Source organism: Mauremys reevesii, linkage group 2 (genome assembly GCF_016161935.1).
Source record: "Mauremys reevesii isolate NIE-2019 linkage group 2, ASM1616193v1, whole genome shotgun sequence".
In the NCBI taxonomy this organism is placed as follows: Eukaryota; Metazoa; Chordata; order Testudines; family Geoemydidae; genus Mauremys; species Mauremys reevesii.
This window is the reverse complement of record NC_052624.1, coordinates 265,966,462-266,038,550: the sequence shown is the minus strand read 5'-3', so window position 1 is coordinate 266,038,550 and position 72,089 is coordinate 265,966,462. Positions and strand designations below refer to the sequence as shown.

Genomic DNA, 72,089 nt, shown 5'->3' with positions numbered 1-72,089 from the left:
CTCAGGCGCCTGCGCTAGCCTCGTCCCCGCGGCTCTCTGAGCGTTTGCCTCTGGCTGCGGCCTGGTGCCTGGGCGCCGCCTCCTGGCCGCGCAGGGCCGGTGCAGAGCGCCGCCGAGGCACGGAGCCACTGGCGCGGTGATTAGGACCGAGCCCAGACTCCGCTCCACCAGCCTCCGGCCCCACCTCACAGCTCCGACCCCTTCCTGCCCAGCCCCCGCGCGGCTGCGCTCCCTGGTCCCCTGCCCCAAACAGCGTCAGCCTGAGCCTGTCCTCAGTCTCCGTCGTGCCTCCCTGAGCCTGACCCTCCAGCCACCCCTCCCCCAAAATGCTCGTGGGCTCCAGCCTACACCCCTGCTGCCCCCCCTCCCCAGTAGTGCTGCAGAACTGAGTCCCGAGCCCCGCCCTCCAATGCCTCAGGTTAAGTCTCAGCTCCCTCTCTGTGCAGGTGCCTCCTGTCGCTGCCCCCAGCTGATCACTTCCACAGGACTCTGGAGGGGACTCCATTATTTGAATTGAGTTGTAGTTGTGAAGAGTGTACAGGTCCTCCAGTAAAAAGAACAGGAGTACTTGTGGCACCTTAGAGACTAACACATTTATTAGCGCATAAGCTTACATTTGGTATAAATTAGGGGTGTCAACCATATGTCCTGTGTGATGTATTCAGATTCTCCATAACTTAAGCTATCTTTAAAAAAAAAAAAAAAAGTTTGGCAGCCTCATGACTGCCAAAATAAAGCTATGTCTGCACTGTGCACCTTTTAACGACACAGCTGTGCTGCTAAAAAGTGTGCAGTGTAGTTGCTCTATATCAGCAGGAGAGAGTTCTCTCACCGACCAAAAAATTCCACCCCCAATGAGAGGCGGTAGCTTTGTCGGGAGAGCTCTCGTGCTGACAAAGCGCTGTTCACACCAGCATTTGCATCAACTTTAGTTGTTCAGGGGGGTGTTTTTTCACACCTTTGAACAACAAAAGTTTTACTGATGAAAGTGCGGTGTAGACAAAGCCTAATTTTCCAAACGTGAAAGATTTGTAATCAAAATGTCCGCCTGAGTCTGCAGATAGCTTAAAACAATGACTCGTCAAGGGGAAATTTCCAGTATGCTATTAATCTGATTGGAGTGCCAACTTTAAAATCAACTGATGGTATCTCATTGGTATCTCTGATTGGAGTGTCAGCATTAACTATTTAATCACGGACCATTGGAATGGATGGAATGGCTGGGGAGGGTGGAAGTGAAGTCCCAATGGGCTGATAATTGCAGAGGGGGGAAAACAAGACTGAAATGGGAGAGAAAGGAAGAAGGGCAGAAATAATCATGGCCTAAAGGCCATTCATCTGTCTGTCTGACAATAGGGCACTGAACAAATAATGACTGATAACTAACCCCGTAGTTAATCCATAAAACCAGAATATTCTCCTGTTCATCTCTATACAAACCCACTGATGTCGGTGAGCATTCCATTGTGCATTGTCACACAGAGTGAGCCACTGGATCAGTGAAAATATGGAAGTCAATTGAAATAAAACTCTTAACTGCTGCATTACATCTGGTTTAGATGTAAGGTTTTGTCAGTCCTTTAGAATTTTATAGATACTGATATTGAGACTGACACCAACTTTCTATTCAGTAGTATTTTTCTCAAGCGGGTTGCACATTGTTTAAATAGCCCTTTACTCTTATTTTGAACTTCTTGAAAATAAAAGTATAGGGTTATTTAATTTTTGCTTTAGCTGCACTATATTACTACTAAAATATATTTAAGAGATTGCTGTTTGAAATGTCACGAGCAATCAGAACATGAAAGTAATACCTGCTGAAAGAAAGTGAACGCCTGATTACTTGTTCAATTTAATGTGTCTATTGTCTCACATGAATAATAATATTCGGTCAATGATAATATTGGCAAGAAAATGAAAGCCATAACAGTAGAAAGAAACTCAACACCTTATTGGCTTGCTTTCTTGCCTTGTCCCTACAATAAATTCATTTATACATACTCATCCTTCCAAAGCAATTCTTCAAAGCTTGTAATCAAGGCTATCATTTTTCAATGTGTCATATCCTATCACACCCTTATATAGTATATAAGTAAACTATGAAAAGTAATTCGTCTGAAACCCTTTATATCTTGCCTGCTATATAAATCATCACCTGGTACAAGTCTTAAGCTGGTACTGTCTGTTTGCTATTGATAACAGCAATAGGCCACACCTATTGATAGGGCATGGCAATTTTAAGCTTTTGATTTGGGGCCAAATTCTCATGTTAGCGAACCAACATCAGTGAGTTATTCCTTTGAAAATAACTAGTAAGACACAGACTGCAAAATCAGCAAGCTAGAAGCTCAAGCACTCAGAAATCACAACAGTGGGCACAGTACAAAAACCTCTTAGGGCTTGTCTACACTGGCACTTCACAGCACTGCAGCTTTCTCACTCGGGTGTTAAACACCCTCCTGAGCACAGCAAGTTTCCAGAGTAGACAGTGCACCAGTGCCATGGTGGTGGCTTTAGCGTTGCCAGTGTAGACTGGCCCTTAGATTGCTTAGAAGCCTTGTGTTCCATTGATTGGGACTAATTTTCAAGCTTTACTCTGAAAAGTGTTTTGGGGCTATCAAAGCCATGATTAGAATCCAAAAATGGATTTACTTGAACATAAATGAGATTTTAACCTGTTGCAAGAATAAAGCATTATATAAAGAAATTGCATCATTTAGCTCTTTAATATTTTTGGTCAAGGTTTTCAAACAGTTGTTGGTATCCTTTCATCTACGAGAGACGGTGGGAACTGCAGCCTATGATGTAGATGGTTTGCAATGTGTCATGTGACTGAATAGTCCAATCCGAGATTTGCATGATCTTTGGCAGTTATTGCAAAAATATGTATCTTGCTTGGGAGCTGCTTGCTTCCTACAGGATCTTTTCAAGCTGTAGGAACCAGCTTCTATCATGGACTTTGATACCTTGATGGAGATGGGAGCCTAAAATTAGGTTCCTAAATAAAAGTTGTCTGGTTTTCAAACATGCTGAGTTCCTTCAGCTCAGATTGAAGTCAGTCAGCCCTGATTCTAATTGTGATGGGTTGGATCACAGAAACCCTCTGGGGAACTGCCACCTGATATACCAAGACTATTTCCACCCCTGCCTACCCTGCCAGCTCAGGGCCCCAGCACCCAGTCTTGCTGAGCCAGACACTCCCATCTGCTCCAACACAGACCCAGGGTCTGAATTACTTGCCCCAAAGCTGCAGGTTTACCTGAAAGCGGTTAACCAAAGTGTGCTTGTCTATAACACTCAGATGCCCAACTCCCAATGGGGTCTAAACCCAGATAAATCCGTTTTACCCTGTATAAAGCTTATGCACGGTAAACTCATAAATTGTTCTCCCTCTATAACACTGATAGAGAGATATGCACAGTTGTTTGCTCCCCCAGGTATTAATACATACTCTGAGTTAATAAGTAAAAAGTGATTTTATTAAATACAGAAAGTAGGATTTAAGTGGTTCCAAGTAGTAACTGACAGAACAAAGTAAGTCACCAAGCAAAATAAAATGCGCAAATCTATGTCTAATCAAACTGAATACAGATAATCTCACCCTCAGAGATGCTTCAGTAAGTTTTTTCCTCAGACTGGACACCTTCCAGGCCTGGGAACAATTATTTCCCCTGGTACAGCTCTTGTTTTAGCTAAGGTGGTAGCTAGGGGATTCTTCATGATGGCTCCTCTCCTTTATTCTGTTCCACCCCTTTATATATCTTTTGCATAAAGTGGGAATCCTCTGTCTCTCTCTGGGTTCCCACCCCCTCCTTCTCAATGGAAAGACACCAGATTAAAGATGGATTCCAGTTCAGGTGACATGATCACATGTCACTGCAAGACTCCATTGCCCACTTGCCAACACACAGGTATACAGGAAGACTTACAGGTAAACACAGCCATCTGCAGAGAATTGTCCTGGTTAATGGGAGTCATCAAGATTCCAAACCACCATTAATGGCCCACACTTTGCATAATTACAATAGGGCCTCAGAGTTATATTTCATGTTTCTAGTTTCAGATACAAGAGTGACACATTTATACAAATAGGGTGATCACACTCAGTAGATTATAAGCTTTGTAATGATACCTTACAAGAGACCTTTTGCACTAAGTATATTCTAGTTATATTATATTCACACATTAGCATATGTTTATACAATTATATAAACTGCAACGTCACACTAATCTTAGTTACACAGATGTAAATCAGATGTGTAAAAACAATATGAGTTTAGAAGCAGACATGTTGGGAGTTCCAGATGCTCAGCACTTCCAAGGATCAGGCCTACAGGGTATATGCCTACACAGGGGCGGCTCTAGACACCAGCGCGCCAAGCAGGCGCCTGGGGCGGCCGTTTCCCGGGGGGGCGGCATTTGGCTCCGGTGGAGCTCCCGCCGGCATGCCTGCGGCAGGTCCACCGGAGCCCGGGACGAGCGGACCTGCCGCAGGCATGACTGCGGCAGGTCCGCTCGTCCCGGGCTCCGGTGGACCTGCCGCCGGCATGACGGCGGGAGCTCAACCGGAGCCGCGGGAAGAGGGGACCCGCCGCGGGACCGGGAAAGGGCGGCGCAGCGCTCCGCGCTGCTTGGGGCAGCCTACTTTCTAGAGCCGCCCCTGTGCCTACATGTTTCCAATCTTCTACCTCAGCTTTGGCAGCACAGCCTGCTATGTTGCTGAACGACTGTTGGCTTGCTCCTCCCTGGGTGTGCATGCATAACCACTCTGAGGGAGTGTCAAAGGTAAATTGATGTTTCTTTGGACAACACTAACTTTTACAACTATTTTCCTTGTGAATTACACAAGCTTGCCATAACAGCATACCTTACAGAACAGTCCCCTCTCTACTTGTGCTTCGCTGAGCTCTTTTTTGTAATTCTATTGGCTAGGTTGAGGGGCAAATTTGATGCTTATAGCTATTTATACTTTCTAAAATGCAAATTATATCATTGTATCCCTTTCTCCAGACCTGTGAATGTCACTTGTCTTCTTAGACTGTAAGCCCCTCTAGTCAGGGCCTCTGTATTTGTATGTGTTTTTGCATAGCACCTAGCACAGCTGGATATTTTGTAGGCTCTCAATCCAACCTTGTAGCTGCTCCTGCAATATACATATGAATAAATAATGGTTTGGCCAGTCCAATTTTAAATGACTCAAGCATGGGTTCTATCACTTTTCTTCTCTTGCCTATTCCATAGCCTGATCAATCTCATTGTCTGGAACATATTACTCATATTCAACCTAAGTTTTCTCCCATTAAAATAACTTCTCCTAATGATACTGCACTTTGTGTTTGATTTGTTAGATATATATTTTAAATGTGGAGTAGCTGAGATGTTTTATCACATGTAAAAATATTACCTTCTGCCAGGGCCATCCCTAGCAATTTTGGTGCCCTACACAGCCCCCACCCCCTCACGGGGGGTGCTTTGTGGGGCCCAGGCCTCCGCGGAGGAGGGGAAACCGCCTCCCAGCACGAGCCAGTGAAGCGGGTTGGGCCAGGTCACTCCACTTTCTGCCGCCCAGTGAGTGCAGGGTAGGCCTGACCCCCAGGGGCGGTGTGACATTATTGATATAAATGGGGACCATATAGAACATGGGTTGCAACCAAGGTCCTGTAGTGGCACCAAACCTTGGGTAAAGGGGGTCATCTAAGGTGTCTAAGACCAGGTTCTGGGTTGCTGGTTATGATTATGCTGTCTGTATGTCTGTGTATCATTTTGTAGTTGAAGTTATAAGTATTGGCTCTGTAATGTCTGTATTCTGTATTATGCTCTGCCTCTGGGAAGTGTCCCAGACAAAGCTGATGTTAGCCCGGCATAGCTGGCTTGATGGCCCATTAAAGGGCCATCGGCTACACAATTGACCCATGGAGAGAAGGCAGACACGCCTTGTGACTCAGCAAAGTATGCAGGGACTGGCCCATGTGACTCCAGGCTCCATTTTGCTGTAAATTTCCACAGTGAAGACAAAGGGATTCTTACACCTGGAAAAGTCTATATAAGGCTAATGCCTCATCTCCATCTTGTCTTCAATCCTGCTTCTGACCTCTGGAAGGACTTTGCTACAAACTAAAGCTCTGCACGAAGGACTGTTGACCCATCCCAGCGGGGGATGTATTCCAGAGACTTAAATTGAACCTGCAGTTTACTCCAGCACTGCTGCAAGCCTGAACTAAGAACTTTGCCATTACTGTATGTAATTGATTCCATTTAACCAATTCTACCTCTCATCTCTACCTTTTTCCCTTTGTAAATAAACCTTTAGATTTTAGATTCTAAAGGATTGGCAACAGCGTGATTTGTGGGTAAGATCTGATGTGTATATTGACCTGGGTCTGGGGCTTGGTCCTTTGGGATTGAGGGAACCTTTTTCTTTTATTGGGGTGTTGGTTTTCATAACCATTCATCCCCAGGACGAGTGCACTGGTGGTGATACTGGGAGACTGGAGTGTCTAAGGAAATTGCTTGTGTGACTTGTGGTTAGCCAGTGGGGTGAGACCAAAGTCCCTTTTGTCTGGCTGGTTTGGTTTGCCTTAGAGGTGGAAAAACCCCAGCCTGGGGCTGTAACTGCCCTGTTTGAGCAATTGGTCCTGATTTGGCACTGTCAGTTGGGTCCCGCCAGAATCGCTCCGTCACAGGCGGCTCTAGCCATTTTGCCGCCCCAAGCACGACGGCATGTCACAGGGGGTCCACCGGAGCCACGGGACCAGCGGACCCTCCTCAGGCACACCTGCGGGAGGTCCACCGGAGCCGCCTGCCGCTCTCCCGGCGACCGGCAGAGCGCTCCCCGCGGCATGCCGCCCCAAGCACGCGCTTGGCGTGCTGGGGCCTGGAGAGGCCCCTGCTGACCCCGCACGCACGTGGCGGCGGGAAGTGGAGTGACTTGGCCCCAGCCCGCTCCACTCTGCGCCCCTGGCTCCCAGCCTTGGGACTGAAGGGCAGGGGGGAACCACCCCCCAGCACTCACCAGTGGCACAGAGCAGGCTGGGGCTGGGTCGGTCCACTTACCGCTGCCCCGTGAGTGCAGGCCCGCCCCCTGCTGCAGTCCTCAGGGGAGTGGGGGCGGGGATGGGGTGGAGCAGGGACGGGAAGAGGCGGAGCAGGGGCAGGGGCCATGGGGAAGAGGCAGAGCAGGGGCTGGAGCAGCACGCAGTTGCATAGGGCACCGGGAAATTTGGTGCCCCAAATTTCCTGGTGCCCTACGCAGCTGATTACTTTGCGTATGGGTAGGGACGGCCCTGCCCTCTGCTTGGGCCCAATGCAGAAACTGTGAGATTCACTCCCCCCCACACCTCAGACACACACACTTTTGGGGTAGCAGGCCTCAGGTGGTCCCATCCCTTTCCCAGCTATGTGTGCTTGAGGGAGGTAGTGGAAACTCATAGTGGAGCCAAAGACTCAAGACAGCAGGAGCAGCTACAGCTTAGAGACCCTCAGAAGAAGAATAAATAATTTGACAGTGTTGTAAAACTCTTGTAATTTTATCAGGAGTCACACAATATTTGGAGTTTTTGAAGAGAGTTTTCAGTTCTCTTGACTTTCTGATTTCTGCCTTATAGCTTATAAGGTTTTATCCTAAATGGCCGCCATCTCCCATGACTGTGAAGGAGACTGCAGCCACAGGCTCAGCAAAATGGCTACCATGTCACTTTAACCTTTATACATGAAAGTGAAGCTTCCCTCAGCAAAGACGAACATCACCTCTCATTGCAGAACGGTTTACGCTTCCAGCGGGGCTGAAGCCAATCTGGCCTTAGGGAAGGCGGTGCCGCCATAGTCCCCATGTGAAGGCCAGGCTGGAGACATATTAGAGCTGGTCGGAAAATTCCGATGAAACATTTTTTGTTAACATTTACCAATTTGTTGAAATCAAATCGTCTCTGCGAGAGGTTTAGATTTTGATGAAGTTCCATCAGAACCCGGCTCTTTGGCTGCCCATCTGCCAGCCTGCCTCTGACTTGGGGCTTCCAGGGTCCACAGCTCCAGGGCAGCCCTGTCAGGTGCCGTGGAGCCAGGGTTGCATTGTCTTTCACAGAGAATTTCAAAATTTTGGAGACCCTCTTCAAAACAGAATTACCTTTCTCTGCCCAGCTGTGCTCCTCATTTCTCTGTTTTACTATCTACAGATGTGATGTTGTGCCTTGTGACCTTGTTATTCAGCTTGTTGCAAGTAGGTAATTTAAGCCATCCAGTAATCATCTGTTTGCTCTTCTTGAGACCAAGAATTCAGCATTCTTGTAGCATATTATTTCTGTTTTGTCTTCACACTTTTTGGATTGTATCATATGAAAGATGTCTTAGCATTCATTAGATTCTTTGAACAAGTAGCAGTGATAGATGACAAAGCATGGCAGCTCCCGAGAGCATGGCAGCGCCCTCATTTTGCCCTTAACATGGACTTGTTATATCACATAGACCAGGACAAGCAGACACAGGACACATGGACATAACTACTAGTATTCTGGCTATATCATTGCAAGCTCCTGCATCTAGCACATGCAGCTCCACATGCCGGACATGTTGGGAAGGACAAAACACAGTCTAAGATCCTGGCCTGATACTTTTGGCCGGGGTCCTTTAAAAAAGCTGAGAATTTCTGTGCATCATGACCTGCATGCCAATTAGTGGCCCCTATGGGGGTTTTGTGGGGCCCACTAGTACCCCTTCCCTTGGCAGAGATCCCCTTTGAATGAATAGAAATCGACCTTATAAGCCCCCTAAGAGAAGAGCGCATCTGGACATGAGCATATACTTGTTATCGTGTACTGTGCCACCTGATACCTGGAAGCCATGGCACTCCAGTCAGCAAATGCCAGGACTATTGCTAATGAGCTGCTGAAAGTCTTCATATGGGTCGGAATTCCCAAAAATCCTGACAGACTAGGAGACAAATTTCACATCCTGGCTGATGAGAGAAGTCTGAGCTATTGAAAGTCAAAGTATTACTTACATATGTGTACTGTCTGGATGGCCTAATGGAAAGATTCAATCAGACACTCAAGAGAATGATCAAGAAATTCACTACCCAGGACCCTCAATATTAAGACCAACTACTCCCAACCCTTCTCTTCGCATCAGGGAAGTACCACAAGCATCAATGGGGTTTTCATCATTCAAAATGCTATGCGAGCGAGAGACAGCCAAGAGACATACCAGAGCTGGTATGGGAAACATGGGAAAGCTAGGAGCCAAAAGCTGAAAACAGTACAATATGTTTTAAAGTTACATGGGAGACTAGAGACTGTGAAGGGGTACATGGGAGGAAAATCTCAAAGAAGCACTGGAACAACAACAACGACATTATAATAAAGGGGCATGAATGTGCATCTTTCAGCCAGGTGACAGGGTTCTCCTACTTCTTCCATACTCTGAATCAAAGCTAATGGCCAAGTGGCAAGGACCTTATGAAGTGGTTAAGAAAGTAGGTACCATGGACTACTTAATCAGACAACTGCCAGGGGGAAAGGAACAACAAATTTACCACATACATTTGCTGGAGCTCTAAAAACAAGGGAAAACTTTGTCATGCCGTATCCTGAGGAACTAGAATTGGGGCCTCAAATTAACAACTGCCTGAAAGAAAGCTTAGTGCCCCTCAGAGAGAACCTAAACCAGAAACAAAAGGAACAGGAATTCCAACTGGGTATTTTCCAAAGGTATTCTCAGCTCTCCCTGGGAAGATGTCCCTGGCCCACCATCAAATTGATATGGAACCTGGTAAAGTAACACAGGAAGGGCTGTGACCAATCCCCAACTAATTGAGGGGGACGGTTGAAAAAGGACCATGTTAGAACTCAGGGTAATGGAGGAATCCCAAGGTGACTGGAGGAGTCCTATTGTGCTCATGGGCAGTGGGTATAATAGACCAGGGGAGGCTCCAGCCAGAGCAGCTGCAGCCGCACCAGCCCACCAACCCCAGCCCTGGGCCACCTGCCAACTCCAGCCATGCCAGCCAGCCAAAGCAGCCTCAGCCACAGCAGCCACAGCCCTCTTTAATTGGTTAACTGATTAAATGACATAATTTTAATCATTTAAACTGTAACGATGCTGGTTCTGGCGGGACACAACTGAGAGAGTCAATGCAGGACAAATTGCTTAGAGCAGGGCAGTTACAGCCCAAGGCTGGGGGGTTTCCACCTCTAAGGCAAACCAAACCAGCCAGAGAGGGAGGACTTTGGTTTTACCCCACTGGCTAACCACAAGTCACACAAGCAATTCCCTTATACACTCCTGTTTCCCAGTATCACCACCAGTGCCACTAGTTATGTGGACAAATGGTTATGAAAACCAATACCCCAGTAAAAGAAAAAAGGTTCTCTCAATCCCAAAGGGCCAAGCCCCAGCCCCAGGTCAATATACAAATCAGATCTTACCCACAAATCACGCTGTTGCCAATCCTTTAGAATCTAAAATCTAAAGGTTTATTCATAAAAGGAAAATATATAGATGAGAGCCAGAATTGGATAAATGGAATCAATTACATACAGTAATGGCAAAGTCTTGGTTCAGGCTTGTAGCAGTGATAGAATAAACTGCAGGTTCAAATCAAGTCTCTGGAGTACATCCACAGCTGGGATGGGTCATTCAATCCTTTGTGTAGAGCTTCCATTTGTAGCAAAGTCCCTCCAGAGGTAAGAAGCAGGATTGAAGACAAGATGAAGATGAAGCATCAGCCTTTTATAGTCTTTTCCAGGTGTAAGAACACCTCTTTGTTCTTACTGTGGAAAATTACAGCAAAATGGAGTCTGGAGTCGCATGGGCAAGTTTCTGCATACTTTGCTGAGTTACAAGGCGTATCTGCCTTCCTTCAATGGGTCAGTTGTATAGCTGTTGGTCCTTAATGGGCCATCAAGCAGGCTAGGCAGAGCTAACACCAACTTGTCTGGGGTGTCACCCAGAAATACAGCACAATTTTGAAATACAGACAGTATAGAGCCAATACTTATAACTTTAAATACAAAAATTATATACGCATACAGATAGCATAATCATAACCAGCAACCCATAACCTTGCCTTAGACACCCTATTTGACCCCCTTTATACAAGATTTGGTGCCACTATAGGACTTTGGTTGCAACCATGTTCTATATTGTCCCAGTTCAAATCAATAACATGACATAAACGTTTAATTTTTTTAATGGATATTTACATCCCTACACTCGGCCTATTTCATTTTAAGACAATGCCCTTTGAGTTACATGGGGCCGTGGCTACTTTTCAACATTTGATAGACTGATTACTCCAACAGCATAATCAATACACGGTGGCATACTTGGACAATGTCATTATCTATAGCAAGGATAAAGTCACTGCCGTTCTCTGATCACTGAGGGAAGCTGGGTTAAAGACAAACCCCACTAAATGTGTGATAGGAAAAGAAGGAGCTCATTAAAAGAGGGAGAACAGAGAGGGAAAGGGAAGCAGAAAGGCCTGGGATAGCAGAGCTCAACAGCCCTACTCCAGGTTGCCTCTGAGAAACCAGTAAGGAAACAAAAGAAGATGGTAAGCCCTGGAGTTTAAGGGCTGATAACTTAAATTGAGTCTAAGAGTTTATGAACTAGCCTAACTGCAGATGAATTGAAGGGGATCATTAGGAAAAAGCTGGAATCCCTAGATAGACTGCATCAGGAACAAGTGACAATTCTGCTGGCTTTGTGCCTCTAAAACACACACACACACACACACACACACACACACACACACACACACACACACACACACACACACACACACACACACACACACACACACACACACACACACACACACACACACACACACACCCCTCTGCCATCAGTATCCTAGCCCTTCTGTTTCCAACCACACAGTTCACCTCTCCTCACGCCTGAACATGCAGCATATTGTCTGGAGTGTAGAGGTGAAAGTAAAATTGAAAATTTACCAGTACAGGGGCTGGCTCTGGCCCCTCCGGAAGGGGTGGGGCCTTGGGCGGAAGGGGCGGGGCATCAGCATCCCCAGCCAGCCCTTCCAGGCTGCCTGGCCTACCCTGCCTGTGGCTCCAGCGGCAATTTAAAGGGCCTGGGGCTCCAGCCGCTGCTGCCGCTATCACAGCAGCAGCCAGAGCCCTAGACCCTTTTAAATCACCGGCCCCAGGGCATCTGCTCGTTTTGCCCCCCCATTGGCAGCCTGTGGGGGCAAAAGGGGCAGCAACGATAAAGCGCTGCTACTGCAGCACTTTAAGCAGGGCAGCGCTTAAGGACCCTGCTTAAAGTGCTGCCCTGGCAGCGCTTTAACGTCACTAACCCCTTTTGCACTCCCCTGTCTGTGGCCCTGCCGCTAGGGACTCAGCAGGGCCGCCGTTGGGGGGCGGGGCACAAAAGCGGCAGCGCTTTAAAGTAAGGTGGTAGGGACTGGTACTGGCGGCCACTTTTTACCGGTACGCCATAGCGGCCCATACCTCCTTACTTTCACCCCTGCAGGAGTGGGACCCTCTATTGTTTCTACAAGGAAGGGCTTAACTGCTCTTTCAATTTATTCAGAAAGAAGAGTATTTAGTACACCCACCAGCTTTAATCAGGTCCGTGCTTGTCTTTGCATCAAAGATACATGGTGGGAGGTAATATCTTATATTGGACTAACTTCTGTTGTTGAGAGACAAGCTCTTGAGCTACATGGAGCTCTTCTTCATCTCTGGGAAAGATACTAAGAGTGTCACAGCTAAATACTAGAACAAACAGATATTTTTGCATAAGTAGTTAGTGCATATTCCTAGGGATCAATCAAGGCAGAGTGGCCCGTTAACACCCCTGTAGTCATAGGACAAAATGTGGGGTTAGTGGGTTACAGGTTGTTATAATGAGCCATACACCCAGGGTCTTTATTAAAACCATGATTTTTAGTGTCTAGCAAAGTTATGAATTTAATATCCCAAACTCGTCTTTTGAAAGTGTTGTGCAAGTTTCCTTTGAATCAAAGACTCACTTCATGGCAGCCATTAACAACTTCCAGCATAAAACCCTGCATCTCAGCCCTGCCCCATCATCCTAATGGAGTTTAAAATGTTGATACCCTGAGTAATATCCCAGACAGAAAGAAAAGAAGTAATTTAAAATTTTAATAATTATGCACACTTAACTATTTACATAATGATTTTCTGTCAGGACACTTTCATATCGCCAAACCAAATCAATTTTACTCTCATCCAAATCTTGGAGCTTTCTATTCCCTGTCCAATTTCCTTTCCAACTGGGAGTGGCTGCTTTCAGTGAGCTCCTGAAGAGAGTGCATTGATTCTGTGGAGTCTGCTAGATGGGAGAGTCCTCATCCATTCTACTCTGTTGAGTTCATTACTGTCACAATTCTTTCAGCCTGAGCTTCTACAGCTACATTCTCAGGTTCTGGGGTCAGCCAAGCTGAGATTCTGTCCCTCTGGTACCTTCTCAGGCAGTCCTGATGTTCCTATGTTAATACTGCCCCCAGTCTGTAAGCACTAGCATCTATATCTAATATGACTGGGGGGAGTGAAAGGGGGTTGAAACATGTAAGCTAAGACAGGAGCTGTCACTAGGGACCTTTTCAATTCTGAAAATGCTAAATAATTTTCTGTCAATCACTGAAATTGTTTCCTTTTCTTGTCCAACTTGTCCAATGAATTCACAATTTTGACAAACACACAAGTAAACTTTCTATAGCAGGACCTGAGCTCTACAAAACTCTGTACATCTGTGAGTGTCTGAGGAGTTGGCCAGTGCTAGACAGCCTCAATTTTCTTTTTCTCGGTGGAAACTTCCTCCTCACTGATTGCGTGCCCAATGTGTATTATCAATTTTTTTGGAACTGCTCCAACAGAAATGCTGGGATCTCACCATCACCTCTTTCTCCCCTGTAGTTTCCTTTTATATTGACACTTATTAGATCCGCTTGTTCACATTTGCAACTGTGGTTCCCTTTTTTACTATTAGCTGTTTGCTAAAATATTGAGAAAATAAACAGGAATCTGCTCCTGTTTCAGCTCTGCAAGAACTTTAACAGATAAAATTTCCCCAAGACCTTCGGTCTCAAAATCGCTATCATCCACTCCCCAGTTTTCCCTTGCTGGAAAGCTAGCATAGCATATAGCTATTATTATGGATTCTGCTCTAGGAGATACAACAGCCTGCTCACTTGCAAATCAATTGTGTATAACCATTTGTTTCACCTGGGCCACACCTTTTGAAGGAATTTCTACAGACTAAATTTGTAAGACACCTTTCCTGGTATTTATTATACAGTTATTAGCCAAAATGAAAGCCAACCCATCATCCGCTATTTAAACTACCCAGAGTTTTTCTCAAATTCCAGAGGTCTAATTTTCAAACCCACTTTTCACATTTTTGGATGGGTATGTGGTCCCCAGTCACTGTCTCTATTTGAGACCATCTAGCCAGTTCAGTTTTGGATCCCCTATTCCCTAGCACCATTAGTAGGGCTGTCAATTAATCACAGTTAACCCAAGCAATTAATGCCATTTTGTTAATCTCACAATTAATAGTGATGAGTTTTTTTAAATCGTTTGACAGCCCTAATTATTAGCACGTCTGGTCTACCAACTGATATGTCTGAGCCAGTATTCCTGTGAATTTCACAGCTCTGATTACACATTTAATAGCCAAACTACCATAATTGTTGTATATCTGGATCTATTTAGCCAGATCTAAACAAAAACAGTGGAGCTGATTCTTGTACCTCCAAGCTCTGAGCCTTACGCTCGGGATCCCCCCCCCCCATTTCCCAAACTGCCTGTCTTCACTAGGCACTTGTGATGGTCTATCTACTTTAAATGTATAACAATCCTTGTTCTAGCCATTTTCCCCACAGTATCAGCATTTAACTTAACGGCTTCCCCTAATTTTTGTATGATTGCCAATCTCTCTTGTTTTACAAACCAAATTTAACAATTTCTCCAATCATTCAAAAATGCCATGAACCACACTGAATCCTCTTTTCCATCATGCATACAAGACACAAAAGTGTACTAACAGGGCTCCCGGTGATCAGCTTCATGTTTTTCACTAGCGGCTGTTTCTTTCTCTGCTATGTAACTGCAAGAAAGGATTCAAGTTCTGTGGCAAATTTCACAGCTTCTTGAATGTCATTGGCACAGGGATATGCTGCTGATCTTGACCAGCAAGTCCAAGTCCAGCTGAGTATCTATAAACTGGTCCACTGCTAATTTTTACTGGAAGTGCTCATTGGTATAGGGATATGCCAGGAACACAAGTCTCCATGGGTCCTCTGCCAATTCAGGTGGTGTCTCTTTTTTCCCTCTCCTTTTAGTCCTTAGCTATTTGCTGGCCTGCTCAGATTGATGGCTGTCTCCAAACCATATATCAAGACCTAGTCCCATGTGGGGATAACTCAGTCTCTTTTCTGGGGGTAAGCTATACAGCACCACCAGAGCTGGGCCACTCAAGATGACTGCTAGAAACTCACGTCTCTGTTCATCTCTCCAACCATAGTTCATTAGGACTATGATGTTATATTAAGCCAAATAAGCCTCCCATGGAGTTTTTCCCTCAAAGATAGTGGCTTTTTGTATTACCTGAGCTGGGACAATCCAACCTCTTCCCTCTGGGCCTCTGTGGGTTACAAACAGGGTAGAAAAGTGTTGTGCAAATGTCCTAATTTACCCAAGAAGCAGCAAAGAATCCTGTGGCACCTTATAGACTAACAGATGTTTTGCAGCATGAGCTTTCATGGGTGAATACCCACTTCTTCGGATGCAAGCAGTGGGAAGCCCACTGCTTGCATCCGAAGAAGTGGGTATTCACCCACGAAAGCTCATGCTGCAAAACATCTGTTAGTCTATAAGGTGCCACAGGATTCTTTGCTGCTTCTACAGAACCAGACTAACACGGCTACCCCTCTGATACTAATTTACCCAAGTTCTCTAGCTGGCCTAATTCCCCATGGAGACAGCTGACTTCCACTGTGATCTGAAATCCTCTGAATTCCTTCTCAAGCAGAATTTTTAGCTCCATAAGCCCTTGCTGCAGCTCATTTCTACTAGCAAGTTCCAAGTGGGCCAAAGTTTTCTTGTCTCCTCTATTTCCTCCTCTATTTCCTGAAAAATCTTTTAATGCATGACATCAGGTTGTTGGTCACCTCATTGATCCATCTTGCCAACCCAGACTGGGAATTCCCAATCCACCAGGAGAATTTGTAGCTGCTTCCCAACAAAGATTTTCTCTCCCACCATAGAACATCTCCCAGTCCCTTCCGGGGAGTTTCCAGATTTTGTTTTCATTCCTCTTGCAAAGTCTCCATCTCTTGTTTTAAATCATTTTGGCCATCTTTGATTTCTGCAAGCACCTCCATTATTTTTTCCCCCGGGGTTGAACAGGAATACCAGCTCACAATTTCTGTCCTTGGAAACTCTATGCCATGGTCATGCTAATGTTGACCATTTTGCCTGTGCAGTTAGCCAATATTCAGGGCCTTGCAAGGTTGTTTCCATTAGGAGGAGAAATTGATTACACATGTCAAATATATTCTTTGGTACAATCCTGTTAATTAACAAAAAATCATACACAGTCATGTTCCTCTAAATACAGTAGAAACAAACAACAGCAGGCATTTTCCTTGCTCAGAAATCCCCAAGCCTGTCTCTTTAGTGAGTTCTGTGCCCAAGAAACTGTGTATCTCTGTTCTTGGAGTCATGCTCACAACTGCTTCTTCTTTCTTTCTGCTAGCTCTCTGCTTCTAACACACAGACACACACAGCTTCAATTCAGACTACAAAGCTCAGCTTTGCTCAGGCCTCACCATGCTGCTCAGTGACTTGGGCAGTACCCTGTATTGTTTTCAGCTATCTCAGTACATGAAAGAGCTTAATTGTTCCTTCAATTTACCCTGAATGAATGGTGATTAGCACATCCACTGGCTTTGGCCAGGTCCATGATTTTCTTTGGACCGAAGACTCCATGGAAGCCATTAACAACATCTGGTATAACAGTACTGCTATTCATTTACAGCACTATTGCTGCAGATGGCACTTATTACCTGGAATAACAGTCTGCCTCCTGAGTTTATATGCTTCCTACTAACCTCACTTACCCACCTTCTGCCTTGCAGAGAGTCCTATTTTACTGTTGGGGGCATTCTGTGCCCAAAAATTAAAAATTCTGCACCAAAAAAATTAAAATGTCTGCAAAATTCTGCACATTTTGTCAAAATAACACTACATAATCATGCCAGTTTCAATTATTTTGGTAATTGATTTCAAAATACCTGTCAGACACCCGCTCTCCCCACCCCAAGCCCAGGGATTCAGAAGGAGAAACAGCCTGATGCTCGGTCCCAGGCTTGCACAGAGTTTCCTGCACACCACCTTCGCCTTCCCTCAGGGCATGCTGGGAACTGCAGCTGACAAGAACCCTCTAGCTCCCTCTCCCTCCCCCCAGCAGTGTCTTCTATGTACAAGTGGCCCCTAGTGGTGGCTAGCAGCACTGCAACCCATTTCTGGGGCGGGGAAGGAAATTCTGCGTGCACGTTAATTTCTGCAAAATTCTGCATTGCACAGTGGCGCAGAATTCCCCCAGGAGTACTATTTATAGGGCTCCATACTATCAACCCTTAGCTCCATGTTGCCCTCAGCCTCATTAAATCAGTCCCACTTGTCCACTGCTTGAACTTGGCAGGTAGAGGTGGTTATATGAATTATATCAGCCCTTCACATTCCACTGCTACTGGATAAAAATAGGAAATTAGTTGGTGCATGCCATCATAGAGGATGGGAGTAGAGAGACCAACAATACCCCCATCCCAACAGTTTGAGCACTACATCTGTGTGGATATGGCTTCAGAGCCTTGAGCATGGAGTCAGTCCTCTTGTCTGCTGGATCCCAGGTAGAATTTCATAATCCTTTATCTGTTGTTAATCATATGGCAAAATTTTCAAGCATCGCCATGTAAACTAAATCCACAAAATTACTTCAGGTATAGTGCACAGCCTGGTAATTTTGCATGCTAATACCGTGTGTACACATTCAAAATGGGTATTTGCATGCACAACACAGCCTTATATGATTCGATCCACTGGTTATTTTAATCCACTTGTGACTGGTCCTCCATTTTACTCGCTGTGCTGCTGCATTCTGCTGATACCAATGAAATCAATGGCCTTATAGGCTGTACTTAATCTGGAGTAATTAGCAGTGCAGTGAGTACGTTCAAACCTGGAACATTCACATATAGTTCAGTAATTAAGTTCAGTGCTTTTCTTCCCCATTCTGCTCCCCCACTTAATGGGTGCCGGATCACTTTGAGAGGAGCTCTGAAAAATATTGAGGCAGAAGTGGGGATCTGCTAAATCACTCATGCAATGCCAGGTGTTAAAGGTGTTCTTTGAAATGAGCAAAGAGGAAAATATATTACAATCTGTTGTATATCTTCAAAGATAGATTACCATAGATTATTAAATTCTGGACACAAATGTTCATTGTCACAATTCACTCAACTTTTTGAGTTCATTCAAACATCATTAAAGTCTTTATAGAATATGCCACAGTGCACTGATAGCTGACTAAATCTTTAAAACGTGCCCTGGCATTTTAAGAATGAGCACACTGAACAATAAATAAACTACTGAGGTTCCCAATCATACTGCTAGAGTCAGTAATGCATTCTGTTACATGCAGTGAATTTGGTTTTGGTTACTATTTTAGGATCTCCTATAAACTTAAATCAATCTAAGATCATTGATCATAAATTCAATTGGGGCTGAGGGTGCTCTGCATTTCACTGGGTCAAGCCCACTATGAACTCAGAGCAGGAATCATCCCTTTTTAAATGTTTAGAAATCACATATTGACACTTGCCATAATCATATATTTTAAATAATAATTTTTTTAAATGGTGTGACTAATGCCCCCATCCCAGAAGGTGCTGATTGCCTCCTGAAAGGCACATCCAAACTCTAGCACCTTGCAGGATTAACTGCTAAACTTTTAAGAAAATAAAGTCCATTTACATTGATGTACACACGCCCATCTATAAATGACTCAAATTACAATAATGTCAAAAGTTATTTATTAATCCAGGAACTCTCAGGGCAGGGATCATCCTTGGAAGCTATAATAAGACTCAGCTATTGAAAATACTTAGCTTATTGAACAACAAAGCAGTTTTATCCTCCACACATTCAAGCTAAGCGAAAATGGGCAACTTTCATGTGAGTAATTACTTCACTTGGATTGCATTGCGCACTATCTGTTTATATGCAATAATATATATTTCAATTAGGATTTCAGATAGGAAGTATGTTTTTAAATGTATTGTGACTCTGTTGTGTGTACCTGGTAATATTTACATCAATGCAAATCTGTATAAAACTACAATTGTAATATAGATTCTGAGTGTTTTAATAGTGACTATAGCACAGTTAAATAGGGATGGTATTGTAGGATTTAAAAAAACGCAATAAACAGTGTGTTAAGGAACCTGTGACCTTGTGTACGTACTTGCTAAAATAACTCCATATGGATCTAGGACATCTCCAATGACAGAAGCCAACATTTTCAAATTTTGGCTAAGTTTGTCATTGGGTGACTAAGTAGTCATCTACAAGTGCTCTGAGAACTGCGCTGTTCACGGCGGGACCTGACCTTAGGATTGCTGTAGGGTTTTGACTGAGAGAATTTCTGTCAAAATATCCATGTTTAGATTCCTAATATTAGACATCTAAATGCACATTTAGGTACTGTCCACTGTAGGTAGGACAAGAAGTAATTGGCTTAATCTGCAACATAGGAGATTTAAGTTGGATAGTAGGAAGAACTTTCTAACTATAGAGATAATTAAGTACTGGAATAGGTTACCAAGGGAGGTTGTGGAATCCCCATGACTGGAGGTTTTTAAGAACAGAGGAGACAAACACCTGCCAGGGATGAACCTACGGGTGTTCCTGCCTTAATAAGGGAAAGGAATGAACTAGATGACTTCTTGAGGTCCCTTCCAGCCCTACCTTTCTATGATTATATAATGTTCAAATAACTTCAATGGGAGCTGCAAATGCTCAGTACATCTGTCATTTAAGCAATTTGTATTGTAATAAAAAGGTAATATGGTGTGTATTTATATTTTTGAAACTCACAAATTAGCACATTTATTTCTGCTGCTGTGTATTCTGATAGAGTTAAGTTAAACACTGATAAAAGAGCCATATTCCAGGAAGCACTGAGCACCTGCCACTGCCAGAGAGCCATATCTTGAGGTCTTTACTCATTATTTTCTCAGTCAAACATCCGTTCCCTAGACTGTGCACTGCACGAAGAGAGATTGTGAATCAGGGCCATTAGGAAGTGCAGATTGCTGCTCTGGTGTGTCGGTCCCACTCTGAAGGCTTGTGTAAGAATCTTGGGAAAAGGTAAATGCCCCCTCCACCTCCTCCCCATTCCTTTCTGGGCCATTTGTTCCCCAAGCGGAACAAGAAGCAAGCAGCCCTTGCTCATAGGGCCTGCTATTTGGATCAGTTTTTGCATGGGCAGCACAAGGCTAGGGCAGGGAGGCTTCTTGTACACACCCTGTCTCCTCCCCGCACACAGACCCCTGCGCACCCATGTAAGGGCAGATCACGTCAATTTCTCCTGAGTGAGGTGAGCCTCAAAGGGCTGATCCTGCTCCATTTGAAGTCATTGGAAAAACTCTCATTGACATCAGTAGGAACAGTAGAATACCCACATTGTTTAAGGACCTCAAGACTTGGCACATTTACACCAGTGAGAAATGCAGGGGCTCAGCTTCCCTTGGGATTTGGCCTCAGGAGATTAGAACTAATCTTGGAAATATGCTCAACTCCTGGTTCTGAGAACCACTTCTGATACACCCTCATAATCTGTAGCCCTAAATAAAAGGTTTTAAGCAAGAAGTTTGTTCTTCTCCTATTTCTACATTTCACCACAATATTTTTCATTCATGCTTTGTGTGTTGTGTGTTTTAAATCCCCAGAGCAAGTCGTACAACTTTACAGGAAAAGTGCGGGATCCAACAGTAGGGGGCCCCAGTTTTTCAGCAAATGAGCCAGTAAGCAATTTTCTTATGAGGGGTGCAGCACATGTACTTGCCTAAGACTGGCTGTTTTGGACTCTGCATTATGCATTATTCTCTCTCTTTAGTTACGGTTCAGACTAATAAAGCTGAGCAGGAACCTGATTTTCCATCTTGCAGGAAATTCCATGATTTCCAATAGTTTTTCCATTGTGAAACAGAACAAAGCCAAAAAAAAGCTGAAATTTCCCACAAAATGAAATTCTAAAAAAAATTAGTTTGGGGTCAATCAAAACATTTTGTTTCCATAAAATCAAAACATTAGTTCTGATTTCAACCTTTAACTTCTTAAACCTCTTTTAAATATAAAAAACAATGAATTTCATTTTGAAAATAAAAGCTGAAACATTCAATTCCAAAAACATTGAAACAGGATGTTATCAAAATACTTAATTTCAGATGGGGGGGTCCAAAATATTTTTTTTCAAAACGCCATTTTTTACAAAAAGGGCATTTTTCATCAAAAAAAAAAAAGTTTCAGTGAAAAATTTCGAACCAGCTCTAGAGACTAGCTTTCTTTCATAAATCTAATTTGGGCTATAAATGGGCCTGAATCACAATTCCAGATCTCAAATCTTTAGACTTCAGTCGGGTTTCACTCTCTGAACAGGATCTGGTTCCTGCTTCTGCAATTGACCGAAACCCTGGATCAGAACACTCCCATTCTTTGGAAGGTTCAAAGTCTATAACTGTTTCATCCCTTTGCAATCTTGTATCCTCAATCCTATCTGTAATTTTGATTTCCCTCTTAATTGCCCCAAATGGAATCAGATGGACTAGGTGGGTGAGATATCTTTGATTGGTCAAACAAAACATATTACTTCACCCACCTAGTCTCTCTAATATCCTGGGATGGCTAAAACAACACTGAATACACCAAATGGAATCAATCAGTCTAAAATTTTGCATGCATGGTCTGCTGCCAGGAGAGGTGCTTTGGGGAAGGTTTCAGGATAATCTGAAAAGGCTTTCATATAAAATGACAGTTTGCAAAGCTGAGGCATTTTCACTTTTGTAAAATTGGGTTAACTTTATCATCAAATGTCATCTCTCAAAAATGCCTTAGCCGAGAAACTCCAGATCTTATATATTTTATTTTTCCTAATGAATATTGGTGCCTTTGGATAATTTGGGGAAGGAGAGTGATTCATTTTTAATTTGATTTGTTTTTTGAGAATCTCATAAGGTCTCAGATTCCGACTAATTGCCTTCCTCAGTCAGGGAGGGCTCTAAGCAACACAAAAGAGAGGGTGAGTCTGGCACAGGACAGGTGGTTTGAAAACATCCAAGTACCAAGCAGGGATTGCCTCCGGACTCTGGCAGATAAGTCTGGAGGTTCTCCTCAGAGACTAATGCAGAATTTTATAAACATCACATGGACTTTTGCATTGCCTATGAGTGCTTTATGTACTCCTCCTGAATTATAACCCTGTAGGGACCACTGCTGAATGTAAATATTATTTATTGCAGTGAGAGGCTTGTTGCTGTGTTTTGTTTTCTCACAGAGCCCAACAGTAGCTTCTTGTTGCCTCCTTTCCTAGGAACAGGTGATATTCAGTGGCAGTTGCTGGCCAGATACCCAATCTCAGCAGGAGGTGCAATAGATTCGTGTTCAGCCATGGGAGGTTGGGAGAGAACTAATGACATATTTTGGTTCCTTCCATGGGGCCCACTTGTCTAGTATATACACTGCTCCTTTTCCTACTTAGGTAGAGTGGTGAGTGATGCTGAGATGGGTTACTAATGCTTCTCACACAATGTTTGGGTGGAACACCCTGCAGGGGAACACTTTGAAACTGAAAATAACCCCAGCAGCTTAAAAAGTGACATACAAACAGTACATGAAAATTAAAGGTTTTTCTGTTTTGGGGTGGGGGAGGAAGGGAACTTGGGGGGTAATAAGTGTCTAAACGCTAATTTTGAGGCCTCAAAAATGTTAACAGCTTCTGTTTAAATGTAACCTTGCCTTGCTGTGCTGCTGCCACCATCTGGTGCCGTTCTCTTAAAATAACTAAAATATTATGACATACCTTAGACATTCAGCACTACAGCCCCAGAGACTGGGTCTCCACATTTGCAGCTGTGGTACACGTTTTTCATCAGTGGTGCAGCTGCACTGGAGCCAGTATTGGTTTAGGTGTTTGTGTAGACAAGACTCAAACTTTTACAGCACTATCTCAAGATACAGATCCAGGTCTAAGGTGAGATAATATATATAAGTCTTTGAAGAATTCTTGATACAGAAGTGAAATCAGTTAAGCTTTGTCTGCTCTAGCTCTCAGAGTGGTGCAGTTGCACCTTTGCTCAAAAAAGAGAGGAAAAATGTGCTGATGTAGAGAAGGTGATAGAATACATTTCTTTTGAGAGCATTCTGTGCCAAAAAAAATTAAATTAAAAATTCTGCACACTGATTGCAGGTGGCTCGTTGGGATGGTCTAGGTGCAGGGGGAGTGGAGCTCATCATGGGGGGTTCTGGGTGCAGGGTGTCTGAGGCTTGACCAGAGAGCCTGGGTATGAGGGGGTCTGGATGCCTGGGGTTTGTTCAGGTTGGGGAGCAGCTCCCCATACAGTGATCCCTCCACCTGCAGTGATGGGTGCAGAAAGTGCAGGGGGGGAGTTTGCAGAGCTTTCTACAGCTGGGGAAGAAATCTGGGGGTGAGTATGACATAGCCCCGGATGCTATGCAATGGAAGAGGAAGTCCCATCCTCCCCAGCCTAGCCAGGACTAGCAGCTGAGCCTCGCTCAGGGTAGGAGCCATCAGCCCAGCCCCCTGCCACACAATGATTTACCTCTCTGACAGCTGCCCTGGGCACCCAAAATATACTGCTGGGGAGGCTCGCATGACCGCTCTTGTGGCTTCCCTTTGCTTCCCTATCAGAGAGTCATTTTTCTGCAGGGAAGCAAAGAAATCTGCGGGGGACATAAATTCTGCACATGCGCAGTGGCGCAGAATTCCCCCAGGAGTAATACACTTCCCTAAAACAATGTCAGTTGAATCTGAAAACATGCTTCATGGTGGTTATCATCACTAGTGGCTCATCATATGCTGTATTATGATCAAATGATCAGCAAAATTAAAGAAGCCAAATTCATCCCTAGTGTAACTGAAATGAAACTTACTTTTAGGTGAATAAAGCCCTTCATCTGCAGCCTTGGTTTGTGTTTGACCTAAAAACATGTCATTCAGTAACGAAAGCTACAGTTCTGGAGCCGCACAATTCTACCTGCCCCACAAGGTGACTTCCAGTGAATAATATTGATACAAAAATAATGCTTTCCTGCTGTATCGGTGGAATTTAATATTCCAGGACTGTATTCGGTCAAACTTGAGCTGTACAATATAAAATTAAATGAGTGAAAAATGATAAACATTTTTTTTTGATTGTTATAGTAGGGTGACATGGGTGCCAAGCTGAAATGACGATGGGTGAATAAATGCAAAATATTCATATTTTATATTAGCAGCAGCTGCTTTGTAGCAGGAGCGAGGCTGATTCAGATGTGCATTTTAATTTTGCAGTTCTAAATAAAGGTCAGGGCTCTCAGCCTGTATATGGGCACTTTTTATTCTGAAAAATTAAATAACAAATAAGTATATTTTGACCTCATTAAAAGGGCTAATTAACTGCAGTTTACTCACAAATTTAAAAAAGTTTATTTGCACCTGGTTATTTTTAGGAAATTTTCAGTTGCAGCTAGAATTGTTGAGGAGTAACAGAAGAGGTATCTATATGGTAACTGTACTTTGTATCTACTGTACATTTCATATGCAAGGCCTTTTCATTGCCTCTATAGTGCCTGATAGTATCAGTTGCTGATGTGCAGCTGCTGTTATTAGGCATAAAACAGCTTTAACAATATGTATTTTGATATAATCAATGGCAGTCTGCATGACAGATGGGGGATGGCATTCAGATACGGTGATATATTGCTCTGAACATTATGGGAAGCAGATGTAACTGTCTGCCACAGTGTGTAACAAGAAAAGAGAAAACTAGCCAAACAAAGAAATATTATAGGTATGCTGATTGGAAAAGAGTAAAGGAAGAGCTGATTAAGTCTAATGGTTGAGACACAACAAATTCTGCATCTTGGCAGGGGTAAGACAAGATGATCCTTACAGTCCCTTCTAACCCAGCAGAATGGAAAGATGGCAGCGTCCCTGTATAAGCTCAAAGTATCTTGCACCGAGTGTGGCAACTACAGGTTGATCTCACTGTTATTATTCCCAAGAAAGGTCTTTCCTCGCATTCTGCTCGATATGATGCAGCTGCTTCTCGACAGACATCATTGTCTACAGCAATCAAGTTTCACTGTTGGGCAGTCAATAATGGACACTGTCCTTACCCTCCAGCTTCTTGTTGAGCTGCACCTAGAATTTAACTGCCCGCTTCATGTGGCATATATTACTGTATCTCAAAGCAGCTTTTGATTTGGTTGACAGGTCAGCACTTTGGTTCACATTGAAAGGAGTTGGTGTTCCAAATGATCTGCTAAAACTTTTCCATGACCTTCACACCAGTACTCGTGCAAGAGTATGCATTGGTTCAGAGCTTTCAACTCATTTCTACAGCCTCAGGTGTGCATCAGAGATGCATTCTCACCCTGCATTATTCTGTTGAGCTATCAAATGGATGTAAGGACTTGCTCTTCTACACGTCACAATCAAGGTGGGTCAAGAAGTGTTCACTGACTAAGATTACAACAACAACACTGCCTTGTTTGTGGAGAAGTCAGAGAATTTCAGCCCTTGCCTTCTCAGCTCAGGTCTCCAAGATGCACCACAATATGGGATCAAAATCTCATGGCAGAAGACCAAAGTCCAGAACCTCAAAACGGGAGCATCAGAACCCCCAGTGCAGATAGGGCTTAGTACCATGGAGAGTGTTAATGCATTCAGCTACCTAGGCTGCAAGCAGAGTTCAAATTGTCACAGAAAACTGGATGTTCTTCAACGAATAGGTCTTGTCACTTCCTGAATGAGCTCTATGTCTTGCTTATGGATGCAACAACTTTGTGATGAGACAAAATTCCAGTTCTATCAAGCCTGTGTACTACCTGTATTTCTATGAGTTCAAAACCTAGATGCTCTTACAGACAGACTTGGAGCAACTAGAAACATTCCTTATGCACTGTTGGTGTCAAATCCTGAGCACAAAGTGATTTGACTTTGTGTGTAATGTCATGATCTCAAAAAGATCTGGCCTTCTTTCAGTTGCTCACTATATTCAAAAGCAGTATTGCATGCTTCTTAGCCACATCACCAAGATGGACAAAAACATCATGCTTTGAAACTCTCCATCACAAGGTAGATCAGATAATGGCATGGGATGGGATCGCAGGGGCAAGTGAAGTGGTTAGAGGAGGAAAGCAGATGGGAAGCTTTTGTATCTGTGATGGGGAGAAGGAGGAGAGAGTTGTAGGAGAGGAAGAGAAGGCAAGCTGAGGGGAGGGGGAAAGGTACGTTATATTTTGTCTATTTTCTTTTGAAAGACATAGGCGAGAGCTTGTGTGGAGAGAGAGACATGGACGCAAGAGGAGGGAAGTGTTTGAGGAGTGAATCAATGGGATGAAAAAGCACCTGGGATTGCAGGCATGTGATTCAACTAAGTTGGAGATGTAGAGTTGTTTAACTAGGAAGATGATAGAGTTGAAGGACAAGAGAATGAATCTGTAGTAGAGGAAGTCAGCCTGGTCATGGGATTTCCACCACAGATGCTCTGTTGCGTGAGAGCAGAAACAGAGGAAGAGGATGTTGGGGATGAGTGAGGCCTGGGGGCTGGGAGCGCAGACCTGGGAGAGGGGGCAAAAGAGTCAATGGCAGAGGAGAGTGGAACATGCAGAGAATAAACAACCATGTAAGAAAGGGAAGAAAGGGCCAGGAGGAGGGGACTCAGAGCAGACAAGAAGTCATCAGTGCTGATGGACTGAAAGTCATGGAAAGGCTGAACAACAGGGAATGAGGGGGGAGGAAGGGTTTGCTAATGGTGGATGCTGAAAGTGATAGTTGGAGAGGGGAACCTAGCAAAAGAGATATTGCAGAGAGCAGTGCTTGTGAAGACCAAGTCAAGTGAATGGCCCTTTTGGTGAGTGGGAGAGTTAAATCAGGACTGCAAGTTGCATGAAGATGCCAAGGATCATTATTATTATCTGCTGTGTTCCTGCTGCCTTTCATTGTTTGTTTCGCTTTAACTTCCAGCCACTTGTTCTTGTTCTGCCTTTCTCCACTAGAGCCAAGAGACCTTTAGGACCTTGTATTTTCTCCCCATGAAGGTAATCAAGTGGGCTCCAGCTGTTTTCTGCCTCTACTGGTTAACATTCTGGAGCCCAAGCACTTTCTGACTCAGTCACCTATTACCCCTCCAGATGTCACAAAGCTGTAGGCAATGTGTCATTCATCTCTGTTCATTCCAATCACATGTACATTGTGAGAAGGAATGGGATACATTTTCTATTCAGATATTTTAAAAATGAAAGGACTATCTCATTTGATTTATGGCTTTAGATATGGTCCAATGACTGCCATGGTTCAAAGGGCCCAAGCTAGAGTAAAAGCAGGTTTAACACAATTTCTGCTCCAGGGAAATGAACCCCAAGTTAGTTCTGGGCTGACAGATGAGCTTCCTGATAAGGCTAGGAGGACATGGTATAACATTTTCATCCTGTATTTTAAAATGTGCCAGACTTAAGAGAGAACAGTATCATTTTGCATTTTACTCTTAACTCAAGAACCTGAGAGGAAGTATGAGTCACATCAGTTATGCTATTGATAATTCAAACCATCCCTTCTAGACAAAGCTTTAAAGTTCATCCTGATAACACAGGGTGTTAGCACTTCCCATGTGACGGTATGGGATATTAAGAATTCAAGATTTAACACAATGCCTCCTCTTTCTCTATTCAGTACTGTTGGTCTAGTTAACCTTCGCTTTCAGTTACATTACAGCTCATTAGAAGCTTCTGTTACAGTGAATAATTAATCTCATGTGCGTATGCACCAATTAATAATTAATCATGTGGGCATTGATTTGCTAAAGGTTGTCTTCTGAGAGCACAATGTATTGTACACAACTTTACTAATTAGATTAGCACCTAATTCCTGGTTGTTATTGTATTAACAATTATATTACTGTATCTAATAGTATGTTATGTGGTTATGGACAGAGAAAAGGAAACCCTGCAGATTTCCAGGATTGCTGATTAGTAAGAGAATTGGTTCATTGTCTGTACTTGGGACATGTGTTGAAGGACTTTGGATCTTTAAACTGATGGATGGGCTACAATGAAACATACTGCAAACCTGTGACTATAAATACTATTTTCTGTGCCAATTTCCAGGATTTCTGAGGTGGTCTCCTAGGTTTTTTTTCCTGTGCTTAGTTTTATGAAAATGACAGTTCTTTTTTTTTTTAGCCATAAAGACTGATTTGTTTTGTTAGTGAAATTGTTTGCTTAGAATTCTATTAAAAATTAGCCTTTTGTTCCCTGTTGTAGACTCTTGACACAGCCCCTTTGACTTCAACCAGAGTTGTATCTCTGAAACTGAGAGTGGAATTGGCCCAACAATTGTAACAGGCTTTTATTTTATCTCTCTTCTCTAACTACTTCCACGTATTCCAGTTGAACATGCATACATCTGCTCTGTTGCTAAATGTGTCAGGCATATCCTAACAGTCCACGGGGCAATGAAAGGCGGTAGTAGCACAGCAGATAATAATAATGATTAAATGTATGTGGCACATAAAAGTACTGGTAAAAGACTAACATCACTCACATTAATTGGTCAGGTTTATAAAAGGTAACACTCCCATCAGATGGCTGGGGTCACTATCCACTGATTCGAGTGGTTACAGTTACATATTCCTTTTTTATTTCCCTAAAGTGAAATGCAAATAAAATATATCAACCAAAACCAACCAGAAAGTAAGGCAGCCAGTTAATAAAGCACTCAAAAGCAGCTGTCGAGGATGAAAGTCAGGATAAAACACCTGAGCCCCTCTAATACGTGAGAGGATTATTCCAATCCTTATTAAACATCTGCCAATAGCTATGACCTCTAAACCTCAGTGGCTCTCTCATCACATGGGCACTGGTTCTCAAAACTTCCTTCTGCAGTAGCCTGAGTTTGCTGCTCCTGGTGCTGTACACTGTCAATGACTAAGTGGGCATGTGTTATTTCTGTCAGTGCACGATCGTCGTCATTAGCATTCTAGATATTGCTATTCCATTGTCTTCTATTTCGCCTGTGTGACCTCGCTAAACTTGAAGGTGTGGATGGATAAAAATAGTTGTTATTTTGATATGTTGCAAGGTACTTTTTGTTGGAAATCTAACTCTCTCCCTCTTTTGCATTAGGGGCCACTTTTTTTTGGTTGTGTTTCTTCTGTTCTAGTTTCCTGATCTGTAGTTCTTTTGTAAGTACTTCAAAGCTATTGTCATTAGCTCAAGAAACTTGTTAGATTTTGGTCCCAAATTTGGGTCTATGCCATAAGTGTCTACACAGATGAAGTGTGTTGCAATATTAACCATGCTAAGTATAGATCCCTTGAATCTGTCAGAGCTTTTATTTTTTATTCAATTTTTTTCTGCCAACCCATTTGGTTTTTCATCATAAGACTTGACATACATGCTTGAATTGATAGATCAAAGAGAATACCTAAAATGATTCACTGAGTATTGTGGGTCATTATCTGTTATCAACTCATCTGAAATCCCATGGCAAGTAAACCGATTTACAATGTGTTAGTAAATTGTTACTTGATGTGCTGTGCAACAGCTCGGTTTCGACCACTGATAAGAGGCAATCTATCCCATTCAATTCAAATAGATCTGTGCCAACCTTGGATGAAGGGTGACCGGGAATCTCATGTGGTTTCACTTGTTTATTGCATTCTATTTCCTGCATTTATGGCAGATTTCATACTTGGATATATGACGTTTTTGCTAAGTACACTCAGGAGTAACCCATCTTTTCAGATAACTAACTGAGAATCAGATTGCTAATTGAGAACATAAATGTGCTTCAAATAAACTAATCTTATTTGTAGTGTGGATAGGGCCTAACCAGACTAAAGTTCAAAGGTGAAACTGGCCAGTCCAAGGCATAGTCCAGTTATGATGACATGATTATGTCCCATCCACACCACAAATGTTAACAATTCTGTAACTAGGTCAAGCACAATCCATGTTGTAATTATTTCCCCAAAACTCATTAATAGTTGTATTGTCCTGGGCCATTTAGAACAGCGTGAAAAAAATTCCCACTGGAAAACATGCTTGTAATCTGATGATCTGATACTCTTGATATGTTCTCACACTGTCAACAAAGTATTATTGCCCCAACAAAACTGCAACAGTGCAGGACATGATTATCTAATCTAGTAATAGCCATAAAAATGTCATAAATGAAGCAATGATTCTACTCATGTTGTTTTAAGTGAATGTGTACAAAGTCATGAGTTGTGTAAGAGCCATGGTGACTCAAGTGACTCATCTTCAGACTTCAGTCACTTTAGGTTAGTGAGCACTGTGAAGATTTCTTTAGTACTATCTACTGGGCTGATGTGTGTTTCCATGGGGTGAGGAATACCTATCTGTTATATCAAGAGTATAGGAAGCAATAAGACTTTAGGAGGGCTACCATGCAGAAGAAGAATGTCTTGTCAGTGTGCATGCCTGGGACTTGGAGCCAGGAACTCTTGACTTCCGTTCCCAGCTTTGCAGCTGACTCAGTTGTTGGCCTGGGCAGTTCATCTAACCTCTGTCTCAGATTTCCCATCTGATGATTTGTCACTCAAAGGGTATTCCGAGGATTAATTAGTTAATGATTTACTGTGATTTAAAGATTAAAGTTTTAGTGCAGTGGCCAGTGGTTCTCAAACTGTGGGTCGGTACCCCAAAGTGGGTCGCAAGCCCATTTTAATGGGATCACCAGGGCTAGTATTAGACTTGCTGGGATCTGGAGCTGAAGCCGACACCCAAGCCCCTCCATCCGGGACTGAAACCGAAGCTCAGAAGGGGGTCGCAGCACAATGAGAACTGAGAATCAATAGATTTCTACGTCCATGGAATTGGTACAGGAAAAAAAAACATATTCTGACCCTCATTAGCAAACTCATGTTGTGTCAGCTCTCCATGAAATAATTTATTAGCAGTCAAAACATATTAACAAGCCACATGCCTCAAAGCTGTTGAAACATGAAATGACACAGCTGTCAATTAAAAATACAATCTAGCTAACTATGTTAGGCCAGATTCTCAACTGCCTTGTACCTTGTGTAGACATTTATAATATAAGTGAAAATAGGGAGCAAAACCACGACAAATCAGAATGGTAGCATTTTACAACCACTTTCCTCTCTCTTTCCCAGGTGAAAATGACTACAAAAAAAGTACAAGGCAGTGGAGAATCAGCCCAGATAGTTCAATAAACCATGAACCACTAGCAACATTTCTTGAGTCGCTTGATCATATTCTGTCCTCAGTTACATGGAAGTAAATGTGAAACCACTTGAAGTAACTCTTTTGAATTGTAAATGAGAACAGAGCTCAGACAAATGATCATAGAAGCCCTGACTGGTTCATGGTTTATTGAATTCTAGGAACTGGAAGGATTTTCTTTCCTAACAAACATTTCAGGCTAGATTGTGCAAGCTTCACTGATGTTGAGGAGCAGTTACTCTTCCTTGGGACTACTTACGGGAGGGAATGTTCCCCATCAGGAGTGAGCTGCACAATTGACACAGGCTTCTGGATACACTGGGCCAGATGCTGCAGAGATCTGCGGCCTCCTCTGCTAGAGCTGCACCACATGTTGGGGGCAGGGAGTGGATGTGTCAGGGAAGGACTCTGCTATGCCCAATTATTTTCTGGTGGAAAGTTTTCTACCAGCAGTGTAAGTTAAAGGTGCCCCCCTCTTCCTTTAACTTAGCTGCAGCCAAGCTACTAAGAATCAAGGAGACATGACTGGTTCCCTAACCACCTCCCCATACCTAGGGGCCTTGCTTAGGGACAGTGAAGAATTGAGACCAGCTTTTCCTAAATATTTTTGAAAATGTCAGAAGCATTTTATTTTCTTCATGTGGTCACACCTCCAACTGCAGGATGATGAGAGCCTTCTAAATATCATAGACAGGCAGATGGTTTGACAATTTATCTTTTTCAAAGAAAGAAATAATTTTAAAAACTCAGTCCCATCAAAATGGTAAAGCCCAGATCAGCATTCCCTAGCAGAATTGTTATAGATGAGGACTATTTAGAATAACAGTATTTCTATACGCTCCCATTTGAGAAGAGGCATGCAGTTGCTGGTGTCTCAGATATGGCATGCTGCCAAGTCAGAAACACCATATCTTGGGAAGAACAAGCGAGATGAATAGTATCCTAACGGGGGCCTTTTCTTTTATTACCTTTTATGTTATTTTATTTTATTGCCTCTTAATTAGCATTTTATTATCTGTGCTAGCCAGATTCTTTACAACTTTCAGGCTTGGGGCCTGATTCATCACTGCAACATGCAGGAGCGGCGCCAGGGTTTCTGGCACCACAGGCAGAATTCGGGGAGAGGCATTTTGTGCGCTCCCCACAGGGCGTGCGGGAGCTTCCAGTTCCACTCCCATTGCGCTGCTGAAGAAGGACCCTCCGCCGAAATGCCGCAGGCGACAGCGGCAGTCATTGAGCTGCTCAATTGCCTGCCGCTGTTTTCCGCGGCACGTCGGCAGAAGGTCCTTCTTCGGCAGCGCGACGGGAGCGGAACTGGAAGCTCCCATGCGCCCCGTGGGGAGCGCACAAAATGCCTCCCCCCAAATCCTGGCGCCCTAGGCAACCGCCTAGGGTCGCCTAATGGAAGCGCCGGCCCTGGCAACATGTCTTGTGTAGTCATGCCTGTTCGAAGTGAGTCTATAACACTGCCATTCTCCCTTGCCAGTATACCTTATCTACAAAGCTCTCCTAGTGTATAGGCCACTATATTGGTTTTGTACTGGTATGCTAACGCTACAAGTGAAACAAGCTATTCCAGTAAATTGCCAATATAACTATGTCTACACTAGGGACGTCTGCCACCATAGCTATGTCAGTCAGGGATCACACCTCCTCACACACCGGAAGAAGTCTGTAATGTAGACTTAGCCTTGGCAGCATTTTTTTTTTTGTACTCTCCTTTCCCTCACTTTGTAAGGTGCAGGGCAGTGATTAATCAGGGCCATAACATTCCAACTAGATATCACAGACTGAAGTGGATACTACACTGGAAACAAACCTTATAGGAGCATTACAATATATCAGATGAACAGATGAATTAACTCGAACCTAGTTACCATCTGACAAATATATATTTTAATCATTTATTTATGATCGGTGAGTGGTATTTTATTAATAATTGTTATTAATCACTTAGAAGATGCCTTGCATTTACACAAAGCCTTGCAAACATAGATTAAAACATATTCCTTGCCCCAAAGATCTTATAATCAAAATAGATCATTTAAGATAGGCAAGATCAGGGGCTGAATTAGAACAGTTGCTTAAATAGTTAGTACTTCTACCTGATGGCTGCATTTTGTGCTCCAGAATCAAAACTTCGTTGATTTTTTAAAAGACATTGCTCCTCCTCATGGTTGCAAAGAAATCTATTGCAAATATGAAGTGTAACAAATGACATGATGTCTGCCTGAATCTGCAGGAAGCCTGAAACAATAGCTCCGAGAGGTCAAAATTGCCTCATTCATCTCAATAGATGTTAATTCTAAATATAATAATTTTAATAGTTTAATATCAGCACTGTTTATTCCATTCTCCTTTGGCGTCAATGTACTACAAACTGCTTCCTTCCACGCAGCATAATGGAGTAGGGAGCATATGGTCTGTTGTTTATAAATTGGGATCTGCCTGAATTAAAGGAGTACTATGAGTGCAAGATAGAATTATTAATGTCTTACCTAGCTTAAGGTAGACTCTAATAATACTGTCATGTTTTAAATTATAGACTGAATAAAGTATTGGAATAAAGTCTGTGTGTTAAGCTTGTTATCATGGACTTGGGCCGAATCATGAAGCCATTACTCAGTCTTGTTTATCTAGGGGTTCTTATATCACATCCATCACTGTAATATCTGGGCACCTCTGATGTTAATGGGAATTTTATCTGAGTCTGGACTGAGTACAGACTTCAGAATTCAGCCCATAGAGAATTGACAGATAAGTATATAAAAATCTCTAGAAATATAAATGCAAACTCTGTTTGAAAGAGAGGGCTTGTGTTTTAATTTGAGGAGTTCAAGGGTGCACTGCAGACATCTGGTCTATCTCCAGTTTATTTACATAAGTGTGTAGCTCTGGGACAGTTTAATATTTAACTATGGAAATGGAGTATTAATGGTCTATTGGATCATTGGAAAAAGAGGCATCCAGAATGAGGTAATGCTGGTGGAAATTATCGGTGACCATTTTACAAAAATCTGTTGAAAGGCTCAAGGCACCCTCGCTACCTTAGCAGCAAAATATTTTTATCTAATATCATCTTTAATGCAATCTGGGTCCCAAAATGCTTTCTGAAAATATTTAACACAAGACAGCTTATGGCATACAGAACAGAGTACAGTGATGAATAAACACTGTATGGCAAACAACAGAAAGCATTCAGTCAGGAGACCAGCTGAGGGTCCTATTGAATTCTACATAGGTCATGGTGAACACTGAATCTGTTACTTGCCAAGGACAACTCGAACAAGTTAAATGACTCTTCTTGCATCAATACTATGCGTGTATTATGGCTTAGATGAATAGATCCATTGCACCTACAGCTTTTGCGTCATGGAGAGGAATACTGAGAATAGACTTTCATTTTATTATAAGCTGCCATTATTCCATTAACCTATGCTCATTACACGGTCTAGCTTGGCTGCCACTGTACAACCTGATGTTACAAAGAACAAAGGTGAATTCTATTCTCAGAATTATTCCAATCACCAACTGGAGGGAGAGAACTTAGATGCTGCACATCAGTTTGTAAGGAATGAAGAAACTGGACACCATTTAATTTCTACTTTCAAGCGCATATTCAAATATTTATGCCTGTAGTATGTAATTCTATCAAAGCAATAACAAACGTATTTTCACAGTAGAAATATTTGGATACAACACCATCAGTTCAGCTACAATAACTGTATTTTCTTTCAGATTTTGATATAATTTTATATTGGAATAATTTAAATGAAAACTCACAACTGAAAATATTAATATTTCTGTATATGGGTCTATTTTTACAATAATTCAAAGGTTTAGTCAAGTAACTCACTAATTACTGGACTTGATTTAATACCTGTTCCTACTGTATAACAACATGTAACTTTACAATCAAGATTTAGGATAATGGTCTGGTGGTGAAAGTCTTATTACTGTGTGATCCTAAAGCAAGGAAAGAAGATTTAGAGAAGGAAATGTTACATTGTTATAGTGTGTTATAAATGCCTATGTTCATAAGGGTAGCCAAAAATAATTTTACCAAAATATAAGCAATGTAAAAGTCACATTTAGCACTAATTGAAATTATTTTGGGTGATCTTACTAGAGGCACCATGGACTGAATGGCCAGAGCTGATTCCTTTAGTAAAGCATTGAGGTAGATTGGCAGTGTAGAGAGATTTATTCTGCTATGACACACCTGTTGTTTGGACAGAGCACTTCATTATCCTGGACTGCCAATCTTTTCATCAGAACTAGCAATCTTTAAGCATGACCATTTTGAAAAAGAACAACACTAAAAGATGCTTCTTGCACCTACGTGAGTGCCAAAGCAACCAAAGGGATCGGTGGAGACAACACTGATACTTTGGACAAGAATGTGACAGTGACTATAATCTATTAGACACAACAGGTAAAATTTTCAAAAACACCTAAGTGAGTTAGGACTGATGTCCCATTTTCAAAAGTGACTTAAGCACTCAGGAGTCTAAATCGCACTGAGTTTCCATGGGACTTCAGCTCCTAAGTCATGTAAGTGCTTCTGCAAATTTTACCCATTGTCATTTGGATGATGGTGCTGCAGTTGGGCGATATTGATCAGCTGCTACATTTTAACTGTCATAAAGAGCAAATTAACAGCTTGAAGCTCTAACTCTTTCTCATTCAAGTATTCTTTACCCATGTGACTAGTGCCATTGAAATCAATAACATTACTTGCGTGAAAAAGACTGCCTGCATGAGTAACGGTTACAAGATCAAGCCCCCGTGTTTTCCTTTGGCCGGAGACCAGCTTATCCATAAAAGTACTAGTATTTGAAAGGCTGTGTTTATTTTCCATTTTATAGTGGGGCAAATCCTGAAGAACTCACTCAGGGCTAGTTCATGCAATCCTCTCTCATGCTGGTGATCACTTAGTTCCTTTGATTTGAATGGAACTATTTGTCTGAGTAAACGCTTAGCAGTGTGAGTAAAGTTTTCATAATCTACTTACAGATCAACACACCTAAGTCAGTCAATAAGAGTTTTTCCTGAGTAAGCAGTGAGTAAAAACTGAGTAAGCACATCAGAGTTGGGATATTTGTCAATAAAGATCAGATGGCAATCTGACCCAACCTAGCCCAAATTCCATGTAGTATAATTCAGAGGATTCACTGTAATATTATTTTCCACTTACTGTTGCCTCTGTTTTTCTAGCCAACCATTCGGCGCCATCATGATTTCGATGCAGAACGGGATGCCAAGAAACTACAAAAAGCTTGCAAAGGGATGGGTAAGAATGCTATTGTTTTTAACGTGTTGTTTAGCTGTGTTGGTACCAATGGGACAGTTCTGCATTATAGAAGTTGTATATCCAAGCGCGCACTTGCGGCAAAACAACTGCTTGATCAGTTTTGAGTTAACCTTTCTGTTTTCTCTCAGTTATCGAACTCCACTTATTAACTCCAAAGCACAACTGCTCTGTATGTGCATAGATAGATACAGGTACTCTCATAGTATGATCTATTATATTCGCTTGGGGGGAAATAATCTTAATCGTCATTAGCTACATATGAATCATTACTACACCCAATGTGCTTGTGGATCTAATATTGATGAAGAGTAAAATCACTGGCTAATCAATACATATTTACCCCACAAGTGTCCTAACCTCATTACTTAACCCCAAAGGAGCAGAAAGAACATGGCATTTATTCACTGCAACTGACTGGTCAAGCTGTCAGTAACGATAACAGGAATAGTGAACTCTCATTGTTCAGCACTGGCATTAGGGGTAGGCTACAAAGGCAGCTACCTAGAACACCTGAATATTAGGGGCTACTCTTGCCTGGCCAAGCCCCCCAGCCATGACAGCTTCACTAGGAAGTGCCCCATTAAAAGCCACACTCCCACACCTCCAGGTTGCAGTGGCACTGAGCACCAAAACATCTATCCCCAGATCTGGCCAGGTGTTCAGATTTTCTACAAGGAATAGCTGAAAATAGGGGATATACACATGTCCTATACTGGCATATCTATTCAGCGTTTACGTGCTGAGATGAAAATGAGTTCAATGCTAAGCATACGACAAGAGACAACAGGTGGATAGAGATGGGGAAGCAAACAATGAGACAATATTGGTCAGCATGATAGACTGCACTCGCAGTACACCTGACGTATAATCTGATGTATAGGATCTGACGAAGAATCCCTTTAGTGTCCTAAAGACACCTTATCTATGTCCATCTGGTTCATACTTACATATACCCTAGGATGTGCATTGAAATTGTCCACCACATTGCAGCACACAACAAGTTAATATGATGTGTAGCAACCATCCATCTTGAAAGACAATGGTGTAAGCATAAAAGCAGTTCAGTTACTGGGTATCTTCCTGCAGCATCACGAGGGGCTAAAAAGTCCAATTCTCAAGTGACACTCCTTGCCACAAATAGTGCAGGCATAAGGTGCAGGGAGAGAGGATGAAGCTAGCCTTCTGCACTTTAGTTTTTAGTTTCCTCTCTCTATCAACCACCTCTCTTCAGCCTCTTTGGCTCCCTGGCACAGCACAGCCCTCCAGGGTGGCCGGTTGCTAGCTGCGTCTTCCCAGGTTGTAGTTTCAATTTTGAAAGTTGTCAAGACCCTCTTGCAAACATCTTTGTACCTGAGCCAAAGTCAGCCCTGTGATGGGTTGGATCACAGAAACCTTCTTGGGAGCTGCCACCTGATGTGCCAAGACCACTTCTACCCCTGCTTTCCCTGCCAGCTCAGGGCCCCAGCATCCTGTGTTGCTGAGCCAGACATGCCCATCTGCTCCAACACAGACCCGGGGTCTGAATTACTTGCCCCAAAGCTGCAGGCTTACCTGAAAGCAGCTAACAGAAGTGTGCTTGTCTTTAACACTCCAGTGCCCAACTCCCAGTGGGGGCTAAACCCAAATAAATCCGTTTTACCCTGTATAAAACTTATCCAGAGTAAACTCATAAATTGTTCACCCTCCATAACACCGGTAGAGAGATATGCACGGCTGTTTGCCTCCCCCAGGTATTAATACATACTCTGGGTTAATTAATAAGTAAAAAGTGATTTTATTTAATACGGAAAGTAGGATTCAAGTGGTTCCAAGTAATAACAGACAGAACAAAGTAAGTCACCAAGCAAAATAAAATAAAACACGCAAATCTATATCTAATAAAACTGAATACATATAATATCCCCACCAGTTCCAGAATGCTCCCTTTTACAGACTAATCACCTTTTAGCCTGGGTCCAGCAATCACTCATAAACCTTGCAGTCACTGTCCTTTGTTTCAGTTTCTTTCAGGTATCCTGGGGGGTGGAGAGGTTCTCTCTTTAGCCAGCTGAAGACAAAATTGAGGGGTCTCCCACAGGCTTAAATAGACTTTCTCTTGTGGGTGGAGGTCCCCTCCTCTCTCCTATGCAGAGTCCAGCTACAAAATGGAGTTTTTGAAGTCACCTGGGCAAGTCACATGTCCATGCATGACTCACAGTTTTACAGGTATCATCCATTGTTTACATGCTACCTTGAACCTCCTCAAATAGACTTCTTATGTGGATTGTAGCATTCCAAGATCCATTGTCTTTTAAGTGTTTCTTGATTAGGTATTTAATTTCAACATTCCTTTCTCCGGGAACTGACCAAATGCTCTCCTAAGGTTATTTAGAAATCAAGCCTGTACACAGCCAATATTCATAACTTTGAATACAAAAATGCTACATGCATACAAATAGGATTAATACATTCAGTAGATCATGACCTTTACAGAGATATGTTACATGGCATATGTAGCATAAAACATGTTCTAGTTATGTTATATATATACATTCATAAGCATATTTCCATAAAGCCTTATGGGAGTTACCGTCACAGGCCCGGTGGTCTTGGAGCATCCACAAGTTCTTCATGCAGGAGATCCTTTGGAATGTGTCCGTTGTCCCTCCCAGTACAGATAGCCAAGCCAATGGAGATGTCTTTGATTGAGAGCAGTGATTAGACTTGGCAATTTTGCTTTCTCAAGTACATTGGGGTCAAGAATTTTGGTTTCCCACTTGATATTTAGAATACGGATGTGCATGAAACAGGCAGGCCATATGGCTGGAAATTGTCCACTACATTGTAGTACATAAGGTATTAGCATGATACCTCTCCAGTTACATCATTAGAGCTAACGACCAGGGTGGCGAAGTTAAATCTTTAAGGTCATTTCTGTCATCAAGCTGCCCCAGGAGATCCTTTTAGCTGCTCTACGATAATGTCATTGGTACAGGCAAATCTTTCCAACAGATGGGCTGCACAGTGATTACACATGGGCGGCTGGATTCTCACTGACACTTAGGCCTCTTTGTGCCACTCTGGCAGTATAAAGGAGCCTGGTGTAAATGAGAAATAAGTGCTCAGACACTGACCCACAGCTGTTTGTCTCTCCCACCAACACATTGGGCTGCTGGCTCTTTCCTTCCCCTCCCCACACATTGTAACTCTCTCCCCTCATTCCCGCCTGGAGTGAAATACTTCACCGTTATCACCGCTTTGCACTGCGTTTGCCTCTCCTTGTCTCTGCCCCTAACACTGTACACTAACAGGAGCCAGGGGGTTGTCAGTGTGGCCACTACGCTGTGGCCCAGTTCCCATACAGGGAGTCACACACAAAGAATTTCAGTTACAGAATGAATCCACGTTGTGCTAGGCAATAGGTGGCCTGAGGTCTGATGTTGGCCATTGCGATGGAATATACAGCTGTGTTCAAACCCTACACACTATTGTAATAATCTTTGTACAAAGTACGCCTGGTGAGGTATCATGTACCCCAGTGTTTCCCAACTGGTGTGCTGCAGCACACTGGGGAGCCGTCAGGCCCGAACAGGTGTGCCGTGGAATTTTTTGAAAAACTACATGCAGAGTGGGGGCAGGGGTTTCTCCCAACAAGGGGGGAGGAAGTCACCTTCTGATTGGCCGACTGCCTCACTGCCCCACCTCCTCCAGGGGCAGAGAAACACATCAGAGCTCAATCTCCCTCTCCTTCCCACACTCCTCCTGTGAGCAACAGATTGGCTCCTCTGCCCCTCGCCCTCCTTCCTGCAACCGCCAGCTGGGAGTGGGAGGGAAAGCCTGGACAGGGACCCTGCTGCAGCCCCCCCAGGGTTGGGTGGTGCGAAGAACCTCAGGAGAAGCAGGGGGGCTGAATTGAGAGGTGGGGGTGCGGTGTGAGGTGGGGGAACTGGAAAGGCAGAACTGGTGGGGGCTGGGTGGGGCAAAATTGGGATGAGGTGGGGGCTGGACTGGTGGAGAGTGAGGACAGAACTGATGCGGCAGGGGTGTCATTTAGAGAGGGGCGGGGAGCACCTGCCCACCTGAATGGGTGGAGATGGAAGGGCACGGGGGGCACTGCTCCCCAAACTGGAAACATCGCAGAGGCAATGCATTGGGGTGGCAGATTTCTGCCTTCCATTTGGTCCTGCTCCCTCCCCAAGCCCAGGCCAGCCAGGGCCCCTCAGGGGGGCATGGAGGAACATTCAGGCGGCGGGAGTGAGTGGTGACACCAGGCGTTCTATGCATCCAGATCAGTTTCCCCATGTAGGTTAGGTAATGGCCACCGCACCCTCCAGGCTCAGGTATGTCGTCCTCCGTGCCCGTGAACCACTAGGTGCCAGTGGTCATGGTGACTGTGTAGGACGGCATAGCCTGGGCTGGCATGCTCGTGGCCACAAGGAGTGGAGCTGTCCCCACTACACCAACAAAGGACTGAGTGCATGGCTGGGCCCTGCATCAGCAGCAACCCCTCAGACACAGCTTCTCCCTGCACCTTGAGCTACACCCGTGCCAGCAAACAGCCCCTGCCGACTGTGAATGGTAAGGGTGGTAAACAGCTTAAACCGAGGTGGTAAGAGGGCAAGTTCGTTTGGAGATATGGTGACGTGTCTCAAAATAATTAAATAATTGGGGGAGGGATAGCTCAGTGGTTTGAGCATTGGCCTGCTAAACCCAGGGTTGTAAATTCAATCCTTGAGGGGGCAATTTAGGGATTGGGGCAAAAATCTGTCTGGGGATTGGTCCTGCTTTGACCTCCTGAGGTCCCTTCCAACTCTGATATTCTATATCACAGTATGCAGTGGCAGAGAAAAGGTTGGGAATCATTGATTTAAACACTCAGAATTTTCTGGTCAGTATCACCCTGATAAAACATGTGGCTACACAGTATGTGAAGTTATAAAATTCCCCTATCTTGAGGGTTATTAATACATATTCCAAGCCTCACAGCTCTGCCCAAACAGAAGTTGGCAAACAGGTCTGTCCTAACAAAGGAATGTGTGCTTTGCTTAATTTTCATTTAAGCAGTAAACAAAGTAATCAATCAGGGAGGGAAACAAAGAAAGTTCAAACCAGTGAGAAAAAAAGAGCAGGGAACATCCTTCCACATAGACTCTTTGTCTCCTAGTGCCCAGCTGGAAATGTTTTTCAAGAGGGGAACTGAAACTATAAAAAGGAGGGACAAACACTAAGGAAACCCCCTCTCTCACCCTGCTTATCACATTCACTGCACCTAAAGAGACAACGGAAACAGTCATTGGACTCTGTAGGAGGGGTCCTAACCCACAGTGCTTGGTCAGTAAGACTGCTGAAAGCATGTGGTGAGAAACTTTGCTTGAATCTGATAAAGTTTGTTAGGCATTAGTAAGTCTTTTATCTTTATTTTTCTTGTAACCATTTCACCATTCCTGACTTTTATGCCTCATTACTTGTACTCACTTAAAATCTCTCTCTTTGTAGTAAATAAACTTGTTTTACTGTTTCATCTAATCCAGTGTGTTTAAATTGAAGTGTCTGAACAACTACTTGAGATAATAAGCCTGCATATTATTCCCTTAAAGAAATAATGAACTTAATATTTGCACTGTCCAGGAAAGGGCTGAGGTGGGCAGTACAGGACATACTTCTATGGGGGGAAATCCAGACCTGGGAGGTTGTTAGGGTCACCCTGCAGTATAACCAAGGCTGGTGACAGCCAGACTGTAACCCAGGTGTGACTGGCAGGATGCAGTTACACATACTTGGTGTGGTTTTCATGCTGGAAGGCTGTTTGTGAGTGGCACAACTGGGAGCTACTTCAGCAAGGCATTGTAAGACACCCAAAGTTGCGGGACAAGGATGACACAGCACCCTACTGATCTGGACTGTACACTGGTATGTCATAGCCAGCTGTGATCAAAGTAACTAAGAGAGCAAGCATCACCATCGTTATACATCAGTTCGTGCTCCTGCTGAAGACAGTGAGTGTTTTGCAATTGTCTTCAATAGGTTAACTTCCCATGGGACATGCCATACTGGGTCAGACTATTGGCACACTTGTGTTCTGCTGCCAAAGGTAGTCAGTATCTGATCCTTCAAAGGAGACCAACTTCCGAACTCTAACAAATAATACACCTGGCTAGTTGTTCAGTGCTACACAGGGTGGAGTTTCTTCCTGATCCCTGATGAGCTTATTCCTTGAAACATGAGATTTAGTTCCCTAATGACATCTTAGCTTTAAATGGCATTGGTTTGGGTGCACTTTCTCTTTATGTTCTGGCTACAGACTCAAAATAACGTTTTTTAAATGGTACATGCTAGAAAAGCTATCATTGACACCAACTGATGTTCTGAAACTAATTTTCTACTAATTAGAAGGGAGAGTACTTGATCATCTTTTTCTCTCCCAGCAGAAATGAAATCTGCGGGCAGTTTCTGAATTATTTCCTCGTCTACATTAATATTTTTTAGGAACAGATGAAACGGCAATTATTGAAATCCTATCTAATCGATCATCAGACCAGAGGCAACAAGTGAAACAGATGTACAAGACCATGTATGGCAAGGTATTTAAAAAAATGGCCCTATTGTTTTAAACAAAGTGCTCTTTAGAAATGTGCCCCTACATTTCCCCCTTTTTAATAATGCCATGTGTCTGGCAGTTTTTAAAAGACACAGAATTAGAAAGTTAGTTTCCGATGAAAGAATTACTGTCACTTCACATATTGATTATATTAACCATCCTGGGCCTTACAGATAGCTTGGTAAACGAAAATCAGTAGAGCTGATTGAAATTTGGAATTTCTGTTCCAGGGGTGATTCTGAGCTTTCAAAATATGTTTTCATCCCAATGTGGGATGAAAGGGCAAAATCTGAGAATTTTTTTCACCAAATGAGATATTCCAAATATATTTTGTTTTTATAAGGGCAAAATGTTCTGTTTCGACTTTATCATTTCAATTTTTATATTGTATTATACAGTATAATTTAATAACCTAAAAGACAAACATTTCCATTTTATCAAAACACTATGTTTCAACCTTATCTAGACATGTTGATACAGTGGCTCTGATATTGGGAATTTCTGACTTATTTCCAACCAAAGGATACAACTTTTGGGTGTTATCACCCTTAACAACCATACACAGTAATACTACTTTGCTCTCGCCTATATAGCATGAGCCTCTTGAGACAGTGTATCAAGTAGTCCCAACTCACTTTCTCTAGGCACTGGGCTGCCTGGTGGTTTACACTGAGATAAGTCTATTGACATCAATAAAGGGACTCCTGATGTTCATTGGTGTCAATGAGAGAAGATTTAAAGTTATTTTTCCCTTTTTTTTAATCTGAATTTTTGGAAGACTTCCTTTAGCACAGGAAATGTTAACAACTCTGTAGACTTAACACAAATAATCAACAAACAATAGTAAACATTACCTCTCTCGATTCTTCTGTGTGGATTTTCTGTGCTATGAATTAACTTTCTGGGCTACTTCCTTAGGATTTGGAAGAGGTACTGAAAGGAGAACTAAGTGGGAATTTTGAAAAGACAGCCTTGGCTCTATTGGATCGTCCATGTGAATATGATGCCAGAGAGCTTCGGAAAGCAATGAAAGGTGCAGGAACGGATGAATCGGTGCTTATTGAGATTCTTTGCACCAGGGTCAATAAGGTTTGTGGGTGTTTAGCTGTTGTTATACATCTTCCTTGCAGTACTGCTCTGACTAGTGTGTACAGGTCACCCCTGCCCTCCAGAAGACGATATGTCAGACCTGCTCAAGTGAGTGGAGTATGTCTCCCTCCAGAGGCTGCAGACAAAAGGCTATCAGCCCCCTCAGACTGGAGTCAGGAACATTTTTTAAGGAAGTGACCACAGTAGTCAGGCCATTTGTCCTGTTATAAACTGGACAATCCTCTTTTGGGGTGGTTTGTCCCCCATCCAGTACTGTGACAAAAACGCACGTGGTTATGTCTGATATCACATGGGGGGATGACATTTGAAGAGTGTGTCACTTTACCTCTGCCAGCATGACCTCACTGCATGTGCAAGGTCACACTTGGAGGTGGGGGGGGTATCTCGTCTGCAGGGGCAGGCCCACGCCATTCCTAGAAGTAACAGAATGTCTGGTATTCTGGGACCACGTGAGTGGCCACCCTAGACCCAAAATGCTATGTAGATAAAGAATGTCATAGCTGCATCAGAAAGTTCCCTCTCAGCCCTCCAGCACACACCTCCCTCAGAATATGAGTAGGCTTTGGAGAGATGCAGAGAGGGATAGATGCCTGGGGAGGTGTATCCTACATCATAACATGATAACATTTATGCCTGTGAAGAGCTCTTTGCATCACTGCAACAGTTCATAGGGCATTTAGGCCCACCCAACTCAGGAAAGTGATCCTCTTCAGGACAGCAGTTAAGCATGTGCTTAAATCCCATTGAAATCAAAGAAACAAAGTTAAGCATTTGCTTAGCTGCAGTCCTGAATAGGAATGGATTTAAGCATGTGCTTATGTGCTTTCCTGAACTGGGATCTTAGTGGAGACTGAGAATCTGGCCTATTAAATATCTCCCACTAAATGTCATCATTCTATCTGGGGTCTAATCCCAGGCACACCACTGTGGTATCTGAAGATGTCACGTCACATGGGCATGTTACTGACCTAATTTTTTGTTTGTTTGCGTATCCCAGCAAATTGTAGACATAAAGGAAGCATACAAAAGACGTAAGTGATATTTTATTTAAAACACCCTCATTTAAAGAAAATATCTCACCCTTTAGCAGTGAATAAAATCTTACAGACTTTTTTTCTTAATAGTCTTTGAGCGGGATCTAGAATCTGATGTAAAAAGCGACACAAGTGGCTCCCTAAGGAAGATTCTGGTTTCTGTGCTACAGGTGAGGGTTGGAATATTTCTGTTACAAGCCTACATGATATAGACATTTCTTTTCTACACACCTAGATAGTGCAGGTATGATAAATCTCTGTTCTGTGCACACAGCCTTTTTACAGCAAAACATCTATACTTACAGCCTTTTAACCAAATCTAGTGTCATAATTAAAGACGAGTGTACAATTCAGGCTGGTTGTGACCATGGCTCCAATAACAGCTCAGCCTTGGCTCTTCCTGTCTGAGGTTTATAGTGTAAGACCTAGGGACACAAAAGAGGATCTGCCCCCGTCCAGGGAGATTTGATTATTGCACTGTTGGGCTGGATTCTTTCTTATTTGCCACTTGGTTCTATAGATCGGGGGTGGCCAACCTGTGGCTCCGGAGCCACATGCGGCTCTTCAGAAGTTAATATGCGGCTCCTTCTATAGGGACCGACTCCAGGGCTGGAGCTACAGGCATCAACTTGCCAATGTGCCAGGGGGTGCTCACTGCTCAACCCCTGGCTCTGCCACAGGCCCTGCCCCCACTCCAACCCTTCCTGCCTCTCCCCTGAGCCTGCCATGCCCTCGCTCCTCCCCCTTCCCCCCCCATCCTCCTGCACGCCACGAAACAGCTGATTGGGAGGTGTGGGGAAGGAGAGGGGGCGCTGATTGGCAGGGCTGCCGGTAGGCGGGAGGCACTGGGAGCGGGGTTGGGGAGCTAATGGGGGTGGCTGCTGATGTATCACGTGGCTCTTTGGCAATGTACATTGGTAAAGTCTGCCTCCTTCTCAGGCTCAGGTTGGCCACCCCTGCTATAGACCATAGCGGTCCTTGGCCATTCTCAGAATTTGCCCCCCACCTCTTTCTGTCAAGGGCATATTTTACCATTGATGGTAATTCTCACTAAGAGCTGTTAGATCTTGCTCAGTATTATCCCTCCATTGAAGATACTGGATTATTACTACTTTCTTTTGTGTATTATGGTAAGGCCTAGAGTACCTAACCATGATCAGGGTTGCATTGCACCAGAGACATAATTAGAAACAGTCCCTGCCCCAAAAAGCTTACAATCTAAACAGACAAGACAGAGAAAGTCGGAGCAAACATAATATCAGGAGCAAACATAATATCAGACAGAATGATCTTTGTTTTAGATTAAGAAAACAAGAACAAAAGTGAAGTAAGTGTGTGTGTGAGAGAGAGAGAGAGAATTCATTGAACAGAAAACACAAAATGACTGTCCGTCTCTGTGGACAAACTTAGATAAAAAGGTAGAGCACTCAGGAAGCAAAGGCACAACCGTGGCATAGCTAAATACATGACAGCTACATTCCCATTCTAGAATGTGGGAAGTCACAATAATTTTGTTTGACCCCTCGAGGTGTATTTTCAGAGGGGGACAAACCAGGGAATATTCATAGATTCATCCTTGATACATGCTACCAGAAATTCCTGTAGAAAATTAAAGCAACACTAAAAAGGCAGCTGTTAGTGAATGGTTCTGATTGTTAAATAGGAAGGAACAGTACAGGGCCGCATGATTTTTATTAAGGAATAGAAACATGAGAAAAGTAACATTTCACTGTAGGTATTGGACATTTTTTTTTAAAATTGATTGTTGTGACAGATGTGCCTCAGTATTCCCCTATTCTTGCAAGGAAGTTTCAGATGTAGGGTCAAGAGGCTACATGTTCCTCACAGTCAGGGATCACTTGGGATGCCTCCACTGTACAGCATTGCACAACTATGTAGGTAAAACATAGGCAGGGGCGGCTCTAGGTATTTTGCCGCCCCAAGCATGGCAGGCAGGCTGCCTTTGGCGGCTTGCATGAGGGAGGTCCCCGGTCACGCAGATTCGGCGGCGCATCTGCGGGAGGTCCACCGAAGCCGTGGGACCATCGGACCCTCCGCAGGCATGCCGCCAAAGGCAACCTGTCTGCCGCCCTCGCGGTGACCGGCAGAGCACCCCCCATGGCTTGCCGCCCCAGGCACGCGCTTGGCATGCTGGTGTCTGGAGCCGCCCCTGAACATAGGATCTTTTCACCTTCTTCTGAAGCAACAGGTATTGAGTGTTGCAGAAGGCAGGATACCAGCCTTGGTGAACTAGCATCTCTAAAGTACAGCAAATACTATGGACTAAATTCTGCCCTGATTGATACCTTTGAAGTGAAGAGGATTATGCAGTGTGCAAAGTAAACCAAAGCAGAATTTAGCCCTGTGTAATTTATTGATACACTACTAGACAATGGCCAGTAGATGGCAGCAAAAAGACTATGACGAAGCAGCCTGTGACCTCAAGAATGAAAACGCTCTATTCTACTACAGTAGAACCTAGTTACAAACACCTTCGGAATGGAGGTTGTTCCTAACTCTGAACAAAACATTATGGTTGTTCTTTCAAAATTTTACAACTGAACATTGACTTAATACAGCTTTGAAACTTTACTATGCAGAAGAAAAATGCTGTTTTTAACCATCTTACTTTAAATGAAGCAAGCACAGAAACAGTTTCCTTATCTTGTAAAAAATAATAATAATAATAATAATAAACTTTACCTTTATTTTTTAGTAATTTACATTTAACACAGAACTGTGCGGTATTTGCTTTATGTTGTTGTTGTTTTTTTGTCTCTGCTACTGCCTGATTGTGTACTTCTGGTTCTAAAGGAGGTGTGTAGTTGACCAGTCAGTTCATAATGCTGGTGCTTGTAACTCTGAGGTTCTACTGAACAAGAGTAATCAGCATGTGTTCTTGTTTTTAAACACAATGTCCCTTTCTGTAGGCTAACCGAGATGAAGGGCTGGAGATCAATGCAGAGCTCGCTGGGCAAGATGCCAAAGACCTGTATGAAGTAAGTGAAATAATGGAGACATTCCAAATTGTCATGGTCTTCATCTGTCTATGGCATTTCTAAGGTGTCTAAGGCCTGGTCTACACTAGGCGTTTAAACCGGTTTTAGGAGCGTAAAACCGATTTAACGCCACACCCGTCCACACTGAGAGGCCCTTTAGATCGGTATAAAGGGCTCTTTAAACCAGTTTCTGTACTCCTCCCTAACGAGAGGAGTAGCGCTAGTATCGGAATTACCATATCGGATTAGGGTTAGTGTGGCCGCAGATCGACGGTATTGGCCTCCAGGCGGTATCCCACAGTGCACCACTGACCGCTCTGGACAGCAATCTGAACTCGGATGCAGTGGCCAGGTAGACAGGAAAAGCCCCGCGAACTTTTGAATATTTCCTGTTTGCCTAGCGTGGAGCTCAGATCAGCACATGTGGCGATGCAGTTAAAAATCAAAATAAAGAAAGAGCTCCAGCATGGACCATGCGGATGTGATCACTGTAAGGGCAGGCAAATCTATTCTATCAGCGCTCTGTTACAGAAGACGAAATTCAAAATCATTTTTAAAAAATCTCCAGACAGACGCCATAGCAGGGGCTCAGCGCACTGCTGCGTGACAAACGTAACGGAAAGCCAAAGAATCAAATGGACGCTCATGGACTGGAGGACTCAAGCTATCCCACAGTTCTTGCAGTCTCCGAAAAGTATTTGCATTCTTGGCTGAGCTCCAAATGCTTCTAGGGTCAAACACAGTGTCCGCGGTGGGTCAGGGCATAGCTCGGCAATTTACGCACCCCCCCATGCACCCCCAGAAGTGAAAGGGAAAACAATCCTCTCTTGACTCTTTAACATGTCACCCTATCTTTACTGAATGCTGCAGATAGACCCGATGGTGCAGCACTCAACACCAACATCCTTGCTCCCCCGCCATGGGTGGCTGATGGTGCAAAACGACTGGTAGCCGTCCTCATCATCAGCCTATTAGCACATGGGGCAGTGCAAAAAGACTGGTAACCATGCAGACTAGCATCGGTGAGGTCTATCAAGGGTGCCTGGCCCTAATTTTTCCTGGTAGATGGTGCAGTATGGCTGATAACCATCATTGTCATAGCAACAGGGGGCTGAGCTCTGTCAGCCCCCACCCTTCATGTGTAAAAAAAAAGATTAAATTGCCCCTGGACTAGCAGAGGGATGCTGGGCTCCTCTCCTCCACACTCCTTACTGTCCTGTCTGGGCTATCATAGCAGCTGGAGGCTGCCTTCCACTCATTTCTCACTAACAAGTCAGTGTGTCTTATTCCTGCATTCTTTATTACTTCATCACACAAGTGGGGGGACAATGCTACAGTAGCCCAGGAAGGCTGGGGGAAGAATGGAATCAACAGGTGGGGTTGTTGCAGGAGCACCCCTTGTGAATAGCATACAGCTCATAATTTCTGCAGGATCTGACACAGAGCAGCTGTGCTCTCTGATACAGTGGTTCTCTAGTACACTTGCCCATATTCTAGGCAGGACTGATTCTATTTTTAGATACCAAAAAGGAGGGATTGACTCTGGGAGTCATTCCCAATTTTAACTTTGCCCCTGGCTAAGAGCAGCCAGGGGCACTTATGACAGCAGCAAATGGTGCAAAATGACTGGTAGCCATGATCATCTTTTTACCAATTTATGGATTGGTAGATGGTGCAGTATGGCTGATAACCATCTCTGCTGTCATGCAAAAGCAAAAGCATGCTGCTGTGTAGCGCTGCTGAATCGCCTCTGTGAGCGGCATCTAGTACACATACGGTGACAATCACAAAAGGCAAAACAGGCTCCATGATTGCCATGCTATGGTATCTGCCAGGGAAATCCAGGGAAAAAAGGCGCGAAATGCTTGTCTGCCGTTGCTTTCCCAGAGGAAGGAGTGACTGACGACATTTACCCAGAACCACCCGTGACAATGATTTTTGCCCCATCAGGCACTGGGATCTCAACCCGGAAATTCCAAGGGGCGGGGGAGGCTGCGGGAACTATGGGATAGCTACGGAATAGCTACCCACAGAGCAACGCTCCAGAAGTCGATGCTAGCCTCGGACCGTGGACGCACACCACCGATTTAATGTGTTTAGTGTGGCCGCGAGCACTCGATTTTATACAATCTGTTTTACAAAACTGGTTTACGCAAATTCGGAATAGTCCCGTAGTGTAGACGTACCCTCAATGTTGAAAAACCCCACAGCTAATGGCATTAAATTACATAAATAAAATGGCAAGTTGGGAACACAATTGGGTGCCTTGGGTTTTTAAAAATATGAAAAAAACCCCAAACATTTGAAAACAGTTAATGTTAATATTCAATCTTTAAGGCAGGGGAAGGCTGCTGGGGAACAGACGAATTGGTTTTCAATGTTGTCTTAGCAAAGAGAAACTACATGCAGCTAAGAGCTACCTTTCAAGCTTATGAAAAGGTAAGTTTTGTTGGTTGTTTTTTTCTTTGTTCTGTGATAGGTATTGTGCAGTTTGGAACTCGGTGATAATTTAATGGAAATAATTTACACATTCATAGAGTCCAAGGCCAGAAAGGACCATTGTGATCTAGCCTGACCTCCTGCATAACACAGGCCATAGAACTTCCCCAAAAATAATTCCTAGAGTGGATTTACTTACATTTGGAACATATGATTCTTTATTTGTAATTTTAAGGAGAGTCAGTCATTCTAAACACCTAGCAATATATGTATAAGGCCAGATCTTCAAATGCTGTAATGAATGGTCTATGTCAATTTGCACCAGTTGAGGATCTGCCCCATAATATCCAGCAAAATAAGTTTGACTGTTGTCCTGTCTTCCCCCAACCCTATGAATAACAGAGAGGGTGACCTTTCCACAGTCACACTGCAAAGACTCAGCAAAGGGGTACATTGCACAGCTAATAGGCCCCTGGCCAGAGACATTGAGGGTCTTACTTTCTGCTCCTCTCCTTCCCTGAAGCAGAGATCTGATGGGTGGGAATCTACATCTCTCATCCTGATCTTCCAGTCTCAATGAAAGGGAAGTTCAGATGGGAAGGCCTCTTGAACCTAGCTCTTGCTGGTCTCCCATGCAAGAAATGGACCTCTTTTCACAAGAGGCTTCCAAACTTGTTTGGAATTAAGCCCAAGGAGCCTGAAAAATAATTAGGAAGAGAATAAGGACAAAGTAGGAGAAGGTAAGATGACATGTCCTGCTTGTGACTAAGTGGAAGCACTTTTCTCTCAAAATCAGGGCCTGCTCCAGGTTTTCTGCCACCCCAAGCGAAAAAAAAAAAAAAAGGTTGTCATAGGACAGTTAGTTAAGGGTTAAGGTCTCTTTTACCTGTAAAGGGTTAACCTGATGAACACCTGACCAGAGGACCAATCAAGGGACAAGATAATTTCAAATCTCTGGGGAGGGAAAGCTTTGTCTGTGTCCTTTGTTTGATTTGCCGTTCTCTCTTTGGATTTAAGAGAGGCCAGACATATTCTTCAAGTTCTCCAAGGTTTTCTGAAGTATTTTCTTCTATTCAGTTTAGTGAGTATTAGAAGGCGGTTTAGTCTTATAATTGATTTCTACATTTGCAATTGTGTGTTTGCTGAAGAAATATCTTTATTTCTGTTTGCTGTTACTTTGATTATTCTGAGAAAGGGGGGGGGCGGGGAAGTCTCTCCAGGTTTATAGCTAGACCCTGTATATTTTCCATCTTGGTGATACAGAGATAGTATACTTTTTTCTTTCTTTAATAAAATCTTTTTTTTTTAGAACTTGATTGATTTCTTCCCTTGTTTAGATTTTCAGGGGAAGGGGAGGGGGGAAAAGTGAATCCCTCTTTGTTTTGATTCAAGGAGTTTGAATCTGTATTGGTCTCTCCTAACAGCTAGGGGATGGGGGAAGAAGGTGGAGGGGAATGGTTTATTCTCCTTTGTGTTGAGATTCAAGGAGTTTGGATCTATGTTCCCAGGGAAAGTTTTGGGGGAACAGGGAGTGTGCCAGACACTAAAAACTTGGCTGGTGGCAGCGTTTACCAGATCTAAACTAGGATTTTAGTTTAGAGGAGTCCATGCAGGTCCCCATCTTGTGAATGCTAAAGTTCAAAGTGGGGAATAAACATATGACAAAGGTGCAGCACCGCAATCGCGCTGCTCCACTCTTTGGTGGCAATTCAGCAGAGCATCCTTCGCTCCAAGAGGGACTGAGGTACCCACCGCTGAATTGGCACCGAAGACCCAGACGTGCCGCCCCTATAGCGGCCGGAGGGACGGTCCTTGGTATTGGCTGCCCCAAGCACCTGCTTCTTTAGCTGATGCCTGGAGTCGGCCCTGCTCAAAATGTGTGAATTAAAGAGGGGCCCACACCAAACCTCAAGATGCAAAACACCCCTGAACTTTGGGAACGTTTGGAGCTAAACTTTGCAGCTTAGTCCCATCTGAAATATAAACAGTTCTCGCTGAAAACAGAACAGCTCCATCCCAGCTACTAAAATGAAGAGCCAAAAAACAAAACCCTGTTGAGTGTATTGGATGCCTATGTAATGTTATAAATGAAATTCTGGTTTGTTTAGACAAAGTTCATAGCTATTTACAAGGCAGGCAGTTAAGATAAAATGCATTAGGTTGAGAATTTAGTTTAACAGTGAGATGCAGTAGGCAAGGGAATCATCTCCCAAAGGAAGTGATAGAAATGCTGTCATTTGCAGTATTTAAAACTGGACTGGACAAAACACTCCAGAACATACTAGACAGAACTCTCTGGCTCTGGCTGGAGATGGACAAGATGACATTCCCCATTAGGGAGGACCATTTTATGGTTCTCTGATTTTTTTAGATCAATTCTTAAAAAGAAATGTCACTGTGTTTTGATGCCTGAACATGATTACCTTAAGGCGAGAACTTTCATTTATTTTCGCTTCCTAAACTTGTTCTGTGTTCAGCAAATCATTAGAACCATTGAATCTCTTGATGAGGGGGAAAATCTAGTAAGGCATTGTTGGACATATATTCACAACTTACTCCAAACCTTGGTTTGTGACTAGAGAGAGGCCAAAGCCAGAACCATTTATCTGCACACGTGCAAAGATAAACACTACCCACACGCTGGCAGTTTCGCTAAATGAGCCTCAAATCTGAAATCCCCTGAGTTTCTAAAGCAAAAGCCAAACCTGGGTTGTCCAAATCAAACCCACCTGCATCCTTTCCATCTTATTTGAAGTCACAATGGGCCCGAGACTAAAGCCATTTGTCCACACATGAATCCTCTCCATATTTTGATGGGTTTAATTTACAAGACTAGATTAAAACCAAGCCTGGTTTTGCAGAACTCAAACTCTAAACATTCCCACTTTTGTCCATCTCTCATTTAAGCAGATATTCCAGGATCTTGTCTTGGAAGGCGGAGTCGGGGGAAATCTCATTTTTACAAATAAAAGATTTTTATTTTATTCACAAAAATTAGAACAGATTTTAACTTCAAAATATTTTCTCCTTCCACTGCCCCACTGTCTCCTCCCTACAGTGTGGTACAAAATCCAGGCAAAGCTCAGACCCTTATAAACTACATTTACCCAAAGAAAATAAGTTATAACCCACCAAAATCTACCTTGACTGTCTGGACCTATCCACGTCTTTGGTGGGCCAGAGGAGGTGTGAACAGTCTCTCTCAGTTGGAGGTCTCCCCAAGAAAAAGCCATGAGATGATTCACTATAACACCCAGTGCAAATACTTCAGTTAGCTTTAATGATGCACGTTATATATTCTGAGCCAGCTGATTTAAATCGGTATAGTTTTATCAATGCCAATGGATCTGTCATAGGTTTATTCCCCACTTTGAAATTTAGCATCCAAAAGATGGGGACCTGCATGGATCCTTCTAAGCTTAAATCCTAGCTTAGATTTGGTAACACTGCCACCAGCCAAAAATATAGTGTTTTGGCACACTCCCTGTCCCCCCATACCTTTCCCTGGGGAACACAGATCCAAACTCCTGGGATCTTAACACAAAGGGAAATAAACCATTCCCCGTCCCAGACTTTCCCTCCCTTGGTCGTCAGGGAAAACTTTGATTCAAACTCCTTGAATCTAAAACAAAGAGGGATTTACCTTCCTCCCTCCTCTCTTCCCCCCACCTATCCCTGGTGAGTCAGACTAATCCCCTGGGGTCTCAAACAAGGGAAAAATCAAACAGGTTCTTAAAAAGAAAAGCTTTTAATTAAAGAAAAAAAGAAAAGGTAAAATTTAGCTCTGTAAAATCCGGATGGAAGTTTACAGGGTACAGCTTATAAAAACTAGAGGGACTCTAGCATAAATACAAGTACAGCAAAGAGGTAAAATATTGTTCCAGCAAACACACATTTGCAAATACAGAAATTAATCAAAAGACTAATCCGCCTTTCTAATACTCACTATACTGAATAGAAGAGAATACTTCAGGAAGCTTGGAGAGCCTGGATATACGTCTGGCCCCTCTTAGATCCAAAGAGAGAACACCCCCCAAAACAAAGAACCCAAACAAAGACTTCCCTCCACTGAGGTTTGAAAGTATCTTGTCCCCTGATTGGTCCGCTGGTCAGGTGTTTGCCAGGTTCACTGAGCTTGTTAACCCTTAACTATCTGTTTATGACAGGAGCCATGAAGAGTTACACCGGCTGAGGATCTGGTCCTTTGAGACAGAGTGAGACCCTTGTCCGCTATGGGGATTAAAGTAGTTAAAAGCTTACTCCCTAAAGCCACAGAAAGGATCAATAGAATCTAAATCAGTCTTTTGCCACGTTAAATGCCATCTGATCAGAAACAGGAGTGGCTCACTGCTGTTCTGATATTAGAGGGACAGAGTAGTGCACGAACAGCAGCTATAATTAATTTTTTCATTGTCTCTTTAGCTGAAGGGGAAAGACATTGAAGATGCCATTAAAAGTGAAACATCTGGAGATTTGGAGAAGGCCTTTCTCACTCTTGGTAAAAGAAAAAGTCTATAGCTTTTCTCTCTAGTTTTCATCCTCACTTGACTTTAACCATTGGGTTTCTTATGTGTATAAACACAGTGATAATCTGCTTTATTAGAACTAGGTTGAGACATGGCAAGACCACTGGGGGACAGAACCAATTAATGTTGACTCACCCTACGTGCCTGTGGGAAGTAGGAACCTCTATTAAGCCCCAGCATGGGCTATCTAGCTCTTAGGTCTCAGAGCATAGAAGTAAGCCAATGTCATCCCACTCAGGAGTAAGTTGGCAGGGAGCGGAATTCCAGACGGACCAAAAGAACAAAAACCATGTCCCATACAATTAGTTTTCATTCTGAAACATAAACATCAACATTTTCAGCCCTTCTGTGCTTGCATTAACATGTTTATTCAAGTTTGATATTCACAGTTATATAACATGCTCTCTCTGTAGGGTAATGCATTCACTTTTAGGCTTCAGTCCGTCACCTGTCATAATTGGGTTGACCCTTGCATCTCCACAGAGCCAGTTGCAGGACTAAGGCCCTACAACAATGCATGTCCAGTTGGGTACAGACATTGGGGATGTCTAGGTTTCCATTAAGAGGGCTGCTGTTCTCCTCTTACTGAAGCTGTAGTGCGGAATATGAAATGTACAAGGCTCATGAGGTCTCTTCACGTTTTTTCTTTAGTGAGATGTGCCAGAGATTGCCAAGGCTACTTTGCCACCCGTCTGCATGAGGCAATGAAGGGCGCAGGGACAGAGGAAGAGACTTTGATTCGCATCCTCGTGACTCGGGCTGAGGTAAGATATGCTGGGATCTGAGAGGCCCCAAATCTTCTGGTGGATAAGTGTGAAATTTAGAAGGAATGAATTACAGTAGTAGGACCAGATTCTGCGCTCAGTCAGTCTGTTTTGCAATTTAAATTCAACGAAGCTCCATCGACTTCAGTGCTATTACTGTCTTTACTCCCATGAAACTGAGAACAGACTCTAGCCTTGATACCGAATCTATTTATTTTTTTAAAAGAACGATGCATGAGACGCATTAGTAATTGCACAATGGAGCTAAACACATCTAGATTAAAGTTGGCCACCATTATTCAACTGGGAGATGAGTCGTTTGGTCCCAAAGAGCTTTGTTAAAAAAAATCCTAATTAAATAATGATAAAGAAGCAGTTCCCAAAGTATGGTCAGTGGAGAGCTAGGGAGTCACATGGTGCAGGGTCTGTCTGTTTCCAGATGGGAAAAACAGGGTAGAGGAGAAGGAGAGAAGAAGATAAGAGCCAAAGCAGACTATAATTTAAGTCTTTTCACAAAGCACAAAACACGCTCAAGACATTTCAGCTCCATAAACACTGTCTTAACATCACTCTTGTGTGTAAGCTGTTGTCACCACCGGGATGTTACATGGTCATGAATAGAAAGGGAAGCAGCTCATGTGACGGTGAGGTGAAGTAATTATCCATATGATTGAAGTGGTGGGGCTGGAAATTAGTCTCCAGGACACTCTCCCTGTTAAGTTGTGGCCTGACTATGAAAACATTTGAGAAACCTCTGTAATAAAGATATGACCCATATCACTGATGCCATCTTTTATAGAATAACATAACATCTGGTTCTCTGTACTTAGAAACCAGAAAGTTATGTATGACCCGAAAACTATTTATTTTTTAAATTCTATTCCTGGAAATTTCTCCCCCAGTCCTTACCACCCATGAGTGTTTTCCAGAGGAGACAGTAACTTGAGCCATTCTGTCAGGGCAGCAGTCAGGATATCAAATTTGAGCTAAAAGTTCTCCAAGGTTTTGAACCTACTCCTTCCCCATCAAGGCCTTGGATCAAATCTGATTAAAATCAATGGGAATCTTCCCACTGACTGCAGTGGGCTTTGGATCAGGACCTAGAATTGTGAGGTATTATGCAAAACAGATCCATGCTTCTAAAAATTCTTTCCATTTCCCATCAGATTGACCTTCAAACAATAAAGGAGAAGTTCCAGAAAATGTACAACAAGTCCTTAGTGGAGGCCATCAAATCAGACACCTCTGGGGACTTCAGAAAGCTGCTAGTGGCACTGCTACACTAAGACTGCTGTCACAAAGGGAGAGACATGAGAAGAAGCCTCTTTCTTGACCAGCTTCCAAGTAGCATGCAAAAAATGTGGCACTAGCAATAAAAAAACCCCAACAGATTAGTTTCTTTACAACAGGGGAACATGTTACCAGTTAATCCTTGTGTTACCTGGATGTGAGGTTCAGGCAAAGTCTATCACAGCAAAATGTTCTCATGCAATAAAAATGTTTTAAAAAACTAAATCTAAACTGGCCTGTCTTTCCATATGTAACAGGAAGAGGGATTTCTAGAATCTTGTCACCGTTTCCTCCAGGGATCTTTGGTGTCTCTAGAGAATTCCAAAGACAATCCTCCTTCTTCCTCTGCTCCTATAACCCACGTCCTAAGCACTCCATATCATGCCATCACACTTTCTGTCAAAATGGACTGAATAGTGCTCCCTTCTGAGCCCATCATCACAGCTTCTTAAACTGCCAGAGAGCTGCCAATGAATGATGCACATCAGCCTCTGCTCTCAATCCAAAGGGAAGGTGGGCATGAGTTGCCTGTCTGAACCATGTCTCCCATCATCATCATCTGCTAAATTATCCCACAAAAGGGCCAAAGCATTGCAGTCCCTGGGCTGAGGGGAGGGCAGGGACTGCACCCTCTGCGCTACGCCCTGGACCCTGCACACAGCAGTGTGGTGGGGGAGGGGGGGCCCCCCCCCCTTGCCTTATATTGCCCCCCTGAACCTGAAATGAGATGGATGAGCATTGAGAGGTTCTCCTACTGGAGCTGGGGAGCTCTGCACCACCCCTGATGCAGGACTACGCCCTAAACAAATGACTGAGCCTTAGATTAGACTTGATGTGGCAGGGAGAGTACAGGGGAGAGTCTGGGAAGCCAAGGGATAAGAGTGGCTGATCAGGAAACAGGCTTATGGGGTTTTGTGCATCTTGGTCATGACTTTTTATTATAATGTACTAACTTCTGAGGACAGTGGAACAAAGTCTCTCTCTCTCTCTCTCGATATGTATATCATATTCTCAGCAATGGTGTCTGGGCAACTAGTGCAGTACTTAGGCGAGAGCAAGGTCAGTTGGGGATGACTAATTGAAAGGAGGGAGGTGTTTCAAGGAGCAACGTGAGGCTGCATAGTGTGCAGGGCAGGGAGGATGTGCCAGTCACAGGAACATTTAGCAGCTCTAATACTCTGCCAATTTTTCAATAGAATTTTTTTTTATTTGGAAGCAAATTCCTAATCTGAAATCAACCTCAGGCTTCTGTATCCAGCAACTCTCAGAATCGAGAAAGAAAGAGCACAGCGGAGCTGGAGACACGTATCTTAGACTTGCAGTTGCCTTAGTTCTGTTGTAAGCAGAGCCCTTAAAAAGAAATTAATAATTACTTAGGTATCCAGTGATCCCAGAGGTCTTTTATCATTCAGAAGTCACATTGTACATCCGATCCACTAAGGTCCCTGCAGGCAACACTATTTGGATGATATAATTTTGTCAAGAGTATAGCAGGCTTCCAATATGAGTGTGCAGGAGTTCCGGGGGAGGATGAAGCACCTATGCTAAAATGTTCAGACTTGGATGCTTACAGTTACTCACAGGTTCCAGCAGGATCTTGGGATGCTCAGCACTTCCTAAATCAAGTCACTTACTTAGGTGCCTAAATATGAATTTTAAATGCCTAATTTTAGGCAGCCAAATTTGCTTTGGCCTGAAGACTGTTTCAATTAAGACTAATAGGTCTTTCTTAGAAAACAAGAAAACGCATGATTGCTTCTCTCTTAGCCCCTCACCTTCTGATTAGAGAGATTGGCCTGAACCAAACTCCAGGAGCCAAACTTCTTCAGTTATACAAGTGCAAGGGCAGCAATGAAGCCCATGAAGTTAACCTGGATTCACACAGATGTAACAGAGCAAAATTTGGCCTCGGATCTGTATAATAGGTCAATACCCAGGCTTCAAACTCTCACATACTCAAGCGCTCAATATTCAGATCCAAACCTAAATGTTCCAGGTTTCAGAGGTGTTCAAATTTGGCCCATTACACAGCCTGCAAACTCAGAACCAAACCAAGATCCTCAGGTTTTTGGCAGCAGCAGTCCCTACTTACTTCTAAGTGAAAGCAAGCAGTTTGTGTTGTACATGAAAGAAGACAAACCATAGTAGAGTTGTTGTTGCTATAAAGAATCAGTATAAAATCACAGTAGTGACATGGGATATACAAGAGGTGAGGGGGTGGTGTTTCAGTGCTCAGCAGAATCAGATTATAAGGATATCTGAACCAGAATAACAGGAGGAATGCAAGATTGTTGGCAACAAGAAGAGATAAATTGGGTATAGATAGACTTGGGTTTGAGGACAAGGGGCAGCAGGTTCAGAACAATTTGGCAAGAGACCAAAGAGAGAGAGTCTTCTGGAAAGGATAAAAGTGTTGTATTTGTCCATGTCACACCTTTGCGACAGCCTTGGTATTGCACAGCCCTATCTGAAGCAAAATGAAGAGCTTTGTCCAACTCTCACATGTGACTGTCCTCCTGCTCCCATGTAGTCATGATGAGTTCCACTTGCTTGTGACATTCTTCCAGGGACTGTAAAATGGGGTAATGGCACTTTGCTATCTCACAGGAGTGTTGTGACTAGATTGTGAGGTGCCAAGGCACTGCGGTGCCGAAGGACATATAAGCACCAGAGATAGAAAACTGGGGGTTTTTTTCTAAAATGCTTCATGAACAATTATTTCTATACTTTTCTAACAGGAAACCCCAATCCAAGCAATTGCTGCTAGTTCAGTTACAGGCTCTGCTCTGTGTCCTTTCAAGCTGAAACAGCTATGACTACAATATAATTCAAGCAAACTCGCTGGCAACCATCCGGCTGAGGCACATAGCACTCTGAGGTGCACTGTTGGTGGGAGAATCATCTCTGAAACTGTAACCTCCCTTCATGGGAAGGGAAAAGGTAATCAAAGCCATGCAGCAGTATCTTCATTTCCCCAGAGTCATGGCCAGAATTAGCAGAAATCCTTTCTGAGGAATTAGCACTGCACCCCAATCAAACAGAGCAATAGGTTATTTAAACTATACAGGCCAGATTATGAGGTCAGAGAGATCTTGCATAAGTAAAGACCTCAAGATTTGATCTTATAAATGTTTTTCAAACATACACCAGTATCCAAAAGCGGAGGAACAGCAAAAATTGCACCCATCCCCAGCCCATAAAACCTCAACATAAGTAAAGCCCATCCAGGGTTGAATGGCTGTGATAGTTTCTTTAAGGGTTAAAAAATAAATCCTCAGCCATTGCCAGGAAACGGACAGAAAAAACTAAACAAGCAAACAAACCCTAAAGAGCTAATGCTAGTGCAGATAGACACCAAGCCAAAGCAATCAGCAGAAGGAACCACCGTAGCAGAAATAACACAGACACACACCGCTGCTTTTTGGCTTATCTTCTCGGGTTCGGTGGCTTTCACTTGGGCAGTTAATGTTCCCTGGATGTGGAGCAGAACCTTTCATTTTGGTTTTTGAAGCGCACAGTAAATATTTAGGGCATGATCATGGCCAGCCCTGTAGGCAGCGATATGGGAGGCAGTAATGCACCTTCCCCCAACCCACCTTGCACGGCCCACATTACCGTGCTTATGCTCCCGGGAGTGCATGGGCTACTAATTATGATGCTTAGGAGCGACTCAACTGAAAGTGGGCAGGGGGAGGGGAGGAGAGAGAGAAAGGAGTAGACAGGGCTATTGTTTTACCTACTCCCCCATCTACATTGGCCAATGGATTTGCCTGGTTGGCTGCATAAAATGGGATTATTTAAAGGGGTGTCACAGACTATGCTCCTCTCTGTGTAACCAGGGAGCTTCAGGATGCTTCCCCAGCTCTGCACTGCCCCAGCACAGGGCTATGCCTTGAGGGCACTGTCTAGCCCTCAATTACTTTAGCATGGTTTTATTCTTCATGTGCCAATATATATTTATGACTGCACACATGCCCCGCGACTTACGCAATCGTTCCATTCTGGAAAGCCTTGTGCAACTCGAATTTTGTGTAAGTCGGAAACATATACCAATACGTTACGCAAAAAATTTCGCAACTTGAAAACCCTATTGCTGGAACTTTTTCCATAAGTGCAAATTTGCATAAATCGGGTCTTGCATAACCCGGGGAGTGTTTGTATCTGAAATTTTTACTCCATGCATCTGAAGAAGTGGGGTTTTTACCCACAAAAGCTTATGCCCAAATAAATCTGTTAGTCTTTAAGGGGCCACCAGACTCCTCATTCTTTTTGTGGATACAGACTAACACGGCTACCACTCTGATACTTAGAAAATGGGCAGTTTGCTACAATGGGAGCATTAGGGCGAAACACCCAGTGCTACCATCTTCTCCCGCACTCAGTCCCAAATCTCAGCAGATAGATTATAAGGACTTCCCCCGATTCCTTAAAATGAAAATATTGTCCCCTCAGAAACTCCTGATACCCGTTTTCCCCTCCCTCAAGATGAAAGTGCATGACAGTGCATACCTAGTGCTAGGCATTTCAAACTGTTTACAGGCTTCTAGAATTCCCAGGCACTTCAGGACAGGGCCTTCTGGCTGTTTCCAAATGGACAGCCAGGACTTTTATAAGTGTACCTTGGTTTCAGAGTCTATTTGTTATATGTAAACACTTGCCAGAAAAACACCCCCTGGGCATGCTCAGTAATGTTCAGCTCCTTGCAAAAGGCAAGGGGAAAGTCACATGTGATAACAGTGAGTCCATATGTGACTATTCTTAGCCCTGGAATGTATACAATGCCTCATTGCCTGGTGGTTCTTTCACAAAGCTCCAGAAAGCAGCGAAAGTGCCTTCAGAATAAACAAATCCAGAAATGACCCTCTATGAATCACTTACCAACAGAAAGAAACATCTTGAGGGTATATAGTTTTTGCTCATGTACTAGCTATGGAAAATCTCAGCAGAGACTAAAGGACACCAAGTGAGTGAATGCAGTGAAGGACAACATAAGGTAAACATTTCTACCATGTGATTTCACGGCAGATTGAACAGTCAGATTGTCATGAAGATAGATAGCCATCTTATTATTCTGCCTGGTACATTGGTTAGTCGTGTGTCTGATTAATATAAAAACAACAACTAAGCAGAGTTAATAAATAACCATTTTAATGCAGATTCCCAGTCTCTAGAGTTTAGTTTGTCCTGTTGCAGAGAGTTTAGCTCTGCCAGATTTACATTCTTCAGTAATGACTAACTCTAAGGGAAAGAGACATAAGTTACTAAATTGCGACTACTTTAAAAATAGCGAAGAAAAGGCTAAGCACATTTATTAGACATGTTTAAAATGAACATACAATTTGCTCAGGGCTTTTCCCTTTAGCCCCAAGTCAGCAAGATAATGTCAGTGCTTATGCTGTGTGTCAGGCTCATAGAAGATGCCGACCTCACATCTGATACCTTTAAAAAACAAACAAACAGATGCTGAATGACCTCGTGGCTTGTGTACTCCCTTCCCACTGCACTTAACCAGTGTTCTTATTTCTGTGCGCAAACAGAGAGAGAATATTTAGAGTAACCATCAAAGTTCTGATGCCTGTCCCCTTTCGAGCTGGGCATTTAAATAAAAGCTGCTAAGAATTTGTCTTCCCTGCCAAGCCCAATATTCCTCTCTCTCACATTTTGCCATGGAGGAAGAATCTGCAAAGGACCTTCTCTTCAAAGACCAGGACTTCTCCTCCGAACTATTGAGGCAGCTCAATGTTTTAAGGCAAAACGGGATGTTGACTGATGTTACTCTCTGCACTAGCGAGTTTGAAATCCCTTGCCACAGGAATGTGCTGGCTGCAAGCAGTCCTTACTTCAAGGCAATGTTCTGTAACAACTTTAAAGAGAGTTGCCAGGCAAAAGTCGACTTGAAAGGCATTGACTCCAATATTTTGTATCAGATTGTCCTTTATGTTTACACAGGAGAGATTCTTATAACACCCGAGAACGTCTTGTACCTAATGGAGGCCACTTCCATGTTACAGTACATTAAATTGTTCCAGGCCTGCTCCTTGTACCTCCAGGACCAGCTGACTCCTGAGAATTGCCTGAGCATGATAAGACTCTCTGAAATCTTGAACTGCCAGAATCTCAGTAAGAAAGCCAAGGAGATGGCTCTGAAATACTTTCCTGAAGTAGCCTCTTCTGAAGACCTGAAGGAGCTTTGTGCACTGGAGTTGATCAATTACCTTGGGGATGATGAGCTCTGTGGTGAGGAGGAACAAGTGTTTGAGACACTCATGGTCTGGATCCGGCACGATCTCCAGGCGCGACAGGGCTATATCCAAGATTTGTTCAAGAAGGTCCGGCTTCAATACGTCCACCCAACCTTCCTTTTCCACTTCATTGCCAATGACTCCCTCATTCAGTCTTCACCCGCTTGTAGAAGCATCCTGGAATCAGCCAGGAGACAGATGTTTTCATTATACAGCACCAGCGCTCCTGACATTAAACCCATGTGGCATGTTCCCCGCAGATATTCGTACCAAGAGTTCCTCATAATCATTGGTGGCAGGAAGGACAACCAGACAACAACCAGGGACGTCCTGCTATATGACGAGAAGACCAACCAGTGGCTGAGCCTCGCCAAGCATCCTATGCGCCTTTACAAAGCCTCTGCAGTGAGCTTGCATAGCAATATCTATGTGCTAGGAGGGATGCCTGTTAGCTGTGAGAAAAGTCCAGTCAGTGATAATGTTTATATTTTCTCCCTCAAGCTAAATCAGTGGAGGTTAGTTGAACCCATGCTGGTTCCACGCTATTCTCACAGGAGCATAGCCTATAAGAACTACATTTTCTCAATTGGAGGAATTGGAGAGAACCAGGAAATTCTGAATTCCATGGAGAGGTACGACAGCATTTATAACGTCTGGGAGAACATGGCAAACATGCCTGTTGCTGTCCTTCACCCTGCTGTTGCAGCTAAAGACCAAAGAATTTATCTCTTTGGAGGGGAAGACATTATGCAAAACCCTGTCCGTCTAATACAGGTAATTGTCACTCCTGCTCATCTTATGTGCATTTCCTCCAGGGTATTCAGTACTGACACCCAAGCCCAGCTGGTGAAATCAAAGCCCAATATAGAACTGAATTTGCAATGAGTCTTATGCAGTAGAAGGCAAGATACACATGCTAAGTTGGAAATGCTCATTCAGGGAAGTCCAGGATGTAGGAAATTATGTTTAAATACTTTTATATTTCCACAAGAAGCCTTTATTATTGTTAAGGCCCAAACCCTGGGGCCATTCTGAGGTTTTACTCAGTTCTCTCTCAAGCAGATTCCCATTGGTTTCAATGAGAGTTTCTCTGATTGAGTAAAACTGAGTAAAGATCTCAGGGTCGGCTCTATGTGATTTTAGGGCTTGTGAAAGGTGTAATATTGACAGTCATGCAAACTGATGCCCACTCAGGCCCTGTCTCCAGGAACTTAACCACATGGCTAACTTTATATGTGAGTATTCCCATTGAAGGCAGTGCTCACTATTAGGCGGGTGCTTAAGTTCCTGGCTGAATCTGGGTCTCAGTCTTTTGTCTCTCCTCAGACAGTATCAGCAAAGACACCAGTTGTGATGGCGGTTACTGTGATATGGATTCTAGATAGGACTAGAACTGCCATTTCATCTCACACAAGCCAATGGTTCCCAATGGCCATGCACTCCCTACTGAGGGTTTGTAGGTTTCCAGTTGGTCACTTGACACTGGCTCTCCACCTCCCTGCCAGATGTAAAACTGTTTCAAAAGGAGGCAAAAATACATTAAATGCTTTCATATTTAATGTGTTAGTCGTGTGTTAATATTGCTTTTCCTGGCAAGGGTAACCGACTGGTCAGTGTTTTTTTGTGTCCCCCGATGTGACCAGTCCACAGAGGTTATGAGTCTGTTACAGCTCTCAGAGAGAGACTAGCTGTTTAGCTCAAGCTGTAAAGACTTATGCTTTTAATTCTGCAGGTCCCTGGTTCAACCCATAGTGTCAATGAAGGTGGTAGAGGTTGCCTAGTGAGGGCTTGTCCAAGGTTTAAACCATCGTGGACCTCAGATGCTCAGAGGATGAGATTCCTCTACTGAGAGGAAGCATGTATCCCAGGCTATGTGTCCCTCTCAGATCCTTTGTGGGTCAGGCACAGAGTCTGTTACAGCTCTAAGCTACAGATCCTGTTTTTTTAAACGCTGGAAGTCCCTGGTTCAATCGCTGTTGACCAAGATGGCAGCATCACATAATCAACTCTGTACTTCCCACAGGGATGTAAGTCAGTTATCAGTGGAAGTTGGGAGCAGAGATGCAGGTGGGGAGATGTCCTCGAGACAATCACTTAGTAGATGTGGTTGACACGTTTGACACTCCAAACTAACAACAAGAGCCACATTTGAACTATTGACATGGAGATGAATGAGTCATGTTGGATGAAGGTTCACTTACTCAGCAGATGGGTCTAACAAATATTTATTAAGGCAAAACTCAGCGAATAGTGATCAATTACTCACAAGTGGGAAACTTATCTGAATGATCTCATCACAGTCGCCTCCAACACTGGACAACACAACTTCAACCTCCCTTTGTTAAACAAATGTATTTATAACTTTTTGTTATATTTTCTTATACATATGTATTAGTTTCTCATTTTCATGTTAACTCTCCTCCCCTATCAGTACAGATTCAAACTGTTAGTTCAAACCAGTTTGTTCTAGTTTTTTAGTTACTTTAGTTTTTCTTGTTTTTACCAGCATGAATACTCTGTGGTTTCTTATACATACACAGTTCTACTTATGCTGTTATGTGTTATTAGAACAGACTCTTAAAATCCACAGCAGGCTTCTCTCAGGCCTAAATGAGCCTTCGCTCCCAACAGGTCAAGGTTTCATTATCAATTCTCTGTGCTAACCTGGCCCACACCAATCAGCAACATGAATACAATGGCTGGGTCAATTGGATGGCTGTCATCAGAACTATGTAAAATTAGGACTCATTTTTTTTCCCCAGAGGGGACAGATTATCAAATAATTTGTGGGTAAATTTTCTCCATTTTTCAACAACCCAATGCAATAGATAGTTTTCGCACATGTTAATGAACCAACAAACAAGCAAGTAGCTATTTCTGTAGGTGTGATTGTCTGCTGAAATGCTGCATACTTTACAATGTGTATCTTTATGTACTTTTCAGGTTTACCACATATCCAGGAACATGTGGTTTAGAATGGAGACCAGAATGGTGAAGAATGTTTGTGCACCAGCAGTGGTGATTGGAGACCGGATTATCATTGTTGGAGGTAAGCAGTCTAGGTCATTCATGTTAGCTGCATAAGACTAACTCCCACGGAATTTGACATACTTACTTATCAACAGTTTCTTTACATCTTTAATACATTCTGAGGCAACTAACTTGCTGAGGCAATTTCTTTTATGTGAAGGGATAGTAAAATAAGGCAATGTTGTCACGTACCTTTGCAGCCCACACAGGATGAAAGGGGACAAACAGTACCCCCTACTTCCCATGTGCAGGCTACTACACCATTGGTCACAGCAGGCTTGCGGGCTGCCACCATCTCCCCTCCCAGATGGGAGGTCAGCAGGCAGAGAGAGGTAGCTAATGACCAGAGCCTGAATGCTAACCCCCCACCCAAAAGAGAAAGCCAGCCTGTGGGGGGAGTAATCTACATCTGGTAAAGGACTAATGCAGATTAATTATCTTCTAGAGTAAGGAAGGAACTAGCACAGGAACTGGATATGAGAGCATCACAGTTCCTTCCCAGTTTTGGTCCTGAGGTGATGCAGCTGTGTGCTACTTCTCAGGGGGAAGTGACGATTTAGCTCCATGGTGTTTTTCAGAAACAAACTGATTTTGCCACACTTGCTTTTGTTGAGTAGCAGCACTGAACTACACTCCATGGGTTTCAGTGGGACTGCTTGTGGAGCAGCATGCTACTCATGTGTACAGTAAGGGCTTGTCTACATGGGAACAGCCAAGAAAATCCGATTTAACTAACTGTGTGAATTTAAAGTGGTTTAGTTAAACTGCATTAAAACGCTGCATGAACGCCCTCATTGAGAAATAAAGTGGCCTTGATTCAGTTTAGCTTAATTCACTGTAAACTAAACCAAATTAAGGCCAGTTTAATTCTGAATGAGGGTACTCATGGGTTTTAATGCATATTAATTAATTCACTTTAAATTAACACATTTAGTTAATTCAGATTAACATTCCAGGATTTCCCCTGTAGGCAAGCTCTATGACTATTTTACCAGTCGAGGAATACCAGTACACTAGTGCTCCTACTATGGCACAGCTATACTAGCAAAGTTGCACTCTGTACCAATAAAGTAAAACCAGCTGCCATGAGCGAAATAAGGTATAGCTGTACAAATGCAGTTTTGCCAGTATAAGTGCATCTATTCTAAGAGCTTCTGCCAGTTCAGCTACACCAGTCACAAATCACACCCCTCACCCACACAGAGAAGATTAAGGGGTGACTTTATCACAGTTTATAAGTACCTACCTGGGGAACAAATATTTGATAATAGGCTCTTCAGTTTGGCAGAGAAACATATAACACAATCCAACAAATGGAAGTTGAAGATCGACCAGTTCAGATGGGGAATAAGGTGCACAGTGAGAGTAATTAATCATTGGAACAATATACCAATGATGGAGAATCCATCATTGACCATTTTAAAATCAAGATTGGATGCTTTTCTAAAAGGTCTACTCTAGGAATTATTTTGGGGACATTCTAGGGCCTGTGTTATATAGCTCAGACTAGATGAACACACTTGGTCCTTTCTGACCTTGGAATCTATGAATAGCTATGCCAGCAGAAGTTTGTAGGGTAAGCATGGCCTAACTGACTTACCCAAGATCAAACAGGAAGTTTGGCATGGAGCAGGAATTTGAACCAAGGACTCCCAAGTCCCATATTAGCACCCTAACCACTAGACCAGCCTTCCCTTCCTTGAAGCTATTGGACTATTCACAGAGAAAGCTACTACTCAAAGAAATCATAGAATATCAAGGTTGGAAGGGACCTCAGGAGGTCATCTAGTCCAACCTGCTGCTTAAAACAGGACCAATCCCCAGACAGATTTTTTACCCCAGTTCCCTAAATGGCCCCCTCAAGGATTGAACTCACAACCCTGGGTTTAGCAGGCCAATGCTCAAACCACTGAGATATCCCTCCCCCCAGACTCCTGAGCCTGACTAAACCCTTCAGGATTAGGTCCCAAGGATAGCAGGGGAAGCAAAGTATTCTGATATCAGACCACAGCAAAGAAGTAGGTAAAAAGGATTTTCAACTCTTACCTTCAAATGTATTTATCTGATGCGCTTGCATGGACCGACTGGTTTCTGCTGATGAGCTTAAGGCCCAAACTGTGTTTAAAAATTATTTATTTAACAAAAACCACAAAAATCCAAGTTGATATTAAACATATTCCATTCTCCTTTAAAGCAGAGAGATTTACGGCAGATAAATTGTCATTTACCAGCAATTACGCCAAATGATTGGCCAAATTTTTCTGGTTTAGCAACAGCTGAAATTACAAAACAAAATACTGTTTTTCTTTTAAAAACAGCATTCACCACATTTCAAGGTTTCCTTGCAAAACAACTCAGAATGAAAGAACGGAGAACATGCTGGCTGAACAATAAGAGTTTTGGGGCTTGTCTACATGGCATGTTAGTCCTCACTACAGGGATATAAATTTTAGTGCAAACTTGTGTGTTGTGCACTAATTGGCCTGTGCAGAACCTGCTGGCATGCACTAAAAATCCCCTGCTGCATGGTACTATAGTGCTGTTTGAAACAGTATTTCATTAACATGCACTAGAGAACTTTTCATATGTGCCAGCAAGGCCCACACAGCCCTGCTGGTGTGCAACATGCTAGGGCACACTAGAATTTACAGCTCTCTAACATAGACTAGTGCACCTCATGGACAAGCCCCATTTTTAGTTAGAAGCCTACATTTTTCCCTTGCTCACCACTTCTAACTTCTATTTGCAATATCTACTAGTGGGCCCTGGATCAGGCTTTGAGACAGAATTAGGGTTAGGCTTCAGGTTCTGATCCGATGGGACGAGGGGCACCCAGCAAGCGCGTGCCTGGGGCAGCAAGCCGGGGTGGAGCAGGCTGCCAGTGATTGTGAGGGTGGCAGTCAGGCAGCCTTCGGTAGTGTTTCTGCGGGAGGTCTGCCAGTCCCGCGGCTTCGGCAGCAATTCGGCAGTGAGTATGCCGAAGGCGCGGGACCGGCAGATCACCCGCAGAACCGCCACCGAATCTGCATGACTGTGGACCTCCCGCAGAAACGCCGCCGAAGGCTGCCTGACTTGGGGCAGCAAAAAACATAGAGCCGCCCCTGGATAGGGCCAAAAGCTTATGAGACCAGCTCCAGATATCTGGAAACTTGAGATAAGCTGCTCTCACAAAACCTGCCCACATTGAGCTGGAACTGGAAAACAGATTTCTTGCGGTGCTAGATCCAGTGATGAGCTGCCAAAATCTTAACAACTGGTTCCCTATAAAAAGTTCTGATTTAAGGGGGGAGGAAGCGGGGGAGGGGCCAGGGCAGGGGGAGACATACTCGTGGGGCCGGGGGCCCCTACAGGGCCTGGGGAAAATTGCCTCCCCCCCAGCGGCCCTGGAGCTTGCAGCCCCCCGCTTACCTTGCCTGCAGCTCAAAGCAGCAGGACAACTCAGGAGCTCAACTGAGCTGCCCAGCTGGTGCCGGTGGCTGGTCACGCTGCAGCTGGAGGGACACGGGGGAAGGGCCGGGGGAACCTCAGCCTCCCCAGCTGGGAATCCTGGGAACAACAGGATGGTCCGGCCTGCGCACCGGAGTTCTTTGCTCACCCCCTGGCCCTTTAACAACCGGTTCTCCACGGAGGTCTAATTTTAGCAACCGGTTCTTGGGAACTGGTGGGAACCGGCTCCAGCTCACCACTGGCTAGATCCGACCCAAAACCGAAGCTGCTACAGGTGTGGTCAGATCGAGGGATCTGAACTGGAAAACAATCCCCACACCACCCCTCAAAATTCCAAAGTTCTCATACCTGAGCTGCTGTTTTGGGACTCTCTCTAAATTTTGTGTAACGCTAAAGGCAATTAGACAAAGCTGTCAGATAAAGATTGTAGGACTTTTCATCACTTCAGAAGAGAAACAATAAGGAGAGATTCCATGTGAACATGCACCTTTGGGGCCAAATTCTACCCCTTGAGATGCCGACATAGATGGCTTGCATTGATTGAGCTTAAGTTCTGACTTAAATTAAGGGGATCCCTTTCACACATGAAACAGAGAACAGAACTAGGCCCTTAAAGGGAATTCGCAATACTTGACTCAATAGCCAGTCCTTGAATGTTCCCAGGCATGAGGAAGCCTGAGATAATGATGCTCAAATGCCAGTAGAGGACTGTAAATAGAGGTCACAATGGGTAAGCCAGGGAGAAAACTGGGAAGAGGAATAAATTTCAGTGCTCTATCATGTGATGCTGCACGTGCAGTATTTAGCTTCTTTTATAATTCAGGCCAAGGATTTTTTTTTTCTTTCCAAAGCCTGCTGCATGTTAGTGATAAACTAATTACTGTCCATGAGAAAAAAAACAAACACAACCTCTCATCCTCTCTGATTGAAAGGGACTGGGAAGCTGTAGGCCCCCTCGGAACTCATCTACCCACATTCTGGAAACCATACTGACAAGGAGTTCCAGAGATATTGGCCAGCAGGCAGATCCCCCAACAGTACAGCTCTAAGGGAACTGTATCGCCAGAAAGGTGGACACAGGCTGGAGAGGGAGCATCTCTGGCAGAACAGATGCCTGGGCTCCAGCAGATCCCCTGAGATCCATACAGGCTAAAGGGACCCACAAATTTAGGGAGCTGGCCAGCTTGTTCTGGTGCCTCTTCTGGGGAGGAAAACCTCTCCTCCTCCTCACTCGAGGGAATGATCTGGTGGAAAGTCCACAAGTGAAAAGTTATGGTGTTTCCACTCCTGTATGAATGAATAATTAATACAGGGCACAGTAGAACAGTGATACATGGCCTTATTTTGCCATTGATGCCAATGGGAGTTGTCTGTAGATTTCTGAGACCAGCACTGGGGCCAAAGTTCATATATTCAGCTAGCAGAAATACACTGGGGTTTGCAAAACAGAGTCAGAAAACTGGAAGCACAAACTGTGCTTGACAGAGCTACAGTCTGATCTGGTACAGCTAATCCTACATTCTATCTGCATATATCAGGGGTTTTATAGCATTCCCAAGTGCTCAGATACTATGGTGAAAGGAGAACTTGGATAGCTGGACATACATCACGACTGTGATATATTAGCACTTCCCAGGTAAATTAGATGTGCCTAGCGAGGCCCATAGTCCTGCAAAATTAACAAACCGTATAATTACAAGACTGAAAAGGGTCTGAAGACTAGCAGAAAATATGTTGTTATCCCTTCTGTTGGATTTAGACTTTAACTACCATTCACCTCTTCCA

At 43.5% G+C, this 72,089-nt stretch overlaps 2 protein-coding genes across 4 annotated transcripts in view; both read left to right on the top strand.

Moving 5' to 3' along the window:
• The first annotated feature begins 19,086 nt into the window (after nt 1-19,086).
• On the top strand, nt 19,087-57,710 carry ANXA13 (annexin A13). Of its 2 annotated transcripts, XM_039525247.1 has the most exons (12): nt 19,087-19,217; nt 20,993-21,067; nt 36,750-36,825; nt 43,312-43,406; nt 44,342-44,512; nt 45,531-45,564; nt 45,658-45,737; nt 48,498-48,566; nt 50,904-51,005; nt 55,428-55,503; nt 56,183-56,295; nt 57,462-57,710. In XM_039525247.1, exons 1-12 carry the CDS (start codon nt 19,203-19,205, stop codon nt 57,579-57,581), a joined length of 1,026 nt encoding a protein of 341 aa, XP_039381181.1. In that variant the 5' UTR covers nt 19,087-19,202; the 3' UTR covers nt 57,582-57,710. The 2 variants fall into 2 exon arrangements, with proteins under 2 accessions (XP_039381181.1, XP_039381182.1); XM_039525248.1 differs by lacking the exon at nt 20,993-21,067 and having other exon boundaries at nt 19,091-19,217.
• A 4,615-nt stretch (nt 57,711-62,325) lies between these two features.
• KLHL38 (kelch like family member 38) overlaps nt 62,326-72,089 on the top strand; it is a 10,854-nt gene continuing 1,090 nt past the window's right edge. Inside the window, exons 1-3 of one of the 2 annotated variants that reach the window (XM_039521243.1) lie at nt 62,326-62,578; nt 63,535-64,601; nt 66,771-66,876. In XM_039521243.1, the coding sequence (XP_039377177.1) occupies nt 63,573-64,601; nt 66,771-66,876 (1,135 nt within the window). In that variant the 5' untranslated portion in view covers nt 62,326-62,578; nt 63,535-63,572. Of the gene's footprint in view, nt 62,579-63,251; nt 64,602-66,770; nt 66,877-72,089 lie in introns of those variants that run through there. The other variant, XM_039521242.1, reaches the window with a different exon arrangement.

What these genes read in the sequence shown, in the direction of transcription:
- ANXA13 (XM_039525247.1), top strand. An exon ending in TTTGCACCAGGGTCAATAAG is followed by an intron (nt 44,513 to 45,530) that starts GTTTGTGGGTGT and finishes TGCGTATCCCAG; the next exon opens with CAAATTGTAGACATAAAGGA. An exon ending in AAAGGAAGCATACAAAAGAC is followed by an intron (nt 45,565 to 45,657) that starts GTAAGTGATATT and finishes TTTTCTTAATAG; the next exon opens with TCTTTGAGCGGGATCTAGAA.